The sequence below is a fragment of the Papaver somniferum genome, chromosome 2 (genome assembly GCF_003573695.1).
Source record: "Papaver somniferum cultivar HN1 chromosome 2, ASM357369v1, whole genome shotgun sequence".
NCBI classification, from domain to species: Eukaryota; Viridiplantae; Streptophyta; class Magnoliopsida; order Ranunculales; family Papaveraceae; genus Papaver; species Papaver somniferum.
In genome coordinates this window covers 32,516,209-32,588,297 of record NC_039359.1, presented here as the reverse complement: position 1 = coordinate 32,588,297, position 72,089 = coordinate 32,516,209, and the positions used below count along the sequence as shown (strand labels likewise).

Below are 72,089 nucleotides of genomic sequence, written 5' to 3'. Positions count from 1 at the left end.
AATAGAGGCGAGGGAAGCTTAGTGGAGCTTTGATACCCAAGGCCTCACCGCTATCACAAGGCGGCGCAGTCACGCATTCAACTCACAGAAACCATCATGAACTTCGAGGTGTGCTTAAGAAAGTAACCAATATCCTTCGAAAATTTTTCCTAATAAGCGCGTTACCCTATCGGTCTCGTTCTAATCAAATTTTAAGCTTGGGTTCGCGTTAGGTTTCGTTTTCCTAAGGCGCGCAAGAAGGGAGCGGTGATGAAATCCGAACCCTTATCTTTTATTGGCCAGGCCTTGCCCTTTACTAGGAATTTAAAAAAACAGTCCAAATTCATCCTCAATCAATGAATCACCTTAAGGAATACAGTAACTCGCTTACAGGAGATTCGCGAGTGTTTCGATGGACTTACCTCCCGTACCAGACGGGGGATGAACCGTTGAAGTCGACTCGGGCCACGACTCCTATGTCATGTACGAACCCGAGGGGCCGAGACGATATAGTAATCGTCGTCCTTCCCTGCAAACAGTTTGTATTTAAGGGTACCCTTCCGTAGGGTTTAAAAAAATAAATAAAAATAATGTCCCGATTGTCCAGTCCAAAGAAAAGAAAAAAAATAAAAAAAAAATAATAATAATAATAATTACAAAAAAAAAATGGAAAGTCTCTTAAAAAAAATAATTCTCTCTTTTTTTTCTTTTTCTCTCTTTTTTTTTTTTGCTTTGTCTTTTTTTCTTCTCTTTTAGTTTTAAGCTTTGATTCCAAGGTCTTTAGTATCCAACTTCAAACCTGTAATACAAAGACACAACCAAAGAGACGTAAAAAGAACAAATGGAATAATAATAAAAAATAATAAAAACCTAAAAATTCTACCTAAACATAAATCCGCGTCGGCGGCGCCAAAATGGTTTAATATTTTCTGGGTTGTAGTGGTAAGGATGGTTCGAACTCTAAGAATTGTGAAGGATTTTTAGATTTATAAAAATTATATACAAAAATATTGACAAATTGGTAGAGAGGTACTGGGACTAAATATTCGGCAATTTTTCATAACATAGGGCTCAATGATTTATTCTCAACAATAATCGCTCAAAACATATATGGACTCTTATTTTGCCAAAGTGGATTATCAAAACATTGATTGTAAATGTTAAGCATGGAACATCAAATCACCTAAGCTAAGCATGACCCATCTAATCAAATAACACCCAATTTAATCAAATCAGATTTCAATTAATTTTTAATGCAAAAGTCTTAAAAAGAATTAATAAAATTACCCATGTATGAAGCTTGGCCTCCTCCGTCGTCCCAATGTTGGGGTTTAACTCATCATAGTAAAAATGCTCTCAAAATAATTTATTATGGCTCAAAAATGGTTTACAAATGATGAGAATATGAGAAATACAATAAAACCAGAGAACTACGACCCTCAGTGACAAAATAAGACTGTTGTCGCTCTGTCGCAAACGCTGTGGAAAATAAGACTGCCTGATGTACGACCCACAGGTGAGAGTCGTTATTACTGTAGAAAAACGACTGTCCTCGCGAGTCCTTTCTTCGTGTTCTTGGTGTTCTTCATCATCAGCAGCAGCAGCAACAGAGTTTCATCAACTCTTGATTTCTGCTTCTCTGGACCTCCTCTCGACCCCAAACTCTCGACAACCTTTCTCTGACCTCCAAGGACTCTATTTAAACCCGAAGCATGCATCGAATCTCCTCCATAACTCCACAAATTCTCGGCAGTGAAAGAAAATATTTTCGGATATTTTCTTTCCTGTTTTAGCTTTTCACGCGTTTTCTCTGGTCCAGCACGCTCCAATTCGACTTATTCACGCCTCAACACTCTTCCAACGCCAGCAGAACTCCCTCATGCACACAAGAACTTCAATTTTGCTCGTGTTACAGTACACGTGCTCTGTTTTTGGTGTGTGAATCATACCGAAAATTCCAGTCAAATTTGATCGATCATGTCACCCATACTATGTTCCTTAACCTATATCACATCTCTATACCAAATTTCAGCCATTGAATCGAACCATAACCCCTTCATTTTGACGATCGAAATTCTGCCAGAACTGTTTAAAAATTTCCCGCCTTTTTCCAAAATTTGAATTATGAGAAGAAAAGTGTCCTTCCCCTAATCTTGTACGGGTGTCCCCTTAGCAATTGGGGTGGAAATAGTAATTTTGGGGTGGAAATAGTAATTTTTCTGGGTTTCTCCGGTACATTTCTGGGACGCTTCCGGTGCATTTCTGAGGTGCCTCCGGTACATTATCCTGGGGTGTAAAACACTACTTTTCGAGCTCATTTCGCCGCAAAGGCTTATTTCTCCAAAAACATCTACAAAAACACAAAATAACACAATAAGTACTTAATCGAGTCTAACAATACAGAATATTGAAAACAAAATAGACACATAAATGCGTCTATCACTAAGTTCAGTAGAGATGCATGTATCTCTTTGTATAAAAATCTCAATTGTAGCGCCTTTGAATGGAATAAACACAGGAATTTTGTAATTAGATTGCAATTTAAGTTTGAAACTCCATAAAAATAAAATAACGGAGAACTCTGACACTCAAATAACGAAGGATTTACTTTTTCTTTTGGGGAGGTGGGGGGTGAGGGTGAGGGAAAACAGATTGCACAAACTTGTACGAAAGTACTGTAAAGGGGTCATTAATATATTAACGTGAGAATCCAACAAGCATATGATGAGAGAAGATTTGGAATCCTTCAGTGTGAAAGATCTACAAAATTTGGAGCACCAACTTGATACTTCCCTGAAGAATATTAAATCAAGTAAGGTATATACAAATAAACATTACTTGGTAACTAATTTGTATCTCTGTATTGAGTTATTTATACGATTTTTATTCATATTTATTTTATACAGAACCAGCTGTAGTATGAATCCATTTCTGAGCTTCAGAGAAATGTTTATCCTCTCCATTCCTCTCACATACACAAAAACATGCTTTATATACGTTTGACTAATCAAAGGTGACAAATTTCTCATGCATATACATTGTTGTTGTTATAAAAGACAGGAAAAAGCTTTAAAAGAGCAGAATACCGTTCTAGGGGAGAAGGTAATTTACTATCTCTAATAAAATAAAGGGGTAGCATTAGTTGGATTCAAATTGGATTCAAATATAAGGTGGATGCTTGGTCTAGGGTGTTCGAATCCACCTTAAAAGTAATTGTATGTCAACTTTAATATCTTTCATTTTCTAGATAGGAACGTTCTTGATCATGAAGTTATTCCTTGTTGTATATAGATCAAGGAGAAAGAACAAGAATTGGGGACATTGGGTCAGCAGCAGTGCAACCAAGATCAATCTCAAAATACATGCCCCAAAGCTCAGAACTCACCGACCATCCTTTTCTCGCAGGAACTTCCTTATGAGCCTTCTGCAAGAGCCATAGTTATTCCACAGTGGATGCTTGATTTCAAACAATAGAAGGATATTCACTTCCATGGCGGGTGCTTGGTCTCAACTCTCAATCAGTAGAAAGATACTGTGCTAACTAGGTGTAGACCTTGCGAATTTCATTCATAGCAGGTGCAAACAAGATATTGCATCTACACAGACAGTGCAAAAAGTGTATCTCACCATAAAGGAGAAAATATTCACCAGTGTAAGAGCAACTCCAATGGGGTGCAAACAAGCCATCTTACACCCACAGTAGGAAAAACAAGTAAAATGGATGTAAAAACCCTCAAATAAAAGGGTTTGTCCATCGCCTCCTAATATGAATTGAGCGTCTCAACTTAGGACGACCATCCGAAGCTGAGATGAGACCTTCAATTGAAAATATTAAGTTGTATTAAGTACTTGTATCAGTGAGATTCCGTTGAAGAGTTGTAGGGTCTCCAACTTCTATGGATCTCCTGCTATTCTTAGATAGGTTACAGAGTTTTGCTATACTCACCGAAAATATATTAAGCACCGAGAGGGATCGCATGGACCCAATACATCGTAGGGAATGACAGAAGTGGGACCCATCACCCTCTCACACGATGCACTCTACGATCCCTCTTCTTCGGTGGATGGACAACTTTGCTACACACACCGTAGAAGAGTACCGTGAATTGCACTTCGGGAAAATCTAACGGTCTAGGAATGACACTGAACATCGGGATAGGAAGGGGGCAGGAATGGGCCCCACCCTCCTCTCACACGGTGACACACCTCTCGGTGTATAAATCATTTCTGGTGGATTAATCATTCTCGTTACATACTAGGCTACCCTTCTCCTAGGGCATGGACTAGCGAAAATGGAAAAAGAAAAAGAGATATAAAAGCAAATGTCTTTTCTGAAGATCAGGGGGCAGACTACGACTTCGATATCTAATAAGTACTATGCTTGGAAGGGTCTTGTCATGTCATCTAAAGAGAAGAAACCCTAGCATAGACCAGGGGTTAGCAGTCAAGCAGACATCAATCTTATTAGGAATATAGGGTTCAGTCAAGTCAAGTCGTACTGACTTGACCTGCCCAAGTCTGTCTAAGTCCGTCGTTAAATATATCTCCCCTGTATCTGTAAGATGTACTGAACATATATCAATTCTAAAGATTTTACAAATCTATTGGTCCAAATCCTTACCATGTCATGATGGATTTCTCACACCATATTGGTTGTTCTGGTTGTACATTAATAAGAAAATAAACTTGCTAAAACTTGATTTACATTACATAAGAGGAGTATTTCATGAGATAACTCCAAACTCTTGAGCAGAGACTCGATCCGCTGGCCTTTTACTCGATCCGCTGACCTTTCATCATTGCATTTTTCAGTTGAATGTTAAATAGTTGAATCACAAAAGAAAATTATATATCTTGTAGATAATAAAAGAGAAAGAAAATCGACTAGAATAATGATACCAGAAGTGATCATTATCAAGAAGAAAATTGATTGTTCCTCGTTTAAGATTCTAATGTCATCATCTTCATTCTTCGCCATTTTTCTTTATCGAGATTTAAAAAAAAACGAGCTTGGATTTAGTAAATTTTTCTATTTCTGGCCAGTACTTCTGATTTCCTAGAAGAGTAGTTATGTTAAGAATATAGCCAATAGAGAGAGGTGGAATGTGCACCTTTGGTTAAGTGGGGGTGCACATAGTCGGACTCGAAATTAAATAACTAATGAAAGTGGAATACAAGAACATATTCTGGACATCTTATAATCAAGTTCCTAGAATAGATATATTGAGAATAGATATGCAGAAACATTTACAAAAGATGCGACAATTGTTATATTAATGTGTTGGTTGTTGTGTGAGTAGAATTTAGTATATTTATGTGCAAAAAAAGAAGAGATTTTCTTGGAAATTATGGTGCTTAGGATACCTCAACATTACTCCCTAAATTGGATTTTGCACAAGGATTAAAAATACAGAGAGAATAATTTTTTTTTCATAATTACCCTAGGCTAGTAGTAGTATTTAAGCTACCTAGTTTTTGGTTGTAGAGAAAAATCTTGGGTTTTTAACTCAAGAAAATGGCCTAGAGAATAAAGTATATATGGAGAGGAGTATTTAAGATTGTGTACACATTCCCCATATGATGACTTGATCCCAACATAGGGGTAAATTAGGATAGAAAGTGGAGAAATATGAAATCTAACAAGTAATTTAGGACAAAAGAAAATCTCAATATAGGTATCTAAACTAGGACGGAGGGAGTACGAAGAAAATGCCAAATATGTTCTGCAAAGTTGTTAAATATATTATTAAAAATACGATATACAGAAACATTTACAAAGGAGAAAACAATGATTTTGTACGGGAAAAAAGGACTAAATACAGTATATCTTTTAAAGTGAAATTTCTCCTTTGCACGATTTTTCACGTGATGAAATGTTTGTGCACCACATGAAGGTGCGATTTACGTGTGTAAACCCTAATTAGCAATTCGGAATACGGGAAACGTATGAAACGGTAAACGTACGAGTATTATACGGATTCGCAAAATTTAAATTCGGTCAAAGAATCGGTTAACGATTCGTAGTACCACAGTAGTTTGGAACGGCATATGTACATGTATAATTCGATTTACTATTTTGAGTTCGGTACTGAAAATTCAGCACGTATTAAATTATAAAAATTACTCCTATTTTAACTTAATGATGTGAGAAAATACTATGATTTACATTTAAATTGGTATACATATGCAGCATAATAAAGTATCATCACCAACAAATTCGCAATTCGGTGGTTGCAGGCTAAATTAAGAAGCAGGAGGTCATGTGTTCGGCTTTCTCCTTACACAATTCTTGAAACTCACTCCCATTAGCATCAAGGGACTATGCGCTAACTGGGCCTTGTTTTCGATGAATAATTAAGCCGAACAAAATCGCCGACCAATTTACTAATCCGATTAGTTCGCGATTTAATCGCTGACTCCATAATATACGCGTATTACGGTCGGTAATTACACTGTAAACCACCACAACGTTGCACTTGACATTATTCATTCCGCTGTGACATAAGAATTGGGAAAGCTTTGAAATATTTGTATACTGTATTATAATCCCTCTCCATTTAATTTGAGTGCAAACTCTACTTTGCATAACACTCCCTCCCCATTTAATTTGAATTCTCCTCTGTACTTAATTAGTTAATTGACAAGAAAATTCAAATGTCGTGAAGGCGCAGCCATTGCACGATTGGAATTGGAATTAATCTGACTCAATATCTATGACGTCGGTTCCAGAGGATGCTTATTTGCTTTCTTGGGTTTCTCTTCCAGATTATCCGATAGTAATACACGCTTGTAGATGGTGGATTTTCGACAAAGACTAAAATTGTAAAAACATAATTGTACATACTCCTGATCCAGCAATCAGATGAGTATTGAGGCTCATGTCTCTCATCGAAGCATGAAAGTTCATGCCGCAAGAAACTCTGACTGAGAATACTGTCTCTCAGAGCATATGCAGATGTGCAGTCTCTCAACTGAGACAACGGCATATCTCATGAATACTGAGAAATTTCAGTAATCACTTTTAAATAGAATCGAACGATTGGACGGCTCCTAGACAGCTTGCCTTCTGGTATAGAGCGATAACATATTGAGGATGTAACAATGTTTTCCATGACTATATGAAAGACATGTGTATAGAATCATTATGATTGGACGGCTCCTAGACAGCTTGCCTGCTAGTATAGAGCGATAAAGTCTTCAGGATGCAAAAACATTTTCCCTGACTATACGTAATAAATATGACACTTCAACAAGCTCATATTACCCATTCTCAGATAATTAATGCTCCTAGACAGCATGCCTGCTAGTATAGAGTCATCAATTAATTATCTCGCATCCTTAAATTCATTAACTGAATATTCAGGAATATTCTACGTTCTTCATAATATTTCGTTACTTCAATTCGTGGTTCTTCCCAGCAGAATCCCATGGGTTAGTGATAAATATTCAACGTACGGGCATCTGAGCCGCTATCGAGTAAGCCTCGACTAAAATGGTGCAAGTATATTCAGCAATAATGCATAAACGAGCACCTGAATGCACGAACGAGAGTTCCAAAACACGAAGGAACGATGAACCTATGCAAAATAGGAAGAAAAAAATAATAATAGAATATTAGTAAAGGCGCTAGGGGATTAGGCTCACCGGCCGGCTAGTCACGCCGTGGCCAGTCCCACACCCAATTTTATATTTTATCATATTTTATTATTTTTCCCCGATCTCATAAAAATCCCTTCATCTGAACGAATCTCCTTCGTCTCAAGGAAACTCCCCAGTCTCATGGTGTTTTCACGTATCAAAGAAATAATAATAAATTAGGAAAGGTGTTGCGGGACCCGGACTCACTAGCCGGCCGTCCATTCCCTAGCCGTGGTCGGACCCACACCTCATGATTCCTTATTATTTTATTATTTACCTCATCCCATGAAAATTCTCTGATCTCATGATATTTCCCTCAACTCATAAAAAATAATATAAGATTAGGGAAAAGCTCACGGGACGGGCTCATTGGCCGGCCGGCCATGCCCTAGCCGTGGCCGGTCCCACACGTCCTTGTCTCATTATTTTAATATTATGTGTTTCCCTCATCTCAGGGAAACTCCCTCACTTCAAGGAAAATCCTTAGTTTCAACAAACTCCTTGATTTCATGATATTTTCCTAAAATCATGAAAATATTATAAAATTAGGAAAAATGACATGGGACCGTGCCCATTGTCCGTCCGGCCATGCCTTGGCCATAGACGGTCCCACACTTCACGACTCCCTATTTTATTATTATTATTTACGTAATCTTATGGAAATTCCTTAACTTCATGAAATTCCTCAGTTTCATGGTATTTCATTCACATCAAGGAAAATACATAAAATTGGAGGTGCTGCGGGACCGATCTTGCTAGCTGGACGGTCTCACACCTTGCAATTCCCTATTTTATTAATTATTTTTCATCATCTCATGAAGATTCCCCAGTTTCAGCAAAACCCTGAATCCTTCATATTTTCTCAAAATGTCGCTCAAACGCGCATCAGAAAATATCGAAACTCTCAGGACTGAGATACAGACATTATAGTGACACGGGCATGTCTCCTTGACCGACCAAGACCGTCCCTAAGGCTTGCAAATAGCCGGTCCCGCATGTTTTAATAATTTTGACCTAATTTGCTCAATTGCTCATATTGGGTCCAAACTCTTCTCAAACAACTTAGAATTTTCTCAAACGACCATCAGCTGGTCCCATGACCACCAAGAGCCGGTCCCATGACCCTTGGTCGGTCCCTCATCTCTCCATAATCAGGTTTTACCATCTAACGCTCACATGAGCATTATTTTAGTAAGTGATTAAACCAGTATTTAATCATTCTTTCACCAACTGGTCTTCAGGAGACTTTGGTATTTTGCTCATTTGAGCATCTAGGCGTTACATGGTCAACTTGTCATCCCATGTATATGGTCCCTCGTTTACTCTATGGTTGATTTTCAATAAATCATCAATTGATCAAAATTAGGGTTTCGGATCCAGAGCTCTGGAAAAACATAATTCTGAGCAGATTCAAATGCCAATAATTTTACGTCGATCCCATGATCGACACTTTTATTATTATGCTCAGCCTAGCTATCAGTATCTTAAATTAATATTTTATTTGGTCCTGCCACCAACAATTCATCAAATGAGCAACATTTTCTCAGACGAGCAATATTTGCTCAGACTAAAGAATATTGCTTCAACTATCAATATTCAACAATTCAGCAACATTTTCTCACCTTAAGTTATCATCATTTATTCGACAATATACCTTTGTCTCAGCAGACATGTTCAATTCATGAGTCTCAGAACATTTGCAAATCAGGTTCGACTCAACAATACAAGGACTCATCGTCCCATAAAGTCAGCAGACTCCACAATCACGAGATGTCAATCGTGTCACATGGGGGATATTAACTAGGGTTTTGGTCTGGAGGTTTACGGCACATGTGTTCATACACACGATGAGAATGTGAGCAAGTCGTGCAATTAGAGGAGTTAGCAAAGTAGTGGGTAGAAAATTAACCAAGTCTCAGCACGATGAGCAACTGGTTTTGACACGATTTCCCACTTACCCACTCTTTGACTCCAGCAACTGTCACAATTCATGGGATCAAGGTGTTTACAATTCTGGCAATATAAATAAGTCTATGTATCATGATTGTAAAAAACAAGAAAATCTCTGGTCAAAGCAGACAAACAAGAGATTAAGAACCCAACGTTCAATCAATCAGCATTTATCTTATTTTCTTCACGCAGAATACACAACACACCTACAATCTTTGATCACCATTGATCCCACACATTTCTCAGCTTCCCTCCTACAGATCGACCCATTCTCTCTTGTGACCGAATTGACTATGGAACGACCATTGTCTTGGATTAGGCCGGATTCCTATAGATTGATCTCTCGAACTTAAAACACTCCCTTCTTGCAGTCATCTGTGTGAGGTTGAGCATTTGCTCGGTTCAAGGAGTCTCCTCCGTACGGTCATCTCCTCAATCCCGTAAATACCAGCAAATCATTTTTCCCCATCTACAGATTGGCGACCATAGTGGGAGATCATTCTCTCGGTTGCAACTCACAATTTCATCAAAGATGGTCGATTATGGGGAGGTCTCAGAAACATCCAATCTCAATTTATTATCTCCCAGTTCTGGCGAATTTCTTCCAATTACTACTAAACTTGATTAGCCTGGTCAAGCTCACACAGAGGCTATGAACACTCAAAGCTCAACCACCATTGCTGGTCTGATGAAAATCCTAAATGATGTAGTAACAAATCAAGCGAAAATTGTCAAGATACGAAACGAGGTGTTCGCCCTTTTAAAAGTTCTTACAGATCAGTTATCAAGGGAACCAACATATGATCTCTGGAAATCAGCATTTTCGCGACCGACAAAGCACGTCATTTAACTCGTATCTATGACTTGCTTTGTCGGTTGAAGAAAGGGTCGTTGTTTGAGCGTCTTTTTCAACTATGACGTGTCTCTGGGGGGTCGTTGAAAATCTTATATCAACGACCGATTTTAACGGTCAAAACTTTATGACTGTCTTCAATCAGTCATAGATATAAATCTCAGTATAAAAAATATATATTCAGATTGGTTGTCTGGTCTAACTGAATCTGACTAAATCTGAAATCAAACAGAAATGAAACTCAAATGAGAATCAAATGAAACTCAAATTAGAATTCAAATGAGAATTAAATGAAAACCAAATTAAAATCAAATAAAAATGAGAATCAAATTAAACTTGAACATAAATAATAATTCAATTTAACATTCATTGATTCATTGGTTTCAAATTACACAAAGGATTAAAATCTGTAGTTCTGACCAATGTAATCTGTAGTTCTAGGATTCGATTACAAAACGATGAACTAAAAAACTATTGATTAAACAGCAAAATTATAAACTCCGATGATGATGAAGAACTTATTCCTACTTCATAATGGTGTACCTGCACAGAAATATCCATCAGCTGATTAATGTGGGGAATTTTAAGAAGACAAGCAAGCGGCAACAGCAATATAATGAGATAGACAAATTGTAATAGCAAGTCCAGCATGGAACAACAAGCACTAAAGATTAAAAAAAAAAAAAAAAAAAAAAAAAAAAAAAAAAAAAAAAAACATTTTTCAGAAAATTTCTAGTAATCCTACAACTTAGGCAACCATTACAAATTTTAAGTAGAATATAACTATTATGAAACTAATAAATCAAGATAGACATTACTCAGTACGTTGTTTACAACCTGTATTTGAGGCTCTCCACAATTAGATGCATAATACATTAGCTGAGAGCTGGATGTTGGGATTCAACAGTAACCTCCATGGTCATCACCATCTCCTGCCTCCTCCAGCTAATTAACAAATGAGTTCAAAGCCTTGCCTGCAACAACATTTGATGCCTCCCAACCTGTGCATAAACCAAAGAAATGTTAAAGAACTGGATTCATGTGATTATACAGTGGGATAAATATTTCACAAGTCCAAGAGATGCATGATAGGTTTATGTAATTGACCTCCTGCAGATACATTAACCCGCGCTTCATTGGGCATTCTGAATTCAGTTTGAATTCACTTAGGCTAAGAAACAACCAAAAACATCTAAACAAGAACTGAATTCTCACATTACAAATTCTAACTTAGCATTTTTTTTAAATAGGTACACGATAATGCTTTCTTACTTGCAGACTAAGCTAATGAACACCAAAACATCATTTACTAACATAACAAGTATTGATTGTGTTAATAGGTATCCTTCCTATGTTACCACTGGTGTTGATTTCTCTTCTAAGATCCATACCTCCACCAGCAACGACGAAGAAAAATTCCACACTCATGCTAAGCGCAAAAGGCTCCACCAATCTAGCTTGGACGTTCGTGAAACCTCGGAATAATTCTCACGAATTCCTAAAGAAGATCCGTACGTTTTGGCACGCTTCAATCAAGACTCTTACGATGAAGGGATAATGCCATTTTATAAATCCCTTTTGGAGGATTTACATTCTCGGATCGTAGCCGAAGCAACTGACCGAACGGCTGCTGCTCTACTCAGCCAATCCGAGTCATTCCAGAATAAAGAAGTTTGCAAGGGTATAAGTAAAAACGTGTATTCTTTCAATCTGAAACTCAACCTCCATCCTTCCATAAACTTTATTGCTGAAGGGAGTAAAAGGAAAACCGAGGCACAACAACACACGCATGCTTCTCCAGTTCAAAGAAAGAATAATCAAACCCGAAATGCACAAATGTCGACTCAGTGTCAACAAAATGACCATATAGACCCGGACTTCCCTCTTCCCATTGAAAAAGTGGTCGAGTTGCTAGAAGTCTGGATCCAAGGTGGTGCAATCAATTTTCCATACATCAAGAAAAAGTCGACTGAAGAAGAAATGGAGAATCCTCGTTATTGTCGCTTTCATAAGTTCGTCAATCATCCGACAAACGAATGCAAGGTTTTGAAGCGCATCTTCAAGGAAAAGGTCGAATCAGGAGAACTTAACCTGGGGACTGAAGGGGTGCACATGGATCCTCTCTTAGTCGGAACTTTCTCTCTCTAAACAACCTGTCAAAGAAGCTGGTCGAACATATATGTGAAATGTTCTATCCATCGAAGGCACAAAGGAAAGGCATGTTCACAACACTGAATCACATCGTTCCAGGGAGGCGACTGTCCATTTTCGGAAAGACTCCCCGGGCCTTCAGCCACAAACAAGGAGATGCACGACCGTAGACTTGTTACCATAGTCGATCTCAAAAGAAACAAATTCGGAAGAACGTTGATCCGCCATTAACATAATTCCACTGAAGACTCTTAGAGCCGCAGGCATCAATAGAAAAGAAGCTACTCATGTTCCCATCTCAATCAAGAATCATGAAGGGACGCTCAGATATTCTTATGGCTACATTACTTTCAAGTTGAAAATAGGCTCAACCTAGACAGAAGCCAAGTTTTTCATAGTCAAGGAAGGTCCAGGATATGACATGATCCTCGGACGAACATGGCACATGCTGAAAAGATGGCTACTGACAAAACTCCTTTGGTTTCACATCTCTCCAATGAAGAAGGTTAGATCCAGGGGATTTGGTGAGCCCTCCGTCGTCATGGAACTGGGAAGAAATTCTGATGAGTTTGGAACAAGAACCTGAAGAAGGTGCATCAACATTTATCAAAATATTCTGCACTCAGGCAAGTCTCATTCCTACTATGTCCATATCATATATTCTCCTACATGCTCTCCTAGCATGGGGACTCAATTCTACTAACAACTCAGTCGTTGCAAGACGTCACAAATCGATATCTTCACCACAAAAATATTTTACCAAGTGTTCGCACCTATTCGAATCGAGCATCTCACTGGAATGTTCATTTTAGAGACGATATGCAATCATGACAAGGAATGTATTGGATGTACTCCTGTTTCGCATTCAGGAATGTCCACCGCCGAATTATGCAAAAGCGCTGACGCCTGTACGGGCATGAAATCCCACATGTTGGAGGACTAGTGAAGAAAAAGTTGAACATAAGATATTCAAGGCCAAGACGATCATGCCTAAGACGTTCTCTTAAGGGATCTGATGCTTTGAACCTCAAGCATCTGAAGTTTGAAGCAGGATTTTCTTAATTTATTCGTGGTTTGATCAATCCCCCGAAAACATATGCAATGCTTGCATTCAATAATTGATTTTTTTTTCAACAATCAACATCAGTTTATTTAAATGAAAATCTTTGTCAAACCAAAAGAAAATCCCTACAACTGGCAATCGCCTACTTTTCCAAGGCCAACTGAAAATTAAAAACCGTTCATCTCTCGGTGCCTTATTCTTAGAAGCCTTCAAATTGTACTCCCAATCAAAGAGTACACCTTATATAATGGCGTCTCTAGATTGATCACAAATATCTCGAAGATGATACACCGATTCAACACCAGCACGATCAAAGTGTAACTAAACTACAATCGTTAAGTCTACACTATCTTCATGACAAGACTTCTGAAGCAGATGCAACATCATTCAATCATGGATGGCACGAACTCCTTCAACATGCACTGGGGACTTGATCTTATTGGAGAAATCGATTCTACTTCAATAAATGTTATCCACGTAACAAGTTATTGCAACCTGATGTGATTCCATGAAACTTCATCAACGAGATCTCTCTACATCAAAAACCCCTGCACGACTGAGGAACTTCCTCTCTTCCCTGATCACATCCATGATGAAGACCGCTGCTGCTATCTGCCGCGACAACGTCGATTCACTGACAAAGCCAGTTCACAGATTCACTGATAAAGCCAGTTCACGGTAAAGTCATATTGTTCAGGAGAAGTTGTGTTGAACTCCCAGTACACCTTCATCTTAGGGATTCTCAACCCACCAACTAGTTCGTGAATGTAAAGGTTCACTAGATGGAGGAGCAAGGACTATGTTGACAATCATGGTTCTATCCTTTTCGGTCTCAGGAACAACTCTGACCATAGTATCGGCCTCAACAAGGATATTCGGAGGAACTCTGTCCATGGTCTCAGCATCAACAAGAATTTATGGAGAAAAATGCAATCATGGTCTCGGCATCAACAACGGTCTCAGGAGAAACATCCTCAGGGCTTCATCAACTAACCATTCTCTGAAGTGTTACACATGAAGATGACTTCTCCAAGAACTAATGATTCATATCAAGATGTGTAGACCTGATAACATGCTCACATGAAAGTCTTCCCAAAGCTTGCACGACTGGTGGGCACAATCCAAAGACTTCTACAAGATGTTCTCATCACCTCTACAAGTGAGATACAACACACTTCATGCCATGGGTTTACAAAAAACGTACCAATGGGTGAGGAATGAGACAATGCTTCTGAAAAAATGGGGGTCTAACAACACCACCCAATATTTCTCTTAGAAATATGTATGGACTAACTCCAATATACTTTGCTAGAGAATCAACTAGACAGTCAGACTCAATCTAGACTAAAGTATATCGAGGAGTTAATATTTCTCTCTTGTTTTGATTTACTCGAGCTAATAGAAATCAGCGAGTCTTTAATCAAACACAAGGAATAACTTGGATGGTACCAAAGACCAATATCCAAGGATCAATCAATGATAATCAACAACCAAAGGTTGGATTACTCTAATTGATGATCTAACGCACAACCTGTATTATTTCAATTATAAAGATAAAAAAATATAATGCGGAAATTGAAATAACACAGACACCAAAAATTTTGTTAATGAGGAAACCGCAAATGCAGAAAAACCACGGGACCTAGTCCAGATTGAACACACATTGTATTAAGCCGCTACAGACACTAGCCTACTCCAAACTAACTTCGAACTGGACTGTAGTTGAACCCAAATCAATCTCCCACTGATCCAAGGTATATTTATGCTCCTACGCCTCTGATCCCATCAGGATACTGCGCACTTGATTCCCTTAGCTGATCTCACCCACAACTAAGAGTTGCTACGATCCAAAATCGCAGGCTTTGATAATAAACAAATCTGTCTCACACAGACAAGTCTATCAAAGGATCAATCTGTCTCCCAAAGATAAACCCTAAAGGTTTTGTTCCGTCTTTTGATAATAATCAAGGTGAACAGGAACCAATTGATAATGCGGTCTTATATTCCCGAAGAACAGCCTAGAGTTATCAATCACCTCACAACAATCTTAATCGTATGGTAGCGAAATAAGATGTTGCGGAATCACAAACAATGAGACGAAGATGTTTGTGACTACTTTTTATATCTTGCCTGTCGGAGATATCAATCTCAAGCCAATCAATATGATTGTACTCGTACAATAGAAGATGCAAGATCATATCACACAACTACGATAAAAGTAGTATCGGTCTGGCTTCACAATCCCAATGAAGTCTTTAAGTCGTTAACCTGGTTTTAGAAGAAGAAAACCAAAGGTTAAAGGAGAATCGACTCTAGTATGCAAACTAGTATCACACGTAGGGTGTGGGGATTAGTTTTGCACAATACTAGATGTGTCCTTTATATAGTCTTTCAAATCAGGGTTTTGACTTGTTCACAAAGCAAACAATATCCACCATTAGATGAAAACCTGATTTAGATTCAAGCTAATATTTCTCAACTGTTAGATCGAAAACTTAGCTTGTTACACATACTTGACAATGCACGCTTCTAGGTTTATTAACCGTACCCAAACGTACACACTTGTTGGTTCAATAATAGTCAACCAAAAGGTTAACCATATGAGCATTTCATATCAACCATGTTCTTCTTCACCGTAACTAGTTCAAATGACTTCAAATGAACTAGTTAGAGAGTTTTTCAATTGCAAGAAAATCCTATGTACTACACAAGATAAAATTTAAGCAAAGATTATTTGATTCACTTGAATCGGTTCATGAACTTTTATAGCCACGGTTTGCAAACTGCATTCCTTGGTCTTTTTAAGTTTAAGTTCAGAAATCATCTTCAGATATATAACCTCCTTAAGTTCGCAGACTAGGTTCGCGGACTTAAGAAACAGGGCAGAGTTTACAAACTCCAGCAGAAAATCTCGGCAAAAGACCTTCTGCCGGTTCGCGGACTGGGTTCTCGGACGTAGCTAGTTCGTCAACTCCAGCAGAATTTCTCGGGATGAGAAGTTCGGCAGTTTGCAGACTTGGCAAATCCATTCTTCCGGTTTCTCTTGATCAACAAAGTTTGCAAACTTTGGTTCAAGGAATAGGACTTATACATAAATGTGTTTCCACAACAATGCTTATGTCCATCATTGGTTATGTAATCTAAACTCTCATTTCAATCATTGAAACATTCTTAGAGGACGTTATATAGTTGTTATACCATTCTTGTCAAAGCAATTTTCTTAGTGATTGAAACATATCATGACTTTCGTCACTAGGTAAAGATAAACTTGATTGAAGCGAAAAGCTTACCAACATATATTTCGAGATATAGATAGGCGAGGTATACTCGGCTCGAAATACCAAGTGTGTATAATCCAAGTCTATATATATAGCATACGACTTATTGTCTCAAAGAGTAAGAGATAGAGTAGATAGACTTTTGAGTGATAGATAAGTTCAAGTCGTCACATACCTTTTTGTCGAGAAGTTCCACCGGTTCCTTGAGTAGTTCTTCTTCTTGTACGATGAATCGCCATGAAGTCCTTGAGCTCAACTACACTTTCTATCCTAGTTCGAGACTTAGCTATGATAGACTAGAAATCGAGACTCATAGTTTTGATCACTAACATTGACAAACATGCTTGAGATAGCAACGCATGCGAGTTCGACCGAGCAATGCTCTAACAATCTCCCCCTTTGTCAATTTTAGTGACAAAACTATCAATACATATGGAATACAAAAAAGATAAAGAAACTTTAGTAGCTCCTTTTCCACATGTCTAATCTTTAACATTCCTTGAAATCTTCGTCACTTCCAAGTACTCCAATGATCCCAAAGGTTGTAAGTTTAGCATCACCATTGTTGAAGATCCATAGCTATAATAATGAGAAAGCATCGGTCTCGATCATTATTATACAGTGCCATAGTATTATTACACAGTGTCAAAGTCCAATTGTATCACAACTTCAACAATAATACTATGGTGATATGTATTACTCCCCCTTAGTCAATACTCCATCTCACATGGAAACCACTCCCCCTTACACAATGATCCGAAAACCATATGTATTTGTAGTGTGAACTACATATTAATTCTCCCCCTTTTTGTCAATAAAATTGGCAAAGGTACAAGAACGGGATCATAATGAAATTTTCGTAAGAGACATTTCATGACTAAAAGAAAATACATACCATCTAATTTAGATGCAATCATATAGCCGAAGCTAATAGCATTCATCAAGGAGTTTAAAGATACAAGATAACCCCTCTAATATTCCACATCCGCACTCCCCTCAATATATTACCATTAAGCACAAGTTCAAAATAACTCTCCCCCATTTGATGTCATTCCCGAAAGAACAACAAGAGCGACCTTAATTTCGAAAGAAAATAAGGATTTTATTGGACACCAAAAACCACGAGATTGATTTTCTATATCCAAAAACTCAATCAAATTAATCACAAGTAAACCCATGGTTAATTTAATCGGAATACCCAATCAAATTAAACACAAAATGTGATCAACTTAATTGACTATGCTCGACATAAGAGAACTTACGGAGCATACGATTGATTAACATAACCATTAGAAAATGAATAGGATAGTCGTTCATATACTCAACATAAGAGAAATCCTACAGAGTATGAAAATACTCAACTAGATTAATTACAAGAGAACCCATAATTAATCTAATTTGAATACACAACCAAACTAATTACAAAAGTAATCAATTTAATTGTTATTTGTTTTGCTCGACATAAAAAGACTTATGGAGCAATAACTAAATAACCAAACAAGATGATTAATTTAGTTCAAAAATGCTCAACATAAAGTATCTTACGGAACAACCAACAAAGCTAATCAAGAATTAATCAACTTGGTTGTATCGTGCTCAACATAAGACACATTACGGAGCCTCACAGTAATATGGATCAGGGATGATCAATACTGCGGAATACTCAAGGATTCATTCTATCTTTCATCACTATTTGCATAACGATATTTAATAGACGTAATCCTTGAAAACAAAAGATTTTAACCTATCTTCCATCAAATGTTTGACAATATTTGTCAAAAGTCTATTCATTCTTTTACCAGTACGTGAATACCGATCACAAATGACTTTACTTTTGACAGAATATGGGACCTTCAAGTTCACGGATGCAAACATACATATCCCATAACAAATTGCAATATAACAAATCATAAATATTAATACTGAAAAAACATCATCCTCTAAATATTTTTAGAATTTAATAGCAAATAAACCTAAAAAACAAGAAGATGAAAATAATAGCTATGTGTAATCACAATCATTGTTATTCAAGCACTAGTTATTCTTCCAACTACATCAAAAAGAAGACATACTAGGCAACAATATCTTTTAAAAATTCCTTATCATTCCCGAACTCCTTGTCGTCAACAACCATTGGAATATAAGGTTCATGGAGGAAGGATTCAATACCAACGAACCGCCTTGGCTGATGATGTCGAACCAGGGCCTTCTGAATTTCCAAAGATATTAAAACGCAAGCCTTTATTTCACTAATCTCCTTTCTTACTTCCTTCAACTCATCAAGAACATCGGAAAACTTCTGAGAGTTAGAAGGGACAACCCTTGGCTTTCTTGTATTCCTCCTCTTTCTTTTCAAGGAATGAGTTACTGGAGATTTTTATTTTTCCTTGATTGATAGCTTAACAATCATATTGACATCTTTTCCATCCAAAGACATGATGCTTAGAGAACAGTTATAAACAACTGGTTTTTGTGAGTGAAATTCACAATCTCATCAAGCAGTCTTAAGATATAAAGTATATCAGAGAGGAAAAAGGAATGTAGGGTTCGCAACCTTTAAACAGGTTCGTGGACGCCCAACTCTAAACCCTATAAAGAGTAGAATTGTCGATAATAACCCTTTACTTTATTTGATAGACAGGAAAAACAAATCAAAAAAACCTTTCCCTAAAGCCTGAGCGGTACACAATCTTATCTCTTTTGATCAGGCACATGAGACAAGATTTGTCAAACAACACAATAAATTTGTGTTGTGGTGAACAACTATTTGTCCACCATTTTCCTCTAGAGAGGAATCCTCAGACCTCTGTCTATCAACGCAATTTGACCACACCTTCTTCACCAATGGTCTTATTTTGTCTTTGGAAACCAACTTTTTAGACGAAGATAAAATCCTACATACCTCTGCAGTCTTCTGAGCAAGTTTAAGCTTCCTTGCCAATCGATTTGCTCTTCGTTGAAGTTTGGCGTGCCTCACTTGATGTTTGTACTTGTAACATCTTGATAGTTCATGACCTTTTTGAGAACAAAACGAGCACGTCAAACTTGGATAGTATTTAGGCATCTGTGGTGTGAACGTAGCTAGACACATAGTAGATCCTGAAATATTACAACCAGAGTTTCCAAAGGATGGGTCAATTGATTCTTCCAGCTTGATTGGATTCTCCTCTTTAACGAAACCATGAATGTTGATATATGTATTGCTACAATTATCAAAATCAATGTTTTCACATAGAAGACCGACACTTGATTTCCTGTCTTCATCAGAATCATAGATCTCAGACATCTCATCAAGTGTTACAACAAGACCTTTGTTCCCAGTGTATTTTCTACGATTTGGGCACTCGTTTGCAAAATGACCAAAACCTTTACACTTAAAGCACCGTGGAATATCCTTGTCATCAGCCTCGTCAGCATCCCTGTTTTTAGGAGGAGCGCGATTGTGAGGTTTATCTGATGACCTAGGTTTGTCTCTTGAAAACCGTTTACTTCTCTTCAATAGAAGATCTCTAAACTGTCTTGTGATCAAGGAGACAGATTTTTCAAGATCTTCATCCAAAAAATCATCCTCAGATCGATCATCCTCAGAGACATAAACAATTTTACCTTTATCAAGTAATTTAGTGTTCTTCTGTGCTTTAAAGGCAACATCCTTTCCGATTTTGGATGTTTGATCATGATCAAAGTTCTTTAGCTTTCCAACCAATGAATTTCTGGAAAGATTATCAAGGTTATTTCCCTCAACGATGGCATGCTTCTTAGACTCGTATCTAGATGGCAGCAATCTGAGAATTTTCATCACAATATCCTTTTCAGGAATAGTCTTACCCAATGCAAAAGAAGCATTAACAGTTTCAGACACTCTGTGATTAAACTCATCAAATGTATCTTCATCTGCCATACGAAGGTTCTCCCAGTCAGAATTAAGATTTTGAAGTCTAGCTTCCTTTTCACTGGAGTTACCTTCAAACACGGTTTCTAAGATATCCCAAGCATCTTTAGACCTTGTGCAATTTGACACATGGTGCTGAAGATTTTGGGTAATGGCATGTATGATTGCATTCAAACCGTCAGAATTTTACTTTGCAGCAAGTATCTCGGAATGACTATATTCACCGATATTCTTGGGAACGTTTACATCTCCATCTTCCACAACGGGAGCAACATATCCATTAACAACATATACCCATGCTTGAAAATCACGTGCTTGAAGAAAAGCTCGCATATCAATTTTTCACCATAAGTAATTAGAGCCCTCGAAGACTAGTGGTACGTTAATAGAGATAGCACCTCTTTGCATAGAGTCAGATCGCTACAAACACAGATTTTGAGGTCTTAAACTTGTTTGCCTGCTCTGATACCAATTGAAAAAACGGGGGTCTAACAGCACCACCCAATATTTCGCTTAGCAATCTGTATGGACTAACTCCAATATACTTTGCTAGAGAATCAACTAGACAGTCAGACTCAAACTAGACTAAAGTATATCGAGGAGTTGATATCTCTCTATTATTTTGATTTAATCGAGCTAATAGAAATCAACGACTCTTTAATCAAACACAACGAATAACCTGGATGGTACCAAAGACCAATATTCAAGGATCAATCAATGACAATCAACAACCAATAGATGATCTAACGCACAACCTGTATTATTTCAATTATAAAGATAAAACAATATAATGCGAAAATTGAAATAACACAGACACCAGAAATTTTGTGAACGAGGAAACCGCAAATGCAGAAAAACCTCGGTACCTAGTCCGGATTGAACACACACTGTATTAAGCCGCTACAGACACTAGCCTACTCCAAACTAACTTCGAACTGGACTGTAGTTGAACCCAAATCAATCTCCCACTGATCCAAGGTATATTTATGCTCCTACGCCTCTGATCCCAGCAGGATACTGCGCACTTGATTCCCTTAGCTGATCTCGCCCACAACTAAGAGTTGCTACGATCCAAAATCGCAGGCTTTAACAATAAACAAATCTGTCTCAGACAGACAAGTCTATGAAAGGATCAATCTTTGTCCCACAGATAAACCCTAAAGGTTTTGTTCCGTCTTTTGATAATAATCAAGGTGAACAGGAACCAATTGATAATCCAGTCTTATATTCCCGAAGAACGACCTAGAGTTATCAATCACCTCACAAAAATCTTAATCGCATGGTAGCGAAACAAGATGTTGCGGAATCACAAACAATGAGACGAAGATGTTTGTGACTACTTTTTATATCTTGCCTATCGGAGATATCAATCTCAAGCCAATCAATCTAATTGTACTCGTATGATAGAAGATGCAACATCAGATTACAAAACTATGATAAAAGTAGTATCGATCTGGTTTCACAATCCCAATGAAGTATTTAAGTCGTTAACCTGGTTTTAGAAGAAGAAAACCAAAGGTTAAAGGAGAATCGACTCTAGTATGCAAACTAGTATCACACGTAAGGTGTGGGGATTAGTTTTGCACAATACTAGATGTCTCCTTTATATAGTTTTTCAAATCAGGGTTTTTCCCTGGTCACAAAGCAAACAATATCCACCGTTAGATGAAAACCTGATTTAGATTCAAGCTAATATTTCTCAACCGTTAGATTTAAAACTTAGTTTGTTACACACACTTGACAATGCACGCTTCTAGGTTTGTTAACCGTACCCAAACGTATGCACCTGTTGGTTCAATAATAGTTAACCAAAAGGTTAGCCATATGAGCATTTCATATCAACCATGTTCTTCTTCACCGTAACTAGTTCAAATGACTTCAAATTAACTAGTTAGAGAATTGTTCAATTGCAAATAAATCTTATGTACTACACAAGACACAATTGAAGCAAAGATGATTTGATTCACTTGAATCGGGTCATGAACTTTTATAGCCACGGTTTGCAAACTGCATTCCTTAGTCTTTTTAAGTTTAAGTGCAGAAATCATATTCAGATATATAACCTCCTTAAGTTCGCAGACTAGGTTCGCGGACTTTAGCAACTGTGCAGAGTTTACAAACTCCAGCAGAAAATCTCGGCAAAAGACCTTCCGCCGGTTCACGGACTGGGTTCGCGGATGTAGCTAGTACGTCAACTCCAGCAGAATTTCTCGGGATGAGAAGTTCGGCAGTTCGCGGACTTGGCAAAGCCATTCTTCCAGTTTCTCTTGATCAACAAAGTTCGCAAACTTTGGTTCAAGGAATATGACTTATACATAAATATGTTTCCACAACAATGCTTATGTCCATCATTGGTTATGTAATCTAAAATCTCATTTCAATCATTAAAACATTTTTAGAGGACGTTATATAGTTGTTACACCATTTCTCGTCAAAGCAATTTTCAAAGTGATTGAAACATATCATGACTTTCGTTACTAGGTAAAGATAAACTTGATCGAAGCGAAAAGCTTACCAACACATATTTCGAGATATAGATAGGCGAGGTATACTCGGCTTGAAATACCAAGTGTGTATAATCCAAGTCTATATATATAGCATACGACTTCTTGTCTCAAAGAGTAGGAGATATAGTAGATAAACTTTTGAGTGATAGATAAGTTCAAGTCTTCACATACCTTTTTGTCGAGAAGTTCCACCGGTTCCTTGAGTAGTTCTTCTTCTTGTACGATGAATCGCCATGAAGTCCTTGATCTCAACTACACTTTCTATCCTAGTCCGAGACTTAGCTATGATAGACTAGAAATCAAGACTTATAGTTTTGATCACTAACATTGACAAACATGCTTGAGATAGCAACGCTTGCGAGTTCGACCGAGCAATGCTCTAACAGCTTCCTCAACAAAATATATTCGTCTACGTCTATTCTACAACATACCAAAAGGGCGCATCAATCGGACATACGATCTGAAAGATATGGCCTTTACCGTCAGGTCTACGAAATCTGAAAAATTTGTACGGGAATACAAATTACAAATGTGCACGCTTCGTTGATTGACCTCTACAACTCCAAATTGAATGATTATTTTTTCATGTGTTAAATCAGTCTCTTAGCTTCAAAGGTTGGGGTCAAGCATCGAATTTGTACGTCGTATGAGGTTCCTACATCTTCCAGAGCGTACAACATGCAAGCATTAATTCTTAGATGGGATTCATAACTTCCACAGTCGATCGGTGTCCACCAGGTCTTTCCACTAAGTACTTCATCAAGGTACCTTCAAATTCGACCACCTAGGTCTTTACATTAATTTTTCTACCTGGTTCCTCTATCCAAGTCTTACCAGAAGAAGAGAAAACGAAAAGGAGAAATTTAACAAAATACCGGGGACTGACGGTCCACTGATCATGACGATCAGTTTCACAGTCCAAGACCCGTGGCACCAGACTCTCATATGCTAATCATTCATCATAAAAGGAATTCTATCACCGGGACATGAAACCATGGTCAATACACCAACCCCTCTTGAAAGCAACCTCAGTTATGATCTCGTGACCAGGATTCCAGAAGTGATGTTTGTACGACTGACAGAAACAAGATGGCTGCAAGCACCATGCTCATGTATCAATCAAGGGGTCCTGATATCAAATGAATCAATTACATTGAAATCCTTCACCAACCGTTCAAGATACAAGCGAATGGTCCAAAGACACAACAAGAGTGTTTTAAAACAAGCTCGTCTGAGATGATTTTACACTGTCCTGCAAAAAGAAGCGAGCTGGGAGAAATTGATGAAGAATATAGGTATGGGTAATATACCATTATCTTCGTATGTATGTCCTATACAACATATCCAAAATTCATATTAATTGGATGAACGAGCAAAGAGAGGTGGTCGAAACATTAGACTACATGCCAGCTGAAAATTTTCTAGAAATCTCCTCGAAGTTTACTGTTTCGCCTATTTCGGCCCCTAAACATGCTCAAAAATCAAAAATATTCTTAAATAAAGCTTGTACATTTTGTGAGGATGAAAAAACATGGGTAGACCGTGAAAATCCGACATCGGACGAAGATTCTACAACGTTTTTACTAAAAGACCGACTTCTGAATTTTCTGATGACGAATTATGACGAAATTCTTCGTTCATCCACATCTGAATCAGGATCTACACCATCAACGCAAATCCTGACTTCATCTTAATCCTATAGTCTCATTTGCTGAAGTCGGCGGTGCTTCTACTGATAAGGGACGACTCCCAGATGATCGAGAGACATACAAAGTACCAGCTTTCCAACGTCTCTGAAAGGTTGATTCACCTTGGCATGAACATCTGCAGAAGTCTTCATCTTTGACTTAGATATTGATGGAGCGTTCGCCGGAAGATCCAGAAGGGTGGTTGTAACCAGAAGTCACCACTATCTGAGGACAAAGACATGGAGTCATGGATATACCGATAACAAACACGCAACAAAAATGGTAACAATCCAACTCTTACCTATTTACAATTTCACTAGCTGTAGTGATTATAACGTCAGAATTTCGAAAACTTTCTCATTCCTTCAAACCTGCAAAGACGAGCAAAATTCATTATTCAAAATCATGACTTGATTTTCATAAAACCGTGAACAACCCACATGAATTTTAACATCCACTGGTTTTTCAAAAATTGGATGGACGTCCATTTTACAATTGTGAAAACTTACATACAAACATTATTTCACCATGTATAATTGCCTACTTTCAACAGTTGTTCAAAATCAAAACATTGGTTTTACAAAAATATATATATTTAACGTGAAACTCACGTAAGTTTGAAAAATAACATATATATATATATTTGCTCCCTCACGCGAGCATCTGTCTTTGAAGCGAGAGTATATTTTCAAAGATTTCCGAAAGCTCGAAGATAAAAAAAATTCATGATAGCTCAAAAAAAAAATTTATTACTAACAGACGCACGTCTGTTCAAAAACAATTCTCTCGTACGAGCGTCCACCTTTAAAACGAGAGTTTATTCCACTTTGTGAAATCTCACGTATTTAAAAAATAAAATTTTGTTTTTCGTGAAAGCTCATAGACAAAATTTTTATCATTAAACTCAGGTCTATTTTGTTTGTTTCTTAAACTAACGAACGAATGAACGTCCCCGCTAAAACGGATTCCTTTCTTGGGCCCGGATCCGTGAATCCTAAACCGACCAAGGTTCCATAACCAAATCAGCGGTGCTACTCCACTTTACGCTCGTTAGACAATGCTCTATCATGCCACTGGGATCTTCTTTCAAGCCATGGTTCACTCGTACAATCGAAAATCCGGTAACATCTTATCTTACGACTAAGTTCAATTACTTATTTCGTTTATGACTAGAAAATCACCATCCAGTGCTGACTGAGGAACATGAACGTCCCTTATAAGCAGGGGACTTAATGTAGATGGTGGATTTTCGACAAAGGCTAAAATCGTAAAATCATAATTGTACATACTCCTGATCCAGCAATCAGATGAGTATTGAGGCTTATGTCTCTCATCGAAGCATGAAAGTTCATGCCGCAAGAACCTCTGACTGAGAGTACTGTCTCTCAGAGCATATGCAGATGTGCAGTCTCTCAACTTAGACAACGACATATCTCATGAATACTGAGCAATTTCAGTAATCACTTTTATATATAATCGAACGATTGGACGTCTCCTAGACAGCTTGCCTGCTAGTATAGAGCGATAACGTCTTCAAGATGTAACAATGTTTTCCCTATCTATATAAAAGACATGTGTATAGAATCATTATGATTGGAAGGCTCCTAGACAGTTTGCCTGCTAGTATAGAGCGATACCGTCTTCAGGGTGCAACAACGTTTTCCCTGAATGTATGTAATAAATATGACGCTTCAACAAGCTCATATTACTCAATTCTCAGATAATTAATGCTTCTAGACAGCATGCCTGCTAGTATAGAGCCATCAATTAATTATCTCTCATCCTTAAATTCATTAACTGAATATTCAGGAATATTCTACGTTCTTGATAATATTTCGTTACTTCAATTCGTGGTTCTTTCCAGCAGAATTCCATGGGTTAGTGATAAATATTCAACGTACGGGCCTCGGAGCTGCTATCGAGTAAGCCCCGACTAAAATGGTGCAAGTATATTCATCAATAATGCACAAACGAGCACCTGAATGCACGAACGAGCGTTCCAAGACACGAAGGAACGATGAACCTATGCAAAATAGGAAGAAAAATAATAATAATAAAATATTAGCAAAGGCGCTAGGGGACTGGGATCACCGGTTGGCCAGTCACGCCGTGGCCAGTCCCACGCCCAATTTTATATTTTATCATATTTTATTATTTTTCCCTGATCTCATGAAAATCCCTTCATTTGAACGAATCTCCTTCATCTCAAGGAAACTCCCCAGTCTCATAGTGTTTCCTCGTATCAAAGAAATAATAATAAATTAGGAAAGGTGTTGCGGGACCCGAACCCAGTAGCCGTCCGGCCATGTCATAGCTGTTGCCGGACCCACACCTCATGATTCCTTATTATTTTATTATTTCCCTCATCCCATGAAAATTCCCTGATCTCATGATATTTCCCTCAACTCATGAAAAATAATATAAAATTAGGGAAAAGCTCACGGGATGGGATCATTGGCCGGCCGGTCCAACACGCCCTTGTCTCATTATTTTAATATTATTTATTTCCCTCATCTCAGGGAAACTCCCTCACTTCAAGGAAAATCCTTAGTTTCAACAAACTTCTCGATTTCATGATATTTCCCTAAAATCATGAAAATATTATAAAATTAGGGAAAGTGACATGGGACCGTGCCCATTGGTCGGTCGTCCATGCCTTGGCCATAGTCGGTCCCACACTTCATGACTTCCTATTTTATTATTATTATTTACATAATCTCATGGAAATTCCTTAACTTCATGAAATTCCTCAGTTTCATGGTATTTTCTTCACATCAGGGAAAATACATAAAATTGGGAAAGGTGTTGCGGGACCGATCTTGCTAGATGGCCGGCCATGTCCTAGCCGTGGCCGGTCCCACACCTTGCCATTCCCTATTTTATTAATTATTTTTCATCATCTCATGAAGATTCCTCAGTTTCAGCAAAACCCTGAATCCTTCATATTTTCTCAAAATGTCGCTCAAACGCGCATCAGAAAAAATCGAAACTCTCAGGACTGAGACAAGGACATTATGGTGACACGGGCATGTCTCCTTGACCGACTAAGGCCGGCCCTAAGGCTTGCAAATATCCGGTCCCGCATGTTTTAATAATTTTGACCTAATTTGCTCAATTGCTCATATTTGGTCCAAACTCTTCTCAAACAACTTAGAATTTGCTCAAACGACCATCAGCTGGCCCCATGACCACCAAGAGTTTGTCCCATGACCTTTGGTCGGTCCCTCATGCCTCCATAATCAGGGTTTACCACCTAACGCTCACATGAGAATTATTTTAATAAGTGATTAAACCAGCATTTAATCATTCTTTCACCAACTGGTCTTCAGGAGTCTCCTCCGTACGGTCATCTCCTCAATCCGGTGAAAACCAGCAAATCATTTTTCCCCATCTACAATGTTATTCTTCCCATACACGGCCAAGTTTCAAGTCATGCAAAGTGTCGGTATGTATTTGGAATTTCTATTGATTAATTATAAACCCTTTAGTTTCCCCTCCTTTTAAACTACTCTCACTTGGTAGACACAATTTCTTGATGGGTCACGCTTATTCCAAGAAAACCATCCAACCTCTCTAAATAATGTGATTGCTGGATCTTACAACAATGAACAATACTAAAAAAAAGGAATGGAAAATTCATTAAAATTATTTTCTTTCCTTCAAAAAAAAAATTGAAATAATTTATATTTACAATTAGTAGCTAGGTGTCGAACAATGGGTCAATGGGTATACGTGTGGGGCATATGTACTTCATTACTTCCTTGGTAATTGGGAATGATGTAACTGCATATCTTGTGGGGAAATGATAAACAAGAGACAGAAGTCGAGGCATTAGAAACAACATTGACTATTGTGTAAACTGAAAAGTGTTTTTTTAATTTTCCAAAGAACAAGAATTAAGAGATTCTCTGAAAAATGTTCTCCTTGGAGGCAAGTTTTTAACTGTTACTCCGTATACATACCTTATTAAATCAAGGTCGTCCGTATTATGCAAATTTTCTCCGTAGAATGGTTAAATGGAAGTGGAAGTGGTTGTTTAATGTAGTAAATGCTCTTAATGTTTTTGCTTTTCCAAATCCATCACCGATTCACCGGCTTAGTTATCTCTTTATTTATCTATGCTATAAATACAAGAGTTTTCTTTTACAGGTTTGCTCACAAAAGTAAAAAAGATTCAGGGAATAGATTTTTTTAGAGAGAGAGAGATAGAAAACTAATACAATGGCTGCTCAACAGAGAGATTCTGTTTGAAGGTATATGAAAGGGATTGATGGTGAGATACTTGAGGTGGTCCCGCTTCCGCGAATGAGAGACAGAGAACCATCTCCCATTCGTAAAAACATTTCCAGGACCTTCATTTTTGAAACTGTTCCAAAAGAAGAAATAGTCGATGAAGAGCCTCCACCTTCTCCATACAAGACTTGGTATGCTTTTTCCCGCAGTTTCGATGCGCTTCAGAAGGAGTGTGGTGAAGAGATAGATGATGATGAGTACGACTATGAGGATTTATATAGGTATCTTTTTCCAAAGGTGAGGAGGTTCTGAGTGATAAACGGTGTGAAGACTGAGATCCTGGAGGAACAACCCCAGCCTATTGGATAGTACTGTGGCAGATGCCAATGTTGAAAGTGTTTTTTTTTAGAAATCGGGGAACTTTTTTGGGTCTGTTTAATACGATGTGTTTTGTTGAACTTTGATAAATTGAGGTGAATGGTAAGATGTTGTAGGTAATCAACTTTAGTACTGCTTTTTTGTGACTGAGCTCTAGTAGGATCAGGAGCTTCAAAACTTTGTAAAAACTGGGAATCAGAAAGAATGGTATGTTTAATAGTATTTGCTTGTTGATTTTGAATGTCATTTTCTTCTTTTCTTTTCCTATAAACTTCAGTAGTAGTGAAATTTATAAGATTGATGAAATATGGGTAAGTATGAACAATGCTCTCAGTAGAAGAAATCAAGAAACCAATGATAGACAGGAAAAGAAGATATGAGATATTAGAAAAGGCTTTACAAGGATGATTTAGAGGTTACATTAAGACAGAAGAAAATACAGAGAAAGAAACTTGGAGATAGAGTTAGCGCACTTGGAAGCGGAATGGAATTGGAGCTAGACTGGATACGTTGAAAGAATTGTGCTTGTTGGTAGTGAATTTAGAAATCAAGGAAGTTCGTAGGAAAATACATGTATATGTTCGCTTCGTTATATATGTTTCTCTCCTATTGTACGACTAGTTCAGGATGTTGTTTGTATAACACATGAATATGGTACTATTGAATGAGATGTAGTGTTGCTGAATTCATGTAGGAGTATTGGAGTTTTATTGAAATGCAGGGTTTCAAATTGATTGAGGAAATGTAATTTGCAGCAGGAGTTTCTCCAAAATGCATCAAACTATGTCAGACAACCACATTTTGCCAATGTGGTGACTACAATAACTGAATAGGACTACTGTAACTTTAAAATCTCAAGGATGGTTTATGATTTAATCTTATATTGTATTGAGTTAGTTCAAAGGTAATTTTGTATTGGCAAAAACGACTGAAACAGTAATATCACAATTTTGTCCTGAAATATTTGCGACACTTAGTATTTTTCCACCTTTTATCCTAATCTACCCCTCACTTGGAATCAGGCCTTAACATGGAGAACTGTATAATATAACTTTCTAGACACACTCTTAAATACTCCTCTCTATATATATTCCTTTAACATTTCTTCTCTTTAGTTAAATACTCCTCTGTATATATATTCCTTTAACATTCCTTCTCTTTAGTCAAAGTATTTTTTTTTTTGAGTTGTTCCAAGTTAAGAACAAAAAACTAGGACTTCTAAAAACTAGGAGCTTAAATATTAACTTAGAGTAACTAGGACTCCAAGTTTTGAAGTGTAAATTGGCTTTTGCACTATATTTCACGTGATTAATTATTTCCGCACCAATTTTTTGGTGGTAATTTTTCAAGTGCAAATTGTCTTGTGCACTTTATTTCATGTAATTAATTGTTTCTGATGCGCCATGAACTAATCAGAATTAGCCAATTAGATGATCTACCAATGCACCTCTTAATGGAAATTCTGGAAGGTTTATCGAATAATGCAACGCCTAGAATTAGGTTTTGAAAATATGCTTGCGTAGAGTAACGATGTTTCTGTAAAAGGTGCGCATGGCTTTAAATTGTCTTTAATAGCAAAGAGATGGGACGTTTAACCAAATGCCATAAATAACCATTAATGTTGTTATAATTCTATCTATGAGGCTTCTATCGAATCCTAAGTTGGCAGGGAGCAAAGCAATTATTTAAATCGGTAATATGGCCTATCAGGCCATTCTACAGAATCTAAAAAGGGAGGTCTGCCAATGTAACTTTCTGTCGCACCAAGCTGTAGCGTACAGCCTATCTTGGCCATTTCGTTAGCTGCAAAATTTATCTCACGATATACATGCTCAAATGTCATGTACGCATAATCAGCTTTCACTGCTAACCATCTCTGTCGTACAATCCATGGCATAGAGTCAGCGAAGAATGCATGCACTGCACTTTTGGATTCCGAACACACACGGATTTTCTCATGGCCAAACTGCTTAGCCCATTCCAGTCCGCTAACGACGGATTCAATTTCCGCCATATAATTAGTTGTGGAGCCCAGACCGATGCTCAACGCCCCAAGAACTTCACAACTGCTATTTCTTTCCACTGTACCCGAGCCAGCAGGACACGAATTACCTTCTGACGCCCCGTCACAGCAAAAATTTCTTCACATTTCGGTGGCCTCCATAAACACTCCATTGGGATGATAAGCTTCACAGTCCTATGTACAACTCGAAAATACCGTGGAATTCGCACCTGGCATGTGTTGAACATGTGGTCTGTCATTCTCATTCATTCATTCATAGAAGTGTTGACACTGATTCATAATATTGGAAACACAAGCCAATTTTCGTTAGTCATGTATGTGGCTAAAGACATAAAGATCAAACATATACGGATGTTCGTAATTTGTCCCTTTGCCAGATTGTAGATTAAGACTAGGTATGTATATGCCTCTCCTTCAAGTGAATTAGACTGAGAGTCAAAGATGCAATTTCAAACATGTTGTACCTTATGCAAACCTAGAGAATTGCATGGAAACTATTAAGAAACACTTGTTTTCAATACATTTTAGTCTTGTACATGTTCCAGTTCTTTGATTGTAGTTTTAGTTTATAGAATACATCCTGCATCTCCAGCATTATCGACACACAATTGTCGGGAAATATAAATAAGCTGACTTCATCATATTGCATTTAAAAAAGTTACAACCGTTCTTATTATTCAGTGTTGAGCAACATTTAGCAGCAACACTATTATTTCATATCCAGTTACATGTTCATAAACTAAAACATACCCAAAACATTAAGACGAAATTGGTCTGCCATTTACAAGTATTTAACCATCTTACCCTCAAAAAATCCAAATACCAAAAAGAAAAAGAAAAAAGCAAAATAAACATAACATTCCCTTGTATTTTCAGTCTCCATTGCCAGAACCAAAAAAGAAAACATGATTCAGTGACCTACCATTTACATTAGACCCCTCTCCATTTGAATTCTTCTTCTCTGTACATTGATAATAGCTATTTCATAAGCATTTTCTAACATTATTTCATCATTTCCATTCGAGCACTTACCCAAAAATCCACCATCTCTCTACAGAAAAACCATTGCGTCACTTTGGTTGTATACCCAAAACAACATCAATGCTATGTTGGCCATTCCAATTATCAAAATATATAGAAACATGTCGACCGGCATAATAGAAGATTTGAGCTTGTAATTGACAAGTTCACCATTTACCTTCAAGAATTTAGTCCGCATGTACCTGACCCATTTCTTGTTTGAATTTTTAATATTCCACCACAATTTCGTCAGCGTGGCTTTGTTTACTATCTTCATTCTAGAAATCCCAAGGTCGGCTTCAGATCTTGGAAAACAAAATACAAGATGCATGATTTGAGTTATGCTGTAAATGCTAGCAATTAGTAACTAGGGCGTCTTTGCAGAGAGTACTTTAAATGCAGATGTTGATCTCGGTTGTAATGAACTGGGTCTTTTCTGCACAACTAGTGTTCTTGTAAGGAATTCAGTTAGAACTGTAATATTGGTTTTGTGAGAACTTTTAATGAATTGAGTGTTTAATGAGGCTAACAAGGTAACTTAATCTCTGTAAATCAAATTGTAGATAGTGTTGAAGGTAGATTCAAATCTGGAGAGAATTTAATTTTGCAGGATGTTGTAGCATTGCATGAGAAAAAAACTTGGGAGAACATGCAGAAAATGCATACAATTTTCAGTATTTAATATAGTTTGAAGGTAGTTACTCTTCTGAAAATTTTTGCAAAACGAGTTTTGCACTCAGATTAAACAATTTTCTTCAGTCAACCAATCAAAATTGAGGGTTTTTTCCACCCACATATTTACTCTTTTATATTACAAAATACCACCGAACACGCGTCACATGTGCGACTTATTTGCGAAATGTCAGTAATATGCCTAGCAAAAAGTAGCACTGATTACGCGACTGCAGTGAGATTGATTACCGACACTCAAAATAATGTACGACCCCGATCCGAACGGCTCTTAACTTAATAGCACAGTTTTTGCATTTCTTATTTGATGGTTGTGCGACACATGAACTACGTGGGGACCAAAGCCGTTTAAGCCGAGTAAACGCTGGCAGGCTCTTAACTTAATAGCAGCATATTTGCACTACCTGAGTGATAGGTGTATGACATATCTGCGACTATTTTTAATGGCCAGATTAAGGAAAATTAATAACTAATGGATACTGTTTCTGGTTCGCATTAGGGATTCTACTGTTTGAAGAAGAAGTAAAACTAACTGAAACAACATCCTATTGAAGTCTCACGAATTGAGATTTGAAATCAGTTACACTAGATATTGTTTTTTAGATTGACATGAATCATCATAACAAATCAATTTTTAACTTTCTTATACCATACAATTAATCGTCTGCAACAAAAGTTACTTCTGCTGAACCAACATGAATGCAAATCCTAAGTAGTCATTCAACAAACGAACCCCACAGAAACGATGTAAATTCTGATCAGAACCTTAAATGACCATCAGGAGTTTTCCATCACGAGCCTAATTAAAACTCTTTTACTGGAAACCCTTTCTCACAAACTTACCGACCAAATCAATACTCTTTCATTACAACGACCATCTATTTTATCGATCAAAAAAAGATCAACCGTCCATGTCCTAGCTATTGATTGAGCTGAATGAAGTGATGCCTGAAAATTGGAAAACTCTGATCTCCAATAACCCAAATCAATCATACCTGAAAATTAGATCCCATATCGTCATGTATGTGCGACACAAACTCTATGTTTTGTTGGGGGCGAATTAGTCAACAGAAAAATGGAATGCTATTAAATTAAGTTGTGGTATTTTTTGTTTCGTTAAATTCTATTGTGGTACCAAATGATGTGATTTGTAGATAGTGGTAAAAGTGGTTCGGTTCTCAGACTTGTGAAGGATATTAATTAGACTTAAATTCTAATATTAAAATAGAAAACTCACTAAAAATTATAGCAAACTCAATTAAAGTTGATATCAATATTAAAAGGACATTAAGGCTAAGATTCCACTATTTTCCAAATTCAAAGTGATTTAATCCAATATTTATATTCATGCAATTTTTTCGTTCAATTTGATTCTAAACTATTGCAACAAGAAGATTCTCAAAATAACAAGTGTAAATCCGAAGCATAGAACATCAAAAACCTAGGTCCAAGCATGCTCTATCAAAAGAAATAACAATTGCTTAACAAGAATCATTCAAACAATTTTCACTCAAGGCAAAACAATCATAAAAATAATTGCGATAAATAAATAAATAAGAATATACCACTTTTTTTTTGGAAAAATAGCTTCCTCTATCGCCTCAACAATGGGGTTTAGCTCCTCATATTAATCACTTGCTCAAAATACATGTTTGTTGCTCAAAAGTTGATTAAAAGAGTGAAAGGTGTAAAGCAGCTGATTTGCAACAACATAAAAGTGTTACAAATCTCTGGCACAAAGAGGAACAATGATTACTGTTGTATATAAACGTTACTTATCTTCTGATGTTGAACAACGAATGTTTTCTGGGACAGTTGCTTGTGCGTCAATGTTCTTCGTGTTCTTCCTCTTCAGCAGCAGCAGAAACAGAGTTTGATAAAACTCTGATTTCTTATTCTCTGGCTCTCCTCAAGTCCCCAAACTCTCGACACCCCCTTCTATATGACGCAAACAATCTATTTATATCAAAAAGACCGATTAAATCTCTCCCAAATCTTCCAAAATCTCTTTCCTTCTCTTCAAGGCAAAGTTGCGGCAATTTCTTGTTTTAGAATTTCTACGCGTTTCTGAGCTTTTTTTTTTTATTCTAAACTCTTCCTTAGATAGATACAAATCTTTGGTAAGGTTTACATCACTTTAATCTCTCTAAAATTCCCTAAAACAGGTCACACACGTGACTTTCCATATTTTCTGTTGTGATAAAAATCCGTCGATTGAGCCCAGTCTAATCGATTTCAACACCCATATCAGATTCCTAGACCCATAAGGAGTCTATCCTATGAAAATCAGAGGTTTAATCGACCTCAAACTCCTCCAAATCAAGAACCCTAAAATATGTTCTTCACTGCCAAGATATTTCCCGCCAAAACTTGGTTTTTGAAATGTTGAAGATGGTCGCCCCCTATCCAGAGTAGGGGTGCGATTAGCAGCTGCATGGAAATGGGATTCCCCTTAGTAATTAGGTTACCTCTTATCCAAAGTAAGGGTACGAATAGCAATTGTCCTCCCATGAACGCAAAAAACACATTTCAAGCCAATTTCGCCGCAAAATCTTATGTTTCCAAAAACACCTACAAAGACATAAAAAAGCCAAAATTAAATACAAAATCGAGCACTATCAATATATACAATTGAGATTATATCAGACACAAAAATGTGTCTATCAAATACCCCCAAACCTATTATTTTCTAGTCCTCGAGCAAAAATAAAATAGAAATAAAATCCTAACTCACTGTCGCAGGCATCGTCGATTGCATTTAGCGTATGCAATAAGCCTTTAAACCCCTAGGTGTCTCTAGTGGCAGAGTGTTGTTTCCGGAGGGCTTACCAGAGGTATACCCACAAAACCTTTATACTCCAGACCCTAGCTATCTACACAGAACCTTGGAAGGCACTAAAGAATCTCCTTGGTTGGCATACTTATTGACTACATGAGGAAGTACCCAGATGCGAAATTCCAATTGTTGTACACGAGTTCGCACTCAAGCATACTAAAATTCATATGAAGTGATAGAGCTCTACTCAGATAATCACACTATGGACTTCAATATCCGGAGTCAAAACTAATCACATGGATAGATCAAGAAGATGGATATAGAAAAACATAGATGGTTTTGATGTTTACTAGGTGAACGGTGTTTCTCATATCTATCTGAAGGCCTCCACCAAAATGAAACTATCCTAATGGACTGAGATACTAGTCTGACTAATATCAACACGCTGGCATATACAAGGGAACTAGTGATTGATAATCCTAACTCTAGGTCAACACAACTGGCATATACAAGGGTTCCAGTGGTCGACTTTATTGAATTTATTCCAGTTGGTCTGATGGTCTGGTCTCAGTTTTTTTTTTGTATCTCAATCACTCTAATTCACCCTAGCATTGGTAACAACTTGAATCGTGAGCCCCACCTAATCACTTAGAGAAACATAGTTTAAAAACAAAACAAAATAAGAACAGAAGTGAAAAGGACTCAACGAGATATGGTGAAACTATCATGTTATTTCTAACACCTGAGCTCTGTGATTTTATGAATAGACTCTTTAGATGTTGCCATCTTGTCAGATTGGTTCCTCAACTCCTACAACCAAAATTATTCCATCCACTTAGATTGGTTAGTGCCATCCTTAATAGGGATAAATTTCTAGGCTCTGGAGTTTATCTATTGCAACGAAAAGGTAACAAAAAGTTTTACCCCACCCCCAAACTTAAATCTAACATTGTCCTCAATGTTTCTAATCAAAGAACAATACCAAAAATATAAGTAACATGAGGAAATAGTAAAGAGAGAAGTCGGAAAGATAGTACCTGGGTGAAGTGTAACCAAAAACCTACAAAAATATTATACAACATACAAAATCGCCTCGATGGTCAATCAAGGTAAACAGGGTCCTCCAGAGGGACCTCCTCAACATCACCTGTAGGAAAAGGCTCTAAAAGGGCTTCAATCGCTGACCGTTAACCTTCGAAGAACTACTACCATTTGGTGTCTCAATCTCAACAGCGCCATGAGGAAAAACAGTACGGACCACAAAAGGACCGGTCCACCGAGAGCGCAACTTCCCGGGGAATAGATGCAAACGAGTGTCATACATAAGAACTTTTTGACCTGGAGAAAATGACTTTCGTAAAATATTCCTATCATGCACAAGTTTCAATTTGTTCTTATACTTCTTAGCACTATCGTATGCATCTCTTCGAATCTCGTCCAACTCATTGAGCTGGAGCTTTCTTTGAGCTCCTGCCTTGTCAAGTGAAAAGTTGAAGTTCTTAATATCCCAATAGGCTTGATGCTCTAACTCAACAGGCAGGTGACATGCCTTGCCAAACACTAAACGATAAGGTGACATTCCAATGGGTGTCTTAAACGCAGTACGGTAAGCCCATAAGGCATCAGTAAGCCTCGACGACCAGTCTTTCCTGTTTGGATTAAATGCTTTCTCTAGAATACACTTAATTTCCCTATTGGAGAACTCTACCTGACCACTAGTCTGAGGATGATATGGGGTAGCTACTTTGTGGGTAATACCATATTGTTTCATTAAAAGAGCAAACAGTCTATTACAAAAGTGTGAACCTCCATCACTAATTATAGCTCGCGGCGTACCAAAACGTGTAAGTATATTCTCTTTCAAAAACTGGACTACGACCCTGTGGTCATTCGTTTTACACGGAACCGCCTCAACCCACTTAGACACATAGTCTACAGCGACAAGTATATAAAGATAACCAAACGAAATAGGAAATGAACCCATAAAATAAATGCGCCACACATCAAAGACCTCAATCACTAAAATAGGGTTCAAAGGCATCATATTTCTACGGGAAATGGTTCCTAACTTCTGGCAACACTCACAAGAAACACAATGACTATGGGAATCTTTAAACAACGAAGGCCAGTAAAATCCACACTGCAAAATCTTAGAAGCAGTCTTCTTAGCACTAAAATGACCCCCACATGCATGTTCATAACAAAAGCAGATAATACTATACTGGTCACTCTCAGATACACATCTCCTAATAATCTGGTCCGGACAATACTTAAACAGATAAGGATCGTCCCAAAAGAAATGCTTAACCTCGGCTAAAAACCTAGAACAATCTTGCTTACCCCAGTGTTGAGGCATTCATCCAGTAACAAGATAATTCACTATATTTGCATACCAAGGTGATTGAGAAACAGAGAACAATTGTTCATCAGGAAAACTGTCCCTTATAGGAAGGGAATTATTAGGGGAACTAACAACTAGCCTAGACAAGTGGTCTGTTACTACATTCTCTGCACCCCTTTTGTCTCTAAAGTCTGGACAAAATTCTTGTAACAAAAGTATCCATCTAATCAATCTAGGTTTGGTATCCTTTTTAGACAAAAGGTATTTCAAAGCAGCATGATCAGTATAGAGTACGATCTTAGAACCTAATAAATAGGATCTAAACTTATCAAAGGAAAATACGATGGCTAGCAATTCCTTCTCGGTAGTTGTATAGTTCATTTGGGCATCATTCAGAATTTTGCTAGCATAGTAAATCACATGGAGTAATTTGTTTTCTCGCTGACCTAGCACAACACCTATAGCATAATCTGAAGCATCACACATAATTTCAAAGGGTAGGTTCCAGTTAGGTGCCTGGACTATGGGAGCGGTAGTGAGTAAAGTCTTAATCTTCTCAAAAGACTCTAAACAAGCATCATCAAAGACAAACCTAACATCTTTAGCAAGCAAATTGAAAAGAGGTCTAGAAATCAAGCTAAAATCCTTAATGAATCGACGGTAAAAACCTGCATACCCTAGGAATGACCTAATATCTTTTACGGTTTTTGGGACCTATAAAGTCTTAATAAGGTCAACTTTGGATTTGTCTACCTCTATACCCTTTGAAGAGACGATGTGCCCTAACACAATTCCTGATTTAACCATGAAATGGCATTTTTCCCAATTAAGCACTAAATTCTTTTCCTTACACCTAGTCAACACTAATGTCAAATGATGCAAGCACTCATCAAAAGATGAACCAAACACTGAAAAATCATTCATAAAGACCTCTAAAAACCGTTCTACCATGTCAGAAAATATGCTCATCATGCAATGCTGAAAAGCCGCAGGGGCATTACAAAGCCCAAAAGGCATGCATCTATACGCAAAGGTACCAAAGGGACAGGTAAAAGTGGTTTTCTCTTGGTCTTCTGGGGAAACAACGATCTGATTATAACCGGAGTAGCCATCTAAAAAGCAGTAGTGTCTATGTCCAGCTAATCTCTCTAGCATCTAGTTGATGAAGGGAAGGGGAAAGTGGTCCTTCCTTGTGACCTTGTTCAATTTCCTATAGTCAATACACACATGCCATCTCGTGGTCACTCGGGTTGGGATTAATTCATTAATATCATTCCGGACTACAGTGATGCCTGATTTCTTGGGGACAACCTGAACAGGGCTGGCCCACTTACTATCTGAAATTGGGTAAATAATACCCGCATCTAACAACTTAAGCACCTCTTTTCGAACTACCTCTTTCATGTTAGGGTTCAGACGACGTTGCATCTCCCTAGAAGGTTTGGAGTCTTCCTCTAAATGAATCTGATGCATACACACAGTAGGACTTATACCCTTAATGTATGCTATAGTCCACCCTAAAGCTTCCTTATTGTCTTGAAGTACATTTACTAGCTTACTTTCCTGATCACTATCCAAATCGGAAGATACAATCACAGGTAAAGTCTCATATGGGCCTAAAAACACATACTTTAGAGTATCGGGTAGTGGTTTAAGGTCCAACTTTGGGGTCTCTTCTAAAGAAGGAATTAGGGTAGTCTTAGAAACTGGTAACGGTTCTAACCTAGATTTCCATCTATCAGTGTCTAACACGGTGGTAGAATCTAATAGAGCATTCACCTGTTCAATAGTGCTATCGTCGTCAAAATATAAACCAAAATGGGATAGACAACTTTCTAATGGGTCTTCAGACAAAATGTTTGGTAATGACTCCTGAGCTAAGGCTTCTATCATGTTCACCTCTTCAACACATGTGTCATCTAGCTCATGAGGTTGCTTACTGACATTAAAAATGTTCATCTCCATAGTCATATTACCAAAAGATAAACTCACCACACCATTTTGACAGTTAATGATTGCATTAGACGTAGATAAAAATGGGCGACCTAAAATCACATGTATCTGGTTCTCTGGGTCAGGGACAGGTTGGGTATCTAGGACCACGAAATCCACTGGATAAATAAACTTGTCGACCTCAATAAGAACATCCTCGTTAACACCTCGAGGGATTTTAACAGACCTATCGACTAACTGCAGTGTCATCTGAGTAGGTTTCATTTCACCAAGTCCTAGCTGTAAGTATGCATGGAATGGCAGTAAGTTCAGACTGGCTCCTAAGTCAAGTAAATCTTTTTCTACCCGGAAGTTACCTGTTGTGAAAGCAATGGTAGGAGAACCTGGGTCTTTGTACTTTGGAGTTGTGGTGTTATGAATGATTGAACTTACGTGACTAGCTAAAAAGGCTTTCTTATGGACGCTAAGTTTTCTCTTTCGCGTACACATATCCTTAAGGAACTTGGCATAAGCAGGAATTTTCCTAATTGCATCTAATAAGGGAAGGTTTATGGTAACTTGCTTAAAAACCTCCACTATGTCATTAAAGTTCGATTTCTTCTTTGTTGGTACTAATAGCTGAGGAAATGGGGCTCTAGGCATAAAATCAGACCTTTCAGGAACCGAATTCACATCATCAGAAACTTTATTAGTCTCTTCAGCTAATGGTCCTGAGAGGTGAGATCTTGAGGGGGTGAAATACAGTATGTTCACTATCGGGCATGGTTACCTTATTGTTTACAACTCTACCACTTCTAAGGGTTCTAACAGCATTCAATTGATTCGATGGTTTTGCACCTAATTCATGAACTCCTCTAGGGTTGGGTTGTGTTTGACAAGGAAACTTACCTTTTTCTCTCAAAGACTCACTTATCAGACCAACCTAGGTTTTTAACTCGGAAATAGCCTGACTATTTTCTTGTCCTATCCTGTTACTAGCTTGTAGACTCTGTTCTACGGATAACTGAAATTTTGCAGTTTGCTCAGTTTAGTTAACAAGGCGAGAGATTCCTCTAAACTTAGGATTTTCTTATCTGACTGATTCTGAAACTGAGCTAATCCTGAAGGATTCTTAGTATAGCCAAAACCTGGGGGAGCATTAGAATTACTAAACTGACTTTGACTTTGGCCCTTAGACCATGAAAGGTTTGGATGGTTTCTCCAACCAGGATTATAGGTTTCTGAATATGGGTCAATCTTTTGACGGTTATCAAATCTAGTGTTATTATAAAGAGCATTGGCCTGCTCTTAAATATTCTGGCCTTCCCGAAAAGGCTCTACTCTACCACTAGTCTGGCCCACTTCTAAGGCTTCTAACCTTTTTTCTATAGCAGCAATTTTGGCATCTGATTCATAGCCTCCTTCTACCCTATTAACGTTTCCTCTAATTAAAAGAATTGTTTTCTGGGGTACCCTACTATTTTCCCATTGTTGGGTTTTTTCGGCGATTTCATTAAAAATTCCATCGATGCATCAACAGTTTGGTTTTCAAATCCACCAGTGCATAGAGACTCAACCATGGTCGTTGTGGAATAATCCAAACCCTCATAAAGGATCTAAACTAGCCTAACCTTTTCTAAACCATGATGAGGACACTGGGATAATAAATCATTGAACCTTTCCAAATACCTATATAAAGATTCTCCCTCTTGTTGTGAAAATGTGCATATTTGCGTCCTAATAGACGATGTTTTGTGCCTAGGGAAAAACTTGTTGAAAAAGGCAGATGTAAGTTGTTCATATGTCTCAATTGACTCGGAGTCCAAACTATATAGCCACGACTTGGCCTTATCTTTCAGGGAAAATGGGAATAACCTAAGTTTCAAAGCATCATCATTAAAGCCTCTAATTCTTAGAGTACTACAAATTTCCTCAACATCCCTAACATGCTAATAAGGGTTTTCATTTTCTTTCCCTAAAAAGATTGGGAGCATCTGTAAGGTCCCAGGTTTCATTTCATAGGGTGCCTCCGTTTCAGCTAACTTAATACATGAAGGACGAGTAGTCCTAGTTGGATTCAACAAAGCTTTCAAAGTTGTCATTTCTGGCGCTATCGGAGCAACATGGATTCTCTCCTCAGTCAAAGGACGTTCAAAAATAGACTCTTCAAAAGTCGGATTCTTTAGATTAAGGTAATCAAGACGCTTCGAACTACTAGGTTTCTCTTTAACAAATCTACCTAGTGCGTCTCTTTTACGTTCAGGCATACAATAGAATTTTCTAAATTGGAAGGGTAAGCAAACATAGATCAAGGCCGACTCAACCAAATCAAACCTATTGATTTCTAGCAAACAAAAAGCATGATGGCTCCACTTAGATTGTTTCTAGACCAGCTTCTAATCCTTCGAACGGGAATTCGTTACAATTTAAGCAAACCCTTCTGGAATCAATCCGAGTTAATGTAAGTTGAATAGAGACGAGGGAAGATCGGTGGAGCTTTGATACCCAAGGCCTCACCGGTATTACAAGGCGGCGCAGTCACGCATTCAACTTACAGAAACTGTCAAGAACTTCGAAGTGTGCTTAAAAGAGTAACCAATATTTTTCGAATGACTTTCCTGTTAAGCACGTTACCCTACCGGTCTCGTTCTAATCAAAATTTTAGGCTTAGGTTACGTGTTCCTAAAGCGGGCAAGAAGAGAACGGTGATGAAATCTGAACCCTTATCTTGTATGGCCATGCCTTTCCCTTTACTAGAAAAATAAATGTTCGTATTCAGTCCTCAACATATATGCATACGAATGAGTCCAGTAACTCGCTGACAGGGGATTCGCGAGTGTTTAGAATCTTACCTCCTGTTCCAGACGGGGGATGAATCGGTTGTAGTCGACTCGGGCCACTGACTCCGATGTCTAGTGTACGAACCCAAGGTGCAGAGACAATATCGTAATTGTCCTCCTTCTCTGCAAACAGTTTATATTTAAAGTACCCTTCCGTAGGGTAATAAAATAAAATAAAAAATAATGTCCCAAAGTCCAAAAGTCCAAAAATCCAAAAAAATAAAAAATAATTAAAAGTAAAGAAAACTTACAAAAATAATAAACCCTAATACAGTTTTTTTTTTCTAAAAGGAAATAAACAAACCCTAAACTAAAATTGTCTAAAATAAAATTGTCTTCTATTTTGTTCTATTTGCTTTAATCTTTAGCTCCAAGTTTTTATGAAATCACCAAACTCTTTGGCTCAATTTTCTTTATGATCCAGAATCTGTAGACACAAGATAAATACCCAAAAACATAAAAAAGGACAAAAAAAAATAATCTAAAACCCTAAAAACAAGTCCCCGGCAGCGGTGCCAAAAATTGATGTGATTTGTAGATAGTGGTAAAAGTGGTTCGATTCTCAGACTTGTGAAGGATATTAATTAGACTTAAATTCTAATATTAAAATAGAAAACTCACTAAAAATTATAGCAAACTCAATCAAAGTTGATATCAATATTAAAAGAACACTAAGGCTAAGATTCCACTATTTTCCAAATTGAAAGTGATTTAATCCAATATTTATATTCATGCAATTTTTTCGTTCAATTTGATTCTAAACTATTGCAACAATTAGATTCTCAAAATAACAAGTGTAAATCCGAAGCATAGAACATCAAAAACCTAGGTCCAAGCATGCTCTATCAAAAGAAATAACAATTGCTTAACAAGAATCATTCAAACAATTTTCACTCAAGGCAAAAAAATCATAAAAATAATTGCGATAAATAAATAAATAAGAATATACCACTTTTTGTTGGAAAAATAGATTCCTCTATCGCCTCAGCAATGGGGTTTATCTCCTCATATTAATCACTTGCTCAAAATACATGTTTGTTGCTCAAAAGTTGATTAAAAGAGTGAAAGGTGTAAAGCAGCTGATTTGCAACAGCGTAAAAGTGTTACATATCTCTGGTACAAAGAGGAATAATGATTACTGTTGTATATAAACGTTACTTATCTATTGAACAACGACAGTTTTCTGCGACAGTTGCTTGTGCGTCACTGTTCTTCGTGTTCTTCCTCTTCAGCAGCAGCAGCAGCAGAAACAGAGTTTGATAAAACTCCGATTTCTTCTTCTCTGGCTCTCCTGAAGTCCCCAAACTCTCGACACCCCCTTCTATATGACCCAAACAATCTATTTATATCAAAAAGACCGATTAAATCTCTCCCAAATCTTCCAAAATCTCTTTCCTTCTCTTCAAGGCAAAGTTGCGGCAATTTCTTGTTTTAGAATTTCTACGCGTTTCTGAGCTTTTCTTTTTATTCTAAACTCTTCCTTAGATAGATACAAATCTTTGGGAAGGTTTACAGCACTTTAATCTCTCTAAAATTCCCTAAAACATGTCACACACGTGACTTTCCATATTTTCTGTTGTGATAAAAATCCGTCGATTGAGCCCAGTCTAATCGATTTCAACACCCATATCAGATTCCTAGACCCATAAGGAGTCTATCCTATGAAAATCAGAGGTTTAATCAACCTCAAACTCCTCCAAATCAAGAACCCTAAAATCTGTTCTTCACTGCCAAGATATTTCCCGCCAAAACTTGGTTTTTGAAATGTTGAAGATGGTCGCCCCCTATCCAGAGTAGGGGTGCGATTAGCAGCTTCTTGGAAATGGGATGTCCCTTAGTAATTAGGTTGCCCCTTATCCAAAGTGAGGGTCTGGATAGCAAATGTCCTCCCATGAACGCAAAAAACACTTTTCGAGCCAATTTCGCCGCAAAATCTTGTTTTTCCAAAAACACCTACAAAGACATAAAAAGCCAAAATAAATACAAAATCGAGCACTAACAATATATACAATTGAGATTATATCAGACACAAAAACGTGTCTATCACCAAACATCATTGGCCCTACTTTCTAAAATCAGTTTGTTCATGAACTAAAAAATTTATATAATAAGGAATGCAATCTTTACAAACCGTGGCTATAATGTTCATGAATTGATTCGAGTGAATCAAAACCGATTTTGCTTCGATTGTGTCTTGTATACTTCTATGAGATCTAAGAAATTTATAAACTCTCTAACTTGTTCATTTGAGTCATTTGAACTAGTTATGGTGAAGATGAATAAGGTTGATATGAAAGTCCTCATATGGATAACCATTGGTTAACTATTGTTGAACCAACTAAGGTACACGTTTAGGTACTGTTACTCAAACCTTAATGAAGTTACATTTCAGTTGTGTATAACAAGCTAAGTTCGATCTAACGGTTGAAACATATTAGCTTGAATCTAATCAGATTTTCATCTAACGGTTAATATTGAATGCTTTGTTACCAAGGTAACTTAGATTGCAAACCCTGATTTGGAGACTATATAAAGGTGAACTCTAGAAACTGGTCGTATAAGTTAGAGTCGATTCTCCTTTAACCTTAGGTTTTTCACGAAACCCTGTAGGTTAACGACTTAAAGATTTCATTGGGATTGTGAAGCCAGACCCAACTATTTTCTCTGTAGTTGCGTGATATGATCTTGTTGTTTCTATCTTGATTGAGTGCAGTCATAAGATTGGCTTGATATTTTTATCTTCGATAGGCAAGATAGAAAAGTAGTCACAAACACCTTCGTATCATCGTTTGTGATTCCACAATATCTTGTTTCGCTTGTCGTTAAGATTATTATGAGGTGATTGATATTTCTAGGCTGTTCTTCGGGAATATAAGTCCGGGATATCAATTGGTTCTTGTTCACCTTGATTTATCAAAAGACGGAACAAAACACGTAGGTATTTCTGTGGGAGAAAAATTTATCTATTCCTGCAGACTTTTCTGTGTGTGACAGATTTGTTCATTAAATCCTTCGACTTTGGGTCATAGCAACTCTTAGTTGTGGGTGGGATTAGCTAAGGGAATCAAGTGTGTAGTATCCTGTTGGGATTAGAGACGTAAGGAGCGCAACTGTACCTTGAATCGGTGTGAGATTGATTGGGGTTCAACTACAGTTTAAACCGAAGTTAGTTTGTAGTAGGCTAGTGTCTGTATGGGATTAATACAGTATGGTGTTCAATCTAGACTAGGTCCCGGGGTTTTTCTGCATTTGCGGTTTCCTCGTTAACAAAACTTCTGGTGTATGTGTTATCTCTTTTCCGCGTTATATTTTGTTATATAATTGAAATATCACAGGTTGTGCGTTGAATTGATCAATTGGAAAATCCAACTTTTGGTTGTATATTGAAATTGATTGATTCTTGAACATTGGTCTTTGGTACCATTCAAGTTATCTCTCTTATATTCAATCGGGCTCACAAATTATTATTTGTTTGATTGCGGATTGAATTGAGAGATTGAGATATAACTCTTTGATATACTTTTCTTAATATTTAGTCTGACTGTCTAGTTGATTCTCTTGAAAGTATATTGGAGTTAGTCTATACAGATTTCTAAGAGAAATATTGGGTGTGGTTGTTAGACACCCGCTTTTTCAATTGGCATCAGAGCTGGAAAACACTTTTAAGACCTTATACGTCTTTGTTTGTAGCGATCTGACTCTGTGGACGACAGTACTATCTCTGATAAACGCGTTACCAGAAACAAAACTTATAATGTCTATTAAAAGAGAAAGATTCGTCAATCTCAAATATAGATGAACCTACTGTTCTAACGAAACAGACAGACACTGACATGTGTTACCCCGATTACCTTTCAAAATAGCCTGACTCTGTTGATAAAAGGGAAGCAGCTGAAGAGAGCAAACTGATTCTAAATCTTGTTAGAATCCAAGCTGGTAGAATCAATCGGTTGAAAAACAATGTCATTCTTCTCCTCTGTATAGTAAGAGACTGTGACTCAAAAAAAGCTCCTTGTAAAGAAAATGTTGAAGTTCAGTCTTCACGTATCTTTCTCGAGGCGAGCCTCAAAAAGGATGATTTGGAAATTGAACATCTCTTGAGTAAACTCTCGATTCAAGGATGTTCCAAAAAGTCCACTATACCATCTGCTTCTCTCATAACTGAAAGAGTTCCAATTCTAGAAGCAAAATCAGATTTCTCTCTTATTGGAAAAGATGTGCTCATAGCCTCCTCTAATCAAGGATGTTACACATCACATGGAAGGAAGAAATCTTCTAACAACGTTGTTAAGATCTTGTGTCTCTTTTGTGATTCGAAAGGACATGCTAGACAAAGAGAAAAATCTAGGTTGAATGACAATTTTATTGTTCATCTTCAACACACCTTAGATTTAATTCTCAAAGGTGTAACTGTCATTCGGATGTCTAAACCAATCGGTTTTAGTACTCATCCTGAAAACCTCATCAGGAAAGTCAGCTCTAGTTGTTCCTCTAATAATCATGCTCATAACAACAATCTTAACACAAGACATCCAAGAAGAACTCAAGGATCTTCTTGTGTTAAAAAGGGAAATATTGTTGTTCTTCATACGATCCAGGTACCTGAAGAAGGAAGCAAAAATGGTAGTATGAATGACAACCTAAATTTGATAATTGGGGGTTACAAGGAACTCATCAAAAGGCTATCAAATCTCTCAGGTCAGAATTCCTCAAGTAAGGATCTCTACTTTGCATCGTATTCTGATGACAATATGCTTGGTAATACCCCTTTGCATCAAAAGGTCCTTTCTCCAAAGATTAGGAAAAAGAGGTTTTACCAAGAAAAACATTCATTTAATGAGCTCAAATCTCATACTTGTGCTAATAATCACAAGGTTGAAATCTCACTCACAAAAAATCCTGGTTGAGTGGGATATGATCAGGTATACTTGATGGAAAAGTGTTCTCTGATTATCTAGCTATTTTTTTATCACTCTTAGGTGGATTATCAGTCACAAACATTTTTGCATGAGTATTTTTTTTTATGTCAATATGCTTATGCTCTGAATTTTTCTCCTGTGAGAACATAAAATTTATGTGAGATAAAATGTGTGAACTTATTCACTTAGAAAAATAATGTTGTGCTAACAAACCTCGTGGTTCGCATTTTTTGGTACTAGGGTGTTTTGTTCCCAACTTTGAGTTGTACTTGTGTTTGCAAGGGTATCGGTGCTACTCATCATAAACCGACTTTGGAAACCCTTATTTTTTCCGAAATCGTTTATATAATTTTCCTATTGAATCGAAGTTTCTCACTTTAGGTTTTCTATTATCAAAAATGGTTTCTCCTCCTTGCTCTTGGGATCTGCCAGAAGATTTTGTTGATAATGTTATATATTTCGAATTCGATGTAAAGAAGGGAACCTTTATAGAAGTTGAGTACTCTCTTTATCAATCTCCTGATAATTACTCAAATATTGAGGACGATGAAGAGATTTATGCTGAAGTGGTTCTTGATTTTCTTAAAAACTTTGAGGAAGCAAAACTGCAACTTGTTGATGCTATGAAGTGTCTTGATGTGTTAAGAACTAAGTTGAAAAGAATTAATTCTGACCTCGTTCTCATGAAGACACATGTTAAAGAACTTCTCAATGAGGATATCTTCTCTGAATAAGCAGTGGATGTTGTCAATTACAATCTCAAAGATCTCAAGCCTCACGAGGATTCTAAAACGTCTATTTGACTTTAGTTCGTGTTCGGTTTTGGTGGTTTAAGAGTCTTACGTTGTTTTTTCTAGATTGTTGATTTTATTTTGTCTAGGAAACTTCTTATGAGAATTTATTCTTGGGTTTTTAAGAAGGATAACTAAGATTTGGAATAACCATTATTGTGAGTACACATAGCTATGTCCAACGTTTTCATCTTGCAATGTTTTTCGATTTATTTATTTAAATTCTAAAGTTTATTTGAGAGATGATTTTGCAGTATTAATCTTTATGGTTTCATATATTTCAACTTGTTATGGGATATTGATAGACACATTTTTGTGTCCGATTTGTCTCGATTCTATATATTGTTAGGGCTCATTTTTGTACTTATTAAGGTGTTTTATTTATTTGTAGGTATTTTTGACCAATAAACATTTTTGGAAAAAATTGGCTCGAAAAGTTGTCGGAAATCACCCAGAGGACATTTGCTATTCAGACTCTCACTTTGGATAAGGGGTAACCTAATTACTAAGGGGCATCCCATTTCCAGGCAGTTTCTAATCGCACCCCTACCCTGGATAAGGGGCAACCATCTTCAACATTTCAAAAACCAGGTTTTGGCGGGAAAATAGGTGCAGTGAAGAACATATTTTGGCAATCGTGATTTGGAAGAGTTTGAGGTCGATTAAACCTCTGATTTTCATAGGATAGACTCCTTATGGGTCTAGGAATCTGATATGGGTGTTTAAATCGATTAAACTGGGCTCAATCGACGGATTTTTATCACAACAGAAAATATGGAAAGTCACGTGTGTGACCTGTTTTAGGGAATTTTAGAGAGATTAAAGTGTTGTAAACTTTCCCAAAGATTTGTATCTATCTAAGGAAGAGTTTAGAATAAAAAGGAAAGCTCAAAAACGCCTAGAAATTCTAAAACAAGAAATTGCCGCAACTTGTCCGTGAAGAGAAGGAAAGAGATTTTGGAAGATTTGGGAGAGACTTAATCGGTATTTTTGATATAAATAGATGTCTTGGGTCATATAGAAGAGGTGTCGTGAGTTTGGGGACCTAAGGAGAGCCAGAGAAGAAGAAATCAGAGCTTTACCAAACTCTGTTTCTGCTGCTGCTAAAGAGGAAGAACGCGAAGAACATTCACGCACAAGAAACAGTCGCATAACAATGTCGTTGTTTAACAACTGAAGAACATTAAGCTGTGCAGAACAGTCGTATTCTAGGGTCTTAAAAATCAGCGACAAAGCAACGGTATTTACAACAGCTTTCTGTAACAGTTCCATTGTAACAGCTGTTTTGCAACACCAATACACTGTTGCAAACAGTCTGTGTTATTACTTTTCACTCTTTTAATCATCTTTTGAGCAACAAACACATATTTTGAGATCATGATTAATATGAGGAGCTAAACCCCATTGCTGAGGCGATAGAGGAAGCTATTTTTCCAACAAAAAGTGGTATATTCTATTTTATCTTTTTATTTGCAATAATTATATGATTATTTGCCTTGAACTATTATTGAATATGATTTTTATTTGAGTGATTGTGATCTATTTTGATGGAGTATGCTTAGTTTTAAGACTTTTGATGCTTCATACTTGGTATTTACAATTATTACTTTTGAAAATCTACTTGTTGCAATATTTTAGAATCAAATTAAACGAGAAAATTGCATAAATATAAGTATTGGTTTAATCACTTTGAACTTGGAAAATAGTGGAATCTTAGCCTCGGTGTTTCTTTTAATACTGATATCATCTTTGACTGAGTTTGCTAAAAATTTTAGTGAGTTTTTTTATTTTAATATTAGAATTTAAGTCTAATTAATATCCTTCACAAGTCTGAGAATCGAACCACTTTTACCACTATCTACAAATCACATCAATTTTTGGCACCGCCGACGCGAACTTGTTTTTAGGGTTTTAGATTTTTTTTATTTTTTATTTTTATTTTTATTTTTTTTATTTATTATTTTTGTCTTTTTTTATGTTTTTGGGTATTTATCTTGTGTCTACAGGTTCTGGATCATAAAGAAAATTGAGCCAAGGAGTTTGGTGATTTCATAAAGACTTGGAGCTAAAGATTAAAGCAAAAAGAACAGAAAAGAAGACAATTTTATTTTAGACAACTTTAGTCTAGGGTTTGTTTATTTTATTTAAAAAAAAACTATATTAGGGTTTATTATTTTTGTAATATTTTTTTTTGGACTTTTGGACTTTGGGACATTATTTTTTTATTATTACCCTACAGAAGGGTACTTTAAATATAAATTGTTTGCAGAGAAGGAGGACAATTACGATATTGTCTCTGCACCTTGGGTTCGTACACCAGACATCGGAGTCAGTGGCCCGAGTCGACTACAACCGATTCATCCCCCGTCTGGAACGGGAGGTAAGATTCTAAACACTCGCGAATCCCCTGTCAGCGAGTTACTGGACTCCTTCGTATGCATATATGTTGAGGACTGAATACGGACATTTATTTTTCTAGTAAAGGGCAAGGCCTGGCCATACAAGATAAGGGTTCGGATTTCATCACTGTTCTCTTCTTGCCCGCTTTAGGAACACGTAACCTAAGCCTAAAATTTTGATTAGAACGATACCGGTAGGGTAACGAGCTTAACAAGAAAGTCATTCGAAAAATATTGGTTACTCTTTTAAGCATACTTCGAAGTTCTTGACAGTTTCTGTAAGTTGAATGCGTGACTGCGCCGCCTTGTATTACCGGTGAGGCCTTGGGTATCAAAGCTCCACCGAGCTTCCCTCGTCTCTATTCAACTTACGTTAACTCGGATTGATTCCATAAGGGTTTGCTTAAATTGTAACGAATTCCCGTTCGAAGGATTAGAAGCTGGTCTAGAAACAATCTAAGTGGAGCCATCATGCTTTTTGTTTGCTAGAAATCAATAGGTTTGATTTGGTTGAGTCGACCTTGATCTGTGTTTGCTTACCCTTCCAATTTAGAAAATTATATTGTATGCCTGAACGTAAAAGAGACGCACTAGGTAGATTTGTTAAAGAGAAACCTAGTAGTACGAAGCGTCTCGATTACCTTAATCTAGAAAGTCCGAATTTTGAAGAGTCTGTTTTTGAACGGCCTTTGACTGAGGAAAGAATCCATGTTGCTCAGATAGCGCCAGGAATGGCAACTTTGAAAGCTTTGTTGAATCCAACTAGGACTACTCGTCCTTCGTGTATTAAGTTAGCTGAAACGGAGGCACCCTATGAACTGAAACCTGGGACCAAGTCGTGGCTATATAGTTTGGACTCCGAGTCAATTGAGACATATGAATAAGGCCAAGTCGTGGCTATATAGTTTGGACTCCGAGTCAATTGAGACATATTAACAACTTAAATCTGCCTTTTTCAACAAGTTTTTCCCTAGGCACAAAACATCGTCTATTAGGACGCAAATATGCACATTTTCACAACAAGAGGGAGAATCTTTATATAGGTATTTGGAAAGGTTCAATGATTTATTATCCCAGTGTCCTCATCATGGTTTAGAAAAGGTTAGGCTAGTTCAGATCCTTTATGAGGGTTTAGATTACTCCACAACGACCATGGTTGAGTCTCTATGCACTGGTGGATTTGAAAACCAAACTGTTGATGCGGCGATGAAATTTTTTAATGAAATCGCCGAAAAAACCCAGCAATGGGAAAATAGTAGGGCACCCCAAAAAACAATTCTTTTAAGTAGAGGAAACGTTAATAGGGTAGAAGGAGGCTATGAATCAAATGCCAAAATTACTGCTATAGCAAAAAGGTTAGAAACCTTAGAAGTGGGCCAGACTAGTGGTAGAGTGGAGACTTTTTGGGAATGCCAGAATATTGAAGAGCATGCCAATGCTCTTTATAATAACACTAGATTTGATAACCGTCAAAAGATTGACCCATATTCAGAAACCTATAATCCTGGTTGGAGAAACCATCCGAACCTTTCGTGGTCTAAGGACCAAAGTCAAGGTCAGTTTAGTAATTCTAATGCTCCCCCAGAATTTGGCTATACTAAGAATCCTTCAGGACTAGCTCAGTTTCAGAATCATTCAGATAAGAAAATCCTAAGTTTATAGGAATCTCTCGCCTTGTTAACTCAGCAAACTGCAAAATATCAGTTATCTGTAGAACAGAGTCTACAAGCTAGTAACAGGATAGGACAAGAAAATAGTCAGGCTATTTCCGAGTTAAAAACCCAGGTTGGTCTGATAAGTGATTCTTTGAGAGAAAAAGGTAAGTTTCCTAGTCAAACACAACCCAACCCTAAAGGAGTTCATGAATTAGGTGCAAAACCATCGAATCAATTGAATGTTGTTAGAACCCTTAGAAGTGGTAGAGTTGTAGACAATAAGGTAACCATTCCCGATAGTGAACATACTGTAGTTCACCCCTCAGGATCTCACCTCTCAGGACCAGTAGCTGATGATAAAGTTTCTGATGATGTGAATTCGGTTCCGGAAAGGTCTGATTTTAGGCCTAGAGCCCCATTTCCTCAGCTATTAGTACTAACAAAGAAGGAATCGAACTTTAATGACATAGTGGAGGTTTTTAAGCAAGTTACCATAAACCTTCCCTTATTAGATGCAATTAGGCAAATTCCTGCTTATGCCAAGTTACTTAAGGATATGTGTACGCGAAAGCGAAAACTTAGCGTCCATAAGAAAGCCTTTTTAGCTAGTCACGTAAGTTCAATCATTCAGAACACCACAACTCCAAAGTACAAAGACCCAGGTTCTCCTACCATTGCTTGCACAATAGGTAACTTCCGGGTAGAAAAAGATTTACTTGACTTAGGAGCCAGTGTGAACTTACTGCCATTCTATATATACTTACAGCTAGGACTTGGTGAAATGAAACCTACTCAGATGACACTGGAGTTAGCTAATAGTTCTATTAAAATCCCTCGAGGTGTTACCGAGGATGTTCTTATTGAGGTCGACAAGTTTATCTATCTAGTGGATTTCGTGGTCCTAGATACCCAACCTGTCCCTGACCCAGAGAACCATACACCTGTGATTTTAGGTAGCCCATTTTTAGCTACGTCTAATGCGATCATTAACTGTCGAAATAGTGTGATGAGTTTATCTTTTGGTAATATGACTATGGAGATGAACATTTTTAATGTCAGTAAGCAACCTCATGAGCTAGATGACACATCTGTTGAGGAGGTGAACATTATAGAAGACTTAGTTCAGGAGTCATTACCAAACATCTTGTCTGAAGACCCATTAGAAAGTTGTCTATCCCATTTTGGTTTAGATTTTGACGACGATAACACTATTGAACAGGTGAATGCTCTATTAGATTATACCCCTGTGTTAGACACTGATAGATGGAAAGCTAGGTTCTAACCATTACCAGTTTCTGAGACTACCCTAATTCCTTCTTTAGAAGAGCCCCAAAAGTTAGACCTTAAACCACTACCCAAAACTCTAAAGTATGTGTTTTTAGGACCATCTGAGACTTTACCTGTGATTGTAGCTTCCGATTTGGATAGTGATCAGAAAAATAGGCTAGTAAATGTACTTCAAGACAATAAGGAAGCTTTAGGGTGGACTATAGCAGACATTAAGGGTATAAGTCCTACTGTGTGTATGCATCAGATTCATTTAGAGGAAGACTCCAAACCTTTTAGGGAGATGCAACGTCGACTGAACCCTAACATGAAAGAGGTAGTTCGAAAAGAGGTGCTTAAGTTGTTAGATGCGGGTATTATTTAACCATCTCAGACAGTACGTGGGTCAGCCCTGTTCAGGTTGTCCCCAAGAAATCAGGTATCACTGTAGTCCAGAATGATAATAATGAATTAATCTCAACTCGAGTGACCATGGGATGGCGTGTGTGTATTGACTATAGGAAATTGAACCAGGTCACAAGGAAGGATCACTTTCCCCTTCCTTTTATCGACCAAATGCTAGAGCGATTAGCTGAACAGTGTCGTTGTTTAACAGCTGAAGAACATTAAGCTGTGCAGGACAGTCGTATTCTAGGGTCTTAAAATCTGCGACAAAGCAACAGTATTTACAACAGCTTTCTGTAACAGTTCCATTGTAACAGTTGTTTTGCAACACCAATACACTGTTGCAAACAATCTGTGTTATTACTTTTCACTCTTTTAATCATCTTTTGAGCAACAAACACATATTTTGAGATCATGATTAATATGAGGAGCTAAAACCCTTTGCTGAGGCGATAGAGGAAGCTATTTTTCCAACAAAAAGTGGTATATTCTATTTTATCTTTTTATTTGCAATAATTATATGATTATTTGTCTTGAACTATTATTGAATATGATTTTTATTTGAGTGATTGTGATCTATTTTGATGGAGTATGCTTAGTTTTAAGACTTTTGATGCTTCATACTTGGTATTTACAATTATTACTTTTGAAAATCTACTTGTTGCATATATTATAATCAAATTAAACGAGAAAATTGCATAAATATAAGTATTGGTTTAATTACTTTGAACTTGGAAAATAGTGGAATCTTAGCCTCAGTGTTTCTTTTAATATTGATATCATTTTTGACTGAGTTTGCTAAAATTTTTAGTGATTTTTTTTATTTTAATATTAGAATTTAAGTCTAATTAATATCCTTCACAAGTCTGAGAATCGAACCACTTTTACCACTATCTATAAATAACATCAGATATGTGTGTTTGCGTCCGTGAACTATGATTGTCCCATACGTGGTAAAAAGTTAAGTCTTTCATATGACGATGTGCAAGTATTAATAAAAGATTGAATGAACTTTTGACAAACAAAAGATAAGCCTATTATGTCATTATGAAAATATTGATGGAAGATAGGATGAGCTTTTGTTTACAAAGATTAAGTCTATTATATGTCATTGTGCGAATAGTAATGAGGAATAGAATGAATCTTTGTTTATTCCGCAGTATTGATCTTCCTTGATCAATATTTCTTATGTAGATACTGTGCGGCTCCGTAAGTTCTCTTATGTTAGCATTTCCGATTAAATTAATCATAGGTTCTCTTGTTGCCAATTTTATTGACAAAAGGGGGGAGAATTAATATGTAATCCACACTACAAATACATATGGATTCAAGATTATTATGTAAGGGGGAGTGGTTTTCATGTGAGATGAAGTATTGACTAAGGGGGAGTAATACATGTCACCATAGTACTGTTTTCGAAGTTGTGATACAATTAAACTTTGATGCTTGTGTAATAATACCATGACACTGTATAACAATGGTTGAGAGCTATTATTTTCTCATTGTTATGGCTACGGATCTTCAGTAACGATGATGCTGCATTAAATATCTTTGGAATCATTGGAGTACTTGGCAGTGACGAAGACTTCGAGTAATGTTTAAGAACCAAGGAGATCAAACATGTGGATGAGGAGATGAAATGTTTATTTATTTTGTATTCCATATGTATTGATAGTTTTGTCACTAAAGTTGACAAAGGGAGAGATTGTTAGAGCACTGCTCGGTCGAACTCGCAAGCGTTGCTATCTGAAGCTTGTTTGTCAAGTTTAGTTGCCAAAACTATAAGTCTTGATTTATAGTCTACTTAGAGAAAGTCTTATGGTGGAATCCAACCTATTCCAAGTGTGGAAAATTCATGGAATGTCAAGTCTAGTGGCTTCCAAGTTGGGGTTTTCCACAGAAAATCCAAGCAAGGTTCCATGGTTTGGTGGAAGGGTTCGTGGAATCCATCTAAACGCCAATAAGAATAGCGTTAAACGGAATTAAGAATGGAGCTAAAAAAACGCAATTAAGAATTGCGTTTTTTTTTAATCCGTAGATTTAAAATGAGTTTTTGAAATCTACGGCTGAAAAAAAGCTCCATTTTTAATTGCGTTTTTTTAGCTCCATTCTTAATTACGTTTTTTTTATCCATAGATTTAAAATGAGTTGTTGAAATCTAACGGCTTAAAAAAAAGCTCCATTCTTAATTACGTTTTTTTAGCTCCATTCTTAATTGCGTTTTTTAGCTCCATTAAGAATAGCGTTTCTAATATTCCACCATTACACTTGCGCTTCCATCCACAGTTCCAAATGCTGAGGTGGCGTGGAAGATGGATGGATTCCACCATAAGACTTGCTCTTATAGCTAAGTCTCGGACTAGGATAAAAAGTGTAATTGAGCTCTAGACTCCACGACGTTCATCATGCAAAGACAAACAAATACTCAAGGAACTTGTGGAACTTCATCGGCAAAAAGGTATGTGGAGACTTGAACTTATCTATCACTCAAAAATATATATACTCTATCTCCTATCTTGAGATAAAAGTCGTATTGCTATATAGACTTCGATTATACACGTTTGCTATTTCGAGCCGAGTTTATCTCGCTTATCTATTTCTCGAAATATGTGTTGGTAAGCTTTCGCTTTGGCCAAGTTCATTTTTACTAATGAAGAAAGTCATGATGGTTATTTCAATTACTTGAAAATCGCTTTGATGACAAATAGTTTGTGAATAACAACTATATAACATCCTCTAAGAATGTTTCAATGATTGAACTGAGAGTTTAGAATATATAACCATGTTTGGATATAAACGTTGTATTATATTCATACTTGTGTAAGTCCAAAATCCTTGAACCAAAGTATGCGTACTTTTCTTGTTCAGGATGGCAGGAGCTAAGTCAGCGTACCTGTACGTATACTGTCGGAAGTTCACATCTCGTGAATTTTTGCTGGAGTTTGTGAACTGAAAACAAGCTCAGTCTGGGTACTTAAGTATGCGTACCGGTATGCGTACTTAAGTGGGTTATTTTCTAAAAACAGTTTAATTCGTGAACTAAGACATTTATAAATTAAGGAATGCAATCTTTGCAAACCTTGATAAAATGTTCATGAATCGATTAGAGTGAATTAAAACTGTTTTTGCTTCGATTGTGTCTTATATACTTCTATGAGATCTAAGCAATTGAACAACTCTCTAACTAGTTCTTTTGAGTCATTTGAACTAGTTTTGGTAAATATGAATAAGGTTGATATGAAAGTGCTCATACGACTAACCATTGGTTAACTACTGTTGAACCAACTAGGTGTACACATTAGGTACGGTTATAGAAACCCAAATTAACGTGCATTTCATTTGTGTATAACAAGCTAAGTTCGATTTAAAGGTTGAAAGATATTAGCTTGAATCTAATCAGGTTTTCATCTAACGGTGAATATTGAAGGCTTTGTTACCAAGGTAACTTAAATTGCAAACCCTGATTTGAAGACTATATAAAGGAGAACTCTAGCAACTGGGAACCTAATCCCCTCACATCCTGAGTGATACTAGTTGTATAATACAGAGTCGATTCTACTTTAACCTTAGGTTTCTACCGAGACCCTGTAGTTTAACGACTTGAAGACTTCATTGGGATTGTGAAGCCAGACCTAACTATTTTCTCTGTAGTTGCGTGATCTGATCTTGCTGTTCCATCGTGATTGAGTGCAATCGTAATATTGTCTTGAGATTAATTTCTACGATAGGCAAGATATAAAAGTAGTCACAAACATCTTTGTCTCATCGTTTGTGATTCCACAATATCTTGTTTCTCTAGTCGATTAAGATTATTGTGAGGTGATTGATATCTCTAGGTTGTTCTTCAGGAATATGAGTCCGGTATATCAATTGGTTCCTAGTCACCTTGATTTATCAAAAGATGGAACAAAACTCATAGGTATTTCTGTGGGAGATAGATTTATCTATTCGTGTAGAGTTTTCTGTATGATACATATTTGTTTATTAAAGTCTTCGACTTTGGGTCGTAGCAACTCTTAGTTGTGGGTGAGATCAGCTAACGGAATCAAGTGCGTAGTATCCTGCTGGGATCAGAGACGTAAGGAGTACAACTGTACCTTGGGTCAATATGATATTGATTGGGGTTCAACTACAGTCCAGACCGAAGTTAGTTTATAGTCGGCTAGTGTCTGTAGTAGCTTAATACAATGTGTGTTCAATATGGACTAGATCCCGGGGTTTTTCTGCATTTGCGGCTTCCTCGTTAACAAAACTTCTGGTGTCTATGTTATTTCTTTTCCACATTATATTTTATTACATAATTGAAATATCACAAGTTGTGCGTTGTATCGATCAATTGGTAAATCCAACCTTTGGTTGTTGATTGAAATTGATGATCCTTGAACATTGGTCTTTGGTACCGTTCAGGTTAATTTCTCATGTATTCAGTTAGACTCGCAGATTTCTATTTGCTTGAGTAAGTATTGAATCGAGAAATTGAGATATAACTCTTTGATATACTTTTTATTAAGATTGAGTCTGACTGTCTAGTTGATTCTCTTAAAAGTATACTGGAGTTAGTCCATACAGATTGCTAAGCGAAATATTGGGTGAGGTTGTTGTACCCCCACTTTTTCAATTGGTATCATAGCAGGCAAACACGTTTAAAGACCTCATAAGTATATGTTTGTAGCAATCTGACTCTATCGACAAAATTTTTATATCCATAAACATACCGCCAGTCTTCGATGACTCAAATTACATGTGGTGGAAAATCGCTATGCGTGCTTTTCTTCAAGATCGTGATTTTCAAACATGGGTACGTGTTGTTAATGGTTATAGTCCTCCGGTTGATATAAAAGGCGATTGGTATATACCTAAGGATATTGGTAGATATAGTCCAGAATAAATCCTTGCTGCAAAGCAAAATTCCGACGGCTTAAATGCTATCATACATGCCATTACCCCAAATCTTCAGCATCATGTGACTACGTGCACAAAGTCTAAAGATGTCAGGGATATCTTAGAAACCGTATTTGAAGGGAATACCTGTGAAAAAGAAGCTGGGCTTCAAAACCTAAATTCTGATTGGGGAAACCTTCGTATGGTAGATGAAGATTCATTTAATGAGTTTAATCACAAAGTGTCTGAAATTGTTAATGCATCCTTTACATTGGGTAAGACTATTCCTGAAAAGGATATTGTGATGAAGATTCTCAGATCTCTGCCATCCATATATGATTCTAAATAGCATGCCATCGTTGAAGGAAATAACCTTGATGCGCTTTCCAGAAATTCTTTAGTTGGGAAATTAAAGATCTTTGAACATGAGCATACATCCAAATCTAGAAAGGATGTTGCGTTCAAAGCACAAAAGAACACTAAATTACTTGATAAAGGTAAAGTGTTTGGATCTCTGAAAATGATCTTTCTGAGGATGATTCATCAGATGAAGAACTTGACAAGTCAGTCTCGTTGATAACAAGACAGTTTAGGGATCTTCTTTTGATGAGAAGTAAACGGTTATCCAGAGATACATCCAGGCCATCAGATAAACCCCATAATCGTGTTTCTCCTAAAAATAGGGATAATTATGAGACTGGTGACGAGGATATGCCTCAGTGCTTTAAGTGTAAAGTTTTTGGTCATTTTGCAAATGAGTATCCAAGTCGAAAGAACTACACTGGTGTTGATGGTGGTTTTTAGCTTAGGGTCAAAATCATAAAACTGTACATCTGACATGACGTCACTATGACCATTAGCGCATTTATTGAATCAATCAGCATGCCTACGTAAGAATTACCAGGGTACCTTTTTTTTTACATGGGTCATGTTCCACGGCAGAACCCTTAACACTGACTAACATCATCTATGCCAAACCCTAATTCTCATGCTACCGCGCCAAGGCATGCCAACCATGCCAGCCGCACCACTGTGCCAATGGCAGACCATGCCAGCCACATTTACGCGCCAAGGCATGCCAACCATGCCAGCCGCACCACTGTGCCAATGGCATACCATTCCAGCCACGTCTCCGCGCCAAGGCATGCCAACCATGCCAGCCGCACCACTGTGCCAATGACATACCATGCCAGCCACGTCTCCGCGCCAAGGCATTCCAACCATGCCAGCCACGTCTCCGCGCCAAGGCATGCCAACCATGCCAGCCTCACCACTGTGCCAATGGCATACCATGCCAGCCACGTCTCTGTGCCAAGGCATGCCGACCGCACCATTATGCCAATGGCATACCATGCCATCCGCGTCTCCGCGCCAAAGCATGCCAGCTGCACCACTGTGCCAATGGCATACCATAACAGCCACATCTCCGCGCCAAGGCATGCCAGCCGCACCACTGTGCCAATGGCATACCATGCCAGCCACGTCTCCGCGCCAAGGCATGCCAACCATTCCAGCCGCACCACTATGCCAATAGCATACCATGCCAGCCACGTCTCCGCGCCAAGGCATGCCAACCATGCCAGCCACACCACTGTGCCAATGGCATACCATGCCAGCCACGTCTCCGCGCCAAGGCATGCCAACCGTGCTAGCCGCACCACTGTGCCAATGGCATACCGTGCCAATGGCATACCATGCCATCCACGTCTCCGCGCCAAGGCATGCCAACCGTGCCAGCCGCACCACTGTGCCAATGGCATACCATGCCAGCCACGTCTCCGCGCCAAGGCATGCCAACCATGCCAGCCGCACCACTGTGCCAATGGCATACCATGCCAGCCACATCTTCGCGCCAAGGCATGCCAACCATGCCAGCCGCAACCCTGTGCCAGTGACACACCATGCCGGCCACATCTCCGCGCAAAGGCATGCCAACCATGCCAGCCGCACCACTGCGCCACTAGCATGCCATGCCAGCCGCACCTTCGCGCCAAGGCATACCAACCATGCCAGCCGCACCTCCGCGCTAAAGCATGCCATGCCACATGTGCCAATGGCATGACAACCACCTTTCCGCGCCATACCATGCCGACCTTCCCTATGCGGCGACCAAAACGAAGGCGTGCGATGACCAACGACCACCCTTCCATCTTAGATGCAAATATTAGCCGTCCAAGGTCGTCAAACAACGCATGGTAACCTTTGGCCCAAAACCCTAGTTTTGGCCACGCCAAACCGCGCCAAGGCATGCCATGCCACATGTGCCAATGGCATGCCAACCACCTTGTCGCGCCATACCATGCCGACCTTCCCTATGCGGCTACCAAAACGAAGGCGTGCGATGATCAACGACCACCCTTCCATCTTAGATGAAAATCTTAGCCGTCCAAGGTCGCCAAACAACACATGGTAACCTTTGGCCCAAAACCCTAGTTTTGGCCACGCCAAGGTAGGCCATGCCACATGTGCCAATGGAATGCCATGCGGCTACCAAAACGAAGGCGTGCGATGATCAACGACCACCCTTCCATCTTAGATGCAAATCTTAGCCATCCAAGGGCGCCAAACAACGCATGGTAACCTTTGTCCCAAAACCCTAGTTTTGGCCACGCTAAGGCATGCCATGCCACATATGCCAATGGCATGCCAACCACCTTGCCGAGGCCATACCATGCCGGCCTTCCCTATGCGGCTACCAAAACGAAGGCGTGCGATGATCAATGGCCACCGTTCCATCTTAGATGCAAATCTTAGCTGTCCAAGGTCGCCAACCAACACATGGCAACCTTTGGCCCAACGCCAAAACCCTAATTTTGGCCACGCAAAAGCATGCCGGCCATGCCACATGTGCCAATGGCATGCCATCCACCTTGTCGCGCCATGCCATGCCAGCCTTCCCCTTCATGGCTGCTAAAACGAAGGCGTGCAACAATCAACGGCCACCCTTCCATCTTAGATGCAAATCTTAGTCGTCCAAGGTCGCCAACCAACGCATGGTGACCTTTGGCCCAATGTCAAAACCCTAATTTTGGCCACACCAAACCGCACCAAGGCATGCGGCCATGCCACATGTGCCAATGGCATGCCAACCACCTTGCAGCGCCATACCATGCCGGCCTTCCCTATGCGGCTACCAAAATAAAGGCATGCAACATTCAACGACCACTTTTCATCTAAGATGCAGATCTTAACCGTCCAAGGTTACCAGCTAACGCATGGCAACCTTTGGCGCTAGTTTGGTCGCGCCTATACAAATCCAAAACCCTAACTTTTGGCCGCGCCTAAACTAGGCCATATTAAAGCCATATTGATCATGCTTTCATGCCACTGGCTACCAAATGTAGGGTTACAATAATCAACGACTACCTTTCCTCTTAAGATGCAAAATCTCGACCGTCGAAGGTCACCACCGAGTTGGCAAGTCTCCCAATCTCAACTTTCCAGACAACAACAACATGCTACATGTTTTCCACGAAAACGCTCGAGACATCAACACATGTCACAAACTGGGGGATGCTCATTGGGTATTGGTTTGGCGGTTTACAACGTGAGGCGTACACTACGCCCGTTATAAAATAGTGTCATAAGGATGAGGCGGTTAGTAAATACAGGGAGTAATGGTGAAACACTTTCTTTTATGGAACACCAATTCCAGGCGTTACCGGTTACCACCTCCCCCCATTTACTCACCCATTTCCCATTTCTTAATGACACCAGAGTACGTTTCTCTTCGACTGGTATAAATAGGCATTACCTATTTCCACCGAACAACAAGTTCAGGTCAGGAGGATACAACACTTAGAAAATATTTGCTAGCTTTCCATCTGTTAGCTTCCCACTTTCTGATACAAGTCGTGAAACAACTACTCTTCCAGAATCAACTACTCTGGTCTCAACACTCTCTTTGCTTCCCTCCCTAAGACCAACCCTTCTCCCTCACTTTGTGACCGAAGCAAGTCTGGAACGGCCATTTCTTGGTTTATGCCAGATTTGTACAGATTGATCTCTCGAATCTAAAGTACTCCCTTGCAGTACATTGTTTAGGGTTTAAACTCGCTTCTCACCCACACACCCGAAATTACCAAAATCAGCAGAAATCGTTTTCACCCTCAAACAACTGGGAACAAAGGTCTTGCTGCAACTCTTGATGAAATGTCTGACAACTATGATTCTAATGAAGACGAAAAATCAAGTGTTGCACTTCTTTGTGAAAATATTGATTTTGATAATTGTAGCAATACATACATCAATCTTGATATTCTTTCAGAAGAGAACTCAACCAACCTGGAAGAAAAAATTGACCTTTCCGTTGGAAACTCTCTGTCTAATTTTTCAGGTTCTACTATGTGCCTAGCAGCTTGCACATCTCGGATACCTGAATTATATTCCGGTTTGACATGCTCATATTGTTCGCTCAAGGGACATGAACTTTCAAAGTTTTTCAAGTATAAACATAAATTCAGGCATGCCAACAAACTTCAACGAAGAGAAAATCGATTAGCAAACAAGCTCAAACTTGTTCAAAAGACTGTTGAGGTATGTAAAATTTTATCTTCGTCAAAGAAGTTAGTTTCCAAGGATAAGACAAGACCATTGGAAAGAAAGTTATGGTCTAAACACTATGAGAAATAGGGTTCTATGAATTCCGAACGAAAAGGATATGGTGGACAAATTATTGTTCATCCCAGCACAATTTAAATTGTGTTGGTTAGTACATCTTGTCTCATGTGCCTGATTAAAAGAGACAAGATTTTGCACACCTCAGGCTTTGAGAAAAGAAAAGTCCTTAGTTTTTTGATTTTTTTTGATTGTGCTCTGAGAGCATCGTAAAGTCTGGAATTCATGTTGCTTTTCATATCTAATTGACATTGGAAAGGACTTCTCTGGTTAATCAATAAAAAGAGGGTTAAAATTGACAATTCTACCTTTTATAGGGTATGAGTTGTGTGTACGTGAATCCTTTAAGTGCATAAAGGTTCCGTAACCTTACATTCCTTTTTCCTTCCCTGAAACTCTTTTTTAACTTAAGACTGCTTGTTGAGGTTAAAATATGATTTCCTCTCACAAATCCGTACGCTTATGGATACTCCAAGCATCATGTCTTCTAATGGAAAAGATGTTAATATGATTGTTAAGCCATCAATCACGAAGGAAAAAGAAAGATCTCCGTTACCTCCAATTTTGAAAAGAAAAAGAAGGAATGTGAGGAAGCCAAGAGTTGTTCCTTCAAATTCTCAGAAGTTTCCTGATGTTCTTGAAGAGTTGAAGGAGACAAGAAAGGAGATTCAAAAAATAAAGGCTTTTGTTATGAGAACTCTTGAAATTCAGAAGTCCCTGGTTCGACATCATCAGCCTAGAAAGTTTGTTGGAATTTACTCCTTTCTTCACGAACCATATGTTCCCATGACTGTTGATGACTAGGAGTTCGGGGACGATAAATTCAGAGGTCCCAATGTCTAGGAAAACTTCTTATGAGAATTTTATTCTTGTGTTTTTAAGAAGAAATACTAGATTTTGGAATAACCATTATTGTGATTACACATAACTATGTCTAATATTTTTCACTTCATTGTTTTTAGATTTATTTATTTAAATTCTAAAGTTTTCTTGGAAGATGATTTTGCAGTATTAATCTTTATGGTTTTATGTATTGCAACTTGTTATGGGATATGCGTGTTTGCGTCCGTAAACTATGATTGTCCCATACGTGATCAAAAGTTAAGTCTTTCATATGTCGATATCAAGTATTGATAAAAGATTGAATGAAATTTTGACAAACAAAAGATAAGCATACTATGTCATTATGCAAATATTGATGGAAGATAGGATGAGCTTTTGTTTATAAAGATTAAGTCTATTGTATGTCATTGTGCAGATAGTGATGAAAGATAGAAGGAATCTTTGTTTACGCAGTATTGATCTTCCCTGATCCATATTTTTTATGTATATAATGTGCGGCTCTGTAAGTTCTTTTTTGTTGAGTATTTCCGATTAAATTAATCATGGGTCCTCTTGTGGTTAATTTAATTGAGTTTTTGGATACAAATTCATATTTTCATGTGATTTGTTAATGTCCAAAGAAATCCTTCTTTTCTTGTGAAAGTAAGGTCGCTCTTGTTGTTCTTTCGGGAATGACATTTTATGGGGGAGAGTTCTTAATTGAACTTGTGCTTAATTGCCAAATCTTTGAGGGGAGTGCGGCTGTGGAATATTATAGGGGTTATCTTGTATCTTTATAAACTCCTTGATGAATGCATTTAGTTTCGACTATATGATTGTATCAAAAAAAGTTTATGTGTACTTCCTTTTGGTCATGAAGTGTCTCTATGGAAATTTCATTAGGATCCCACTAGTTTTCGTACCTTTGCCAATTTTATTAACAAAAGGGGGGATATTTAATGTGTAGTTCACACTACAAATACATATGGTTTCCGGATCATTATGTAAGGGGGAGTGGTTTTCATGTGAGATGAAGTATTGACTAAGGGGGAGTGATACATATCACCATAGTATTGTTGTCGAAATTGTGATACAATTGAACTTTGATGCTGTGTAATAATACTATGACACTGTATAACAATGGTTGAGAGCTATTGTTTTCTCATTGTTATGGATACGGATCTTCAACAACGATGATGCTGCATTGAATATCTTTGGAATCATTGGAGTACTTGGAAGTGACGAAGATTTCGAGTAATATTGAAGAACCAAGGAGATCAAACATGTGGATGAGGAGCTGAAAAGTTTATTTATTTTGTATTCCATATGTACTGATAGTTTTGTCACTAAAATTGACAAAGGGGGAGATTGTTAGAACACTTCTCGGTCGAACTCGCAAGTATTGCTATCTCAATCTTGTTTGTCAAGTTTAGTTGCCAAAACTATAAGTCTTGATTTCTAATCTACTTATAGCTAAATCTCGGACTAGGATAGAAAGTGTAGTTGAGCTCTAGACTCCATGGCGTTCATCATGCAAAGATGAAGAACTACTCAAGGAACTGGTGGAACTTCATCGACAAAAAGGTATGTGGAGACTTGAACTTATCTATCATTCAAAAGTCTATCTATTCTATCTCCTATCTTGAGACAAAAGTCTTATTGCTACATAGACTTCGATTATACACATTTGCTATTTCTAGTCGAGTTTATCTCGCTTATCTATTTCCAGAAATATGTGTTGGTAAGCTTTCGCTTTTGCCAAGTTCATCTTTACTCGTGACGAAAGTCATGTTGATTATTTCAATAACTTGAAAATCGCTTTGATGAAAAATAGTTTGTGAATAACAACTATATAACATCCTCTAAGAAAATTTCAATGATTGAAATGAGAGTTTAGAACATGTAACCATCTTTGTATATAAACATAGTGTGTTCTCACATTTGTGTAAAAGTCCAAAACCGGGAATCCAAAGTATGTGTACTCGTACGCGTACTGGAGGTTGTTGGAAATCCGGGTGAGTTTGCGTACTCGTATGCGTAATGGCGGAAAGTTCACGTCTGTGAATTTCTGCTGAAGTTTGGAAGTGAAAAACAAACTCAATTCGGTTACTTAAGTACGCGTACCTGTTCACATACTTAGGTAGGTTACTTTCTAAAATCAGTTTGTTCATGAACTAAAAAATTTACATAATAAAAAATGTAATCTTTGCAAACCGTGGCTATAATGTTCATGAATCGATTCGAGTGAATCAAAACATATTTCTATGAGATCTAAGAAATTGAACAACTCTCTAACTAGTTCATTTGAGTCATTTGAACTAGTTATGGTAAAGATGAATAAGGTTGATATGAAAGTGCTCATATGGATAACCATTGGTTAACTATTGTTGAACCAACTAAGTGTACACGTTTAGGTACGGTTACTCAAACCTAAATGAAGTTACATTTCATTTGTGTATAGCAAGCTAAGTTCGATCTAACGGTTGAAATATATTATCTTGAATCTAATCAGGTTTTCATCTAACGGTGAATGTTGAATGCTATGTTACAAAGGTAACTTAGATTGCAAACCCTGATTTGGAGACTATATAAAGGTGAGCTCTAGAAACTGGGAAACCTAATCCCCCACCTCCAGTGTGATACTAGTTGTATAAGATAGAGGCGATTCTCCTTTAACCTCAGGTTTTTCACGAAACCCTGTAGGTTAACGACTTAAAGACTTCATTGGCATTGTGAAGTCAGACCCAACTATTTTATCTGTAGTTGCGTGATATGATCTTGTTGTTGCTATCGTGATCGAGTGCAATCGTAAGATTGGCTTGAGATTTATATCTCCGATAGGCAAGATAAAAAAGTAGTCACAAAAACCTTCGTATCATCGTTTGTGATTCCACAATGTCTTCTTTCGCTAGTCGATTAATATTATTGTAAGGTGATTGATACTTCTAGGTTGTTCTTCGGGAATATAAGTCCAATATATCATTTGGTTCCTGTTCACCTTGATTTTTCAAAAGACGGAACAAAAATCGTAGGTATTTATGTGGGAGACCGATTTATCTATTCTTGTGGACTTTTCTGTGTGAGACAAATTTTTTTATTAAAGTCTTCGACTTTGGGTCATAACAACTCTTAGTTGTGGATGAGATCAGCTAATCTGGGACCAGAGATTAAGGAGCGCAACTCTACCTTGAATCAGTGTGAGATTGATTGGGGTTCAACTACAGTCCAGACCGAAGTTAGTTTGTATTAGGCTAGTGTCTGTAGCGGCGTAATACAATGTGGTGTTCAATCTGGACAAGGTCCCAAGGTTTTTCTGCATTTGCGGTTTCCTCGTTAACAAAACTTCTGATGTCTGTGTTATTTCTTTTCCGCATTATATTTTTTTATATAATTGAAATATCATAGGTTGTGCGTTGAATCGATCAATTGGTAAATCCAACCTTTGGTTGTTGATTGAAATTGATTGATCCTTGAACATTGGTCTTTGATACCGTTCAAGTTATCTCTCTTATATTCAATTGGGATCGCAAATTATTATTTGTTTGATTGCGGATTGAATTGAGAGATTTAGATATAACTCTTTAATATACTTTTCTTAAGATTGAGTCTGACTGTCTAGTTGATTCTCTTGAAAGTATATTGGAGTTAGTCCATACAGATTGCTAAGCGAAATATTGGGTGTGGTTGTTAGACCCCCGCTTTTTCAGTTAGTTAACTAATATTTCTTATCAAGGCATTCGATTAGACTTGAATAACCGAATCCTTTACTTTGATAAGTCTAACTAAGATCAGAGTTAACTTAGTTTCTCTTATCCGGAATCGAATTGGACTAAACAAATAATCCCGTATTTTGCTAAGCCATAAAAAATACATACAAACCAAATAAATTGACTTGCACAATTATTTTTTTTAACCGGAAGCAATTGAAATAAACATAGACATTAAAGCACAACAATTGCACCGAATTTCGTTAAGTCTAAAACAATTGATACCAAACAATAAAGAAAGATATCAAACCAGTTTTTCTTAACCGGAAAAAATTGAATCACACACATAATGGAATAAACATCAATTGTACCGAATTTTGTTAAGCAAAAGCAAAATATATGCAATAAACTCATTCTTTTCTTAAACAAGAAAACGATTAACTAACAAATTCGTTACCTCAGATTCCACATCCTCTTCTCCCCAAAAAGATATATCATTACGCGCAAGTTCAAGTTAGAACTCTCCCCATTATGTTATCATCCTCTCGCAAGAACAAAAGAACAACAACAACAACAACCTTTACCAGAGAAAGGTTGAATCGGTTTTAACTAATGCAAAAAGAAAAAGTTGAAAACCCGAAGAGTAAAAAAGGAGAGTTTTAGGGTAAAACTAGGAAAACCAGAAACGGATACCCAGTTTCCGTGGAAAAAGTCACGGATACTGAGTATCCGTAAGCAAAGTTTTTACGCGGAAACCCAGTTTCCGTGTCATTTCCCTTCCCTACAAGCGGGATCTGATCTGATCCACTTTAAGTAGTGGGGAAAAGATATCCCTACTTATGTAGGGATATGGGAGATCGTAGTGGATGGATTGTTTGGTTTTTCCTTACATATGAGGGATAGAGAAGGGAAATAGGGCACCATAGTGCTTGGCCTAAGGAATAGATAGGGGGAAAGAGGGTCCCCTTATCTTAATCCTCTTGTAGGTTTAAGAAGTTCTCACACATTCCATTAAACAAAACAAAGGCTGTTGATATAGGGAAAGCTTCTGATACTTCATCGGAGTTGAGGGGCATTGTTGAAGATATTAATTTTCTTTTACTTTTCATTCTCTTCCTTTTGTAAGCACATAAACAGATTAGCCAATAAATATACTGATAAACTAGCTAAGCATGCACTCAAAGAAAGTGTGTAATAGTTGGAAAGGAGATCCTCCATCTTTCCTGTTGAATTCTATTATGTATGATAACACTTAGATTAATAAAATTCTTTTTTGAAGCAAAAAAGAAAAAAATAGAGGCGGTTGATAAGCATTGTTTAATCAGTGCACATCAATTTTGCAAAAACCCATACTTTCCATGGTCTTAATCAAAAAATTCCAGTTGACTATGTTGAAAGCTTTCGACATGTCAATTTTAACTCCCAACCCCCGGTTTTCGATATTTTGTGATTAATTATTTAAGTAAATTCATGAGACACTAAAATGTTGTCGGTCACTTGTCTATTTGACAAGAGAGCTTACTTGGGGAGACCAGTTGTGTTTAAAGAAAAACATACTGGCAATGGATTTATCATGGTGCCAAATTAGATTAGAGAACTACACACGGATGCTAGCGCTGTAGTGCATGTAATTGCCGTGACTCATGCCACCCTTGATGCACATCTCATAAATCCACTGCGCACCGAATCCGAAAATATCTAAAACAAGGAGTCTGATGTTCATATCCGTAGTCTACAAGGATGTCTATTCAATATTCGTATACTTCCCACTGCCGTTTTTGTAGTATCCCAAAATCTCATCGCTCCTCTTTTTTCTTTTCTTTTTAAACTAATAAATAAATAACCAACTCAGTAAATAAAGTCCTTCACTCTGAAGTCTCCGAATCGATCGAAAAAACTTCTTCAATTCGGTTCTGAATCTCTGAATTTAGGGTAGAATAATGGCGCCCCCAGAAGGTGGGCAAGTAGCAGCAGTAGCAGGAGGAGAGGGAGGAGCACCACCTCAAAGACAACAGGGAGGGTTTGGAACTTCAATAACTGGAATCATAAGAATTGCTGTGTTTTGGTATTTTGCTTCCAAGTTCTTTTCTCCCGCTGTTAAGAAATCCAATGAACCCATTGTTCAGATCTCAAATCTCTTCAATAAAGGAGAAACCCTGGTAAATAAACAAATTTAATCGAATTCGATTTGATATTAGTTTGGTTTTTTTATGTTATTGATTGAATATTGATTGAGATTTTTGATTTTGACGTGATCAGGATATGTGGGTTTATCTATCTGAACATGAAAAGTTTAATGAATTTGGTAATGAAGAATTACTCACTTGGCATGAAACAAATATACCTTATGCTGTTTGGGGATCAGAAAGCACTAGAACTTTATCTCTTACTTATCATCCTTCTCCGGTATTGTTTTCTTCATGCCCTATATTTTATTTATTCAATTATGTGATTTGATTTTGGAGCGGCTACTTACTTGTTTTTCTGATTTCTTATTAAAAAAACTTTTTATGTAATTCTTCCAGGCGGTGCAGAACAATGGGAGTGTATATGCTCATGTTTACTTTGCCCGTTCTGGTTATTCACCAGATCCTACTGATCCTGAATATCAGCCATTGGCTGCGTTTGGGAGAACACATCGTAAGTGTCATGTCTTTGGCTTTTCTTTAGATAAAGAAATGATTTAATTTTGTATTGATGCAAATCCCTTTTCGATTCAGCTCTTGTGAAGTACTCGCCCAAGTCTAAAAAGAGTAAAAAGAGGAGCTTGTTAGGAGCAGAAGAGGAGGGCAAACAAGTGTCTGAGGTTTGTTTTTGACTTAAATGAATATGTTTTCCTGTAACTATCACAGATTTAGATGACAGCTCCTTATTTTCAATCTTCATGGAGGTTTTACCTGTCTAGGGTTTCTTAATAATTGTCACCAAAGAGAAAGAAAAGTATGGGTTGGATAACTATTAGGGACCATTACTCTCTCTTTCTTATATTAGTATCCAAGAACTACCCAATTGTCAATGATCACTTTCTGATTTTTATTAGGAACAACTAAAAAATGAGCTCAGCTAAAGATAGAGCAACACCCCAGTATAACATGGTTCCGGGTTTGATCTGTTGGTAATGAGAATGTAGTGTTAGAAGTATTCTAAAGAAGAAAGTCAAAAATACATGTCAGAGTCTTCAAGTTAAATTTGTTTGATCCCTTTGTCGGCGATGAACTTTTATAACAATCATTTTTTCTCTTAGTAATCCGAGTATATATTTGTGCGATCTTCCTCTCCTATCGGGCATTTTGAATGGCAAAAAAATGTCTTAATCTTACTCTTTTTTTTTATAAATCAGCAAAATGTTTTAATCTTCTAAAATTACCAATATTCAAAATGTTCTAACCGCAAAG

At 37.5% G+C, this 72,089-nt stretch overlaps 1 protein-coding gene and 3 pseudogenes across 1 annotated transcript in view; 3 read left to right on the top strand and 1 right to left on the bottom strand.

The window, feature by feature from the left end:
* The window catches only part of LOC113350815, a 10,560-nt pseudogene extending 7,107 nt beyond the window's left edge, over positions 1 to 3,453 (top strand).
* A 38,577-nt stretch (positions 3,454 to 42,030) lies between these two features.
* LOC113354666 lies at positions 42,031 to 42,130 on the top strand (annotated as a pseudogene).
* Positions 42,131 to 52,335: 10,205 nt separating this feature from the next.
* On the bottom strand, positions 52,336 to 52,435 carry LOC113354665 (annotated as a pseudogene).
* An 18,057-nt stretch (positions 52,436 to 70,492) lies between these two features.
* LOC113347302 (cleft lip and palate transmembrane protein 1 homolog) overlaps positions 70,493 to 72,089 on the top strand; it is a 6,070-nt gene continuing 4,473 nt past the window's right edge. Inside the window, exons 1-4 of the mRNA XM_026590926.1 lie at positions 70,493 to 70,853; positions 70,954 to 71,100; positions 71,220 to 71,334; positions 71,415 to 71,500. Coding sequence (XP_026446711.1) covers positions 70,635 to 70,853; positions 70,954 to 71,100; positions 71,220 to 71,334; positions 71,415 to 71,500 — 567 coding nt within the window. The 5' untranslated portion in view covers positions 70,493 to 70,634. The remainder of the gene's footprint in view (positions 70,854 to 70,953; positions 71,101 to 71,219; positions 71,335 to 71,414; positions 71,501 to 72,089) is intronic.